The 72,089-nt window shown below is 39.8% G+C and overlaps 2 protein-coding genes across 5 annotated transcripts in view; both read left to right on the forward strand.

Moving 5' to 3' along the window:
• The first annotated feature begins 20,908 nt into the window (after nucleotides 1–20,908).
• Nucleotides 20,909–48,220, forward strand: nudt14 (nudix (nucleoside diphosphate linked moiety X)-type motif 14). 3 transcript variants are annotated; one of them, XM_046836725.1, is made up of 6 exons: nucleotides 20,957–20,995; nucleotides 21,077–21,170; nucleotides 36,264–36,307; nucleotides 39,351–39,415; nucleotides 41,419–41,707; nucleotides 47,874–48,220. In XM_046836725.1, the coding sequence occupies exons 2-6, from the start codon at nucleotides 21,090–21,092 to the stop codon at nucleotides 48,121–48,123; spliced, it is 729 nt and encodes a 242-aa protein (XP_046692681.1). In that variant the 5' UTR covers nucleotides 20,957–20,995; nucleotides 21,077–21,089; the 3' UTR covers nucleotides 48,124–48,220. The 3 variants fall into 3 exon arrangements, with proteins under 3 accessions (XP_046692682.1, XP_046692680.1, XP_046692681.1); XM_046836726.1 differs by lacking the exon at nucleotides 21,077–21,170 and having other exon boundaries at nucleotides 20,909–20,995; XM_046836724.1 differs by having other exon boundaries at nucleotides 20,934–21,170.
• A 14,955-nt stretch (nucleotides 48,221–63,175) lies between these two features.
• Nucleotides 63,176–72,089, forward strand: part of jag2b (jagged canonical Notch ligand 2b) — a 34,649-nt gene continuing 25,735 nt past the window's right edge. Inside the window, exons 1-2 of one of the 2 annotated variants that reach the window (XM_046836331.1) lie at nucleotides 63,176–63,495; nucleotides 64,098–64,415. In XM_046836331.1, coding sequence (XP_046692287.1) covers nucleotides 63,424–63,495; nucleotides 64,098–64,415 — 390 coding nt within the window. In that variant the 5' untranslated portion in view covers nucleotides 63,176–63,423. The remainder of the gene's footprint in view (nucleotides 63,496–64,097; nucleotides 64,416–72,089) is intronic. The other variant, XM_046836332.1, reaches the window with a different exon arrangement.

Here is a 72,089-nt window from a genome sequence, read left to right on the forward strand (position 1 = left end):
AAGCACAATTGACTAAATGATGTGGAGGTTGAACAAGTTGTTTTGATAATTAAAATTCTTATATGAGAAACACCTCCACGCAACTGAAAAAACTGCAACATCTACTAAATGGCTATCTACTAAATATATATATAGATACATTATATCCTCTGTGGCTGAATAATCCATCATGGACAAGTGAGCACTACGAAGAGTTCAAGTAGGTCTTGTAGTTCAAGTAAGTGGCAAACTAGCAAAGCCAAGATAGTTATCTTCTATCTGCCACTTCTTACTTACTTACTTGCTTGCTTGCTTACCTAGTTTTGCAATTTATAATACACTCACTAGCCACTTTATTAGGTACACCTTACTAGTACCGGGTTGGACCCCCTTTTGCCTTCAAACCTGCCTTAATCCTTCATGGCATAGATTCAACAAGGTACTGGAAACATTCCTCAGAGATTTTGGTCCATATTGACATGATTGTTCAAGAAACCAGTCTGTGATGATTCGCGCTTTATGACATGGCGCGTTATCCTGCTAGAAGTAGCCATCAGAAGATGGGTAACACTGTGGTCATAAAGGGATGGACATGGTCAGCAACAATACTCAGGTAGGCTGTGGCATTGACACGATGCTCAATTGGTACTAATGGGCAAAGTGTGCCAAGAAAATACCCCCCACACCATTACACCACCACCACCAGCCTGAACCATTGATACAAGGCAGAATGGATCCATGATTTCATGTTGTTGACGCCAAATTCTGACCCTACCATCTGAATTTTGCAGCAGAAATCGAGCCTCATCAGACCAGGCAACGTTTTTCCAATCTTCTATTGTCCAATTTTGGTGAGCCTGTGTGAATTGTACCCTCAGTTTCCTGTTCTTAGCTGTCAGGAGTGGCACCCGGTGTGGTCTTCCGCTGCTGTAGCCCATCTGCCTCAAGGTTTGACGTGTTGTGCGTTCAAAAATGCTCTTTTGCATACCTCGGTTGTAACGAGTGGTTATTTGAGTTACTGTTGCCTTTCTATCAGCTCGAACCAGTCTGGCCATTCTCCTCTGACCTCTGGCATCAACAAGGCATTTGCGCCCACAGAACTGCCGCTCACTGGATATTTTCTCTTTTTCGGACCATTCTCTGTAAAACCTAGAGATGGCTGTGCGTGAAAATCCCAGTAGATCAGCAGTTTCTGAAATACTCAGACCAGCCCGTCTGGCACCAACAACCATGCCACGTTCAAAGTCACTTAAATCACCTTTCTTCCCCATTCTGACGCTCAGTTTGAACTACAGCAGATTATCTTGACCATGGCAAGGGTTAGGGTTAGGGTTGGCAGTTCAACATAATACCTACCCCAAACACACCACCAAGATGACAACTGCCTTGCTGGGGAAGCTGAAGGTGAAGGTAATGGAGTGGCAAATATGTCTCCAGACCTGATGCACCTGTGGGGCATCCTCAAGCAGAAGGTGGAGAAGCACCATGTCTCTAACATCTAGCAGCTCAGTGATGTCATTATGGAGGAGTGGAAGAGGATTGTGAACTTTTGTGAGATACTGTATATACATATAACCAAATATAAGCCTATAGGCATAAATATATGTGTCTAGGCTCAGTAAGACTGAAGAAATGAAAACCCCTTAATGGTAGTGTACAGTGTACAGGCAGTGTACTGAGTAAATCTTGTTAGAATTCTTCTTCTTCTTCTTTTAGCTTCTCCCATTAGGGGTCGCCACAGCTGATCATCCTTCTCCATACCCCTCTGTCCTCTACATCTGCCTTTTCAACCCAACTACCTGCATGTCTTCCCTCACCACATCCATAAACCTCCTCCTTGGCCTTCCTCTTCTCCTTCTTCCTGGTGGCTCCATCCCAGCATTCTCTTACCGATATACCACATGTCCCTCCTCTGTACATATACAAACCATCTCAATCGCATCTCTCTCACTTTGTTTCCAAAATCTCCTACATGCGCTGTCCCTCTAATAAACTAATTTCTAATCCTGTCCATCCTTGTCACTCCCAACAAAAATCTCAACATCTTTAGACCTGCTACCTCCAGCTCGGACTCCTATCGTTTAGGCAATGCCACTGTCTTTAAACCATACAACTCAGCAGGTCTCACCACAGTCCTATAAACCTTCCCTTTTACTCTTGCAGATACCCCTCTATTACAAATCACTCCTGCCACTTTTCTCCACCCACTCCACCCTGTCTGTACTCTTTTCTTCACTTCTCTAACACACTCTCCATTACTTTGCACTGTTGACACCAGGTACCTGAACTCCTCCTCCTTCACCACCTCTTCTCCCTGCAACCACACCATTCAACTGCTCTCCCTGTCATTCACACACATGTACTCTGTCATACTTCTACTGACTTTCATTCCCCTTCTCTCCAGGGCATACCTCCACCTCTCCAGGTTTTTTTCCAACCTGCTCTCAACTCTCACCACAAATCATATTATCATCCGCAGACATCATAGTCCACAGAGATGCCTGTCTCACCTCATCCGTCAACCTGTCCACCACCACTGCAAACAGGAAAGGGCTCAGGGCCGATCCTTGATGCAGTCCAACCTCAAATTTAAACCAGTGTGTTGTTCCTACTGCACACTTTTCTGCTGTCACACTGTCCTTATACATGTCATGCACCACTCTCACATACTTCTCTGGCACACCAGACTTCCTTATTCCACAACTCCTCTCTCAGCACCCTGTCGAACGTTTTCTCTAAATCCACAAACACACAATTAAACTCCTTCTGACCTACTCTATACTTCTGCATCAACATTCTCAAAGCAAATAATGCATCTGTGGTACTCTTCCTTGGCATGAAACCATACTGCTACATATTGCTCACAGATGGTCACCTCTTCTCTCAGCCTGGCTTCCACTACTCTTTCCCATAACTTCACATTGACTGTTCCACTTTATTTCCCTGTAGTTCGTGCAGGTCTGCATATCTCCTTATTCTTAAAGATCGGTACCAGCACACTCCTACTCCATTCCTCGGGAATCCTCTCACCTTCCAAAATGTAGTTGAACAACCTGGTTAAAAACTCTGCTGCCATCTCTTCATGCTTCTACTGGTATGTCATCTGGTCCAAACTACTTTCCACTCTTCATCCTCTTAATCGCTGCTCTCACTTCTTCCTTACTAATCCTATCCACTTCCTGCTTTACCATTTTCATACCATCCAACCTTCTCTCTCTCTCTCATTTTCCTCATTCATCAGCTGCTCAAAATACTCCCTCCATCTTCTCAACACAATCTCCACACTATTCAACACACTTCCATTAGCATCCTTTATTGCTCTAACTTGCAGCACATCCTTCCCCGCTCGGTCCCTCTGCCTGGCCAATCGCTACAAATGCTTTTCTCCTTCCTTAGTGTCCAACTTCACATACAGCTCCTTATATGCCTATTCCTTGGCTTGCACCACATCCCTTTTTTACCTGCTGTCACATCTCCTTGGACTCCTGTCTACTTTTCTAATCACTCTGTTCCTCCCAACTCTTTTTGCCAACCTCTTTCTCCTTATGCATTCCTGCACTTTCTCATTCTACCACCACATCTCTTTGTCTTCCTTTCTATTTCCAGTTGTCACACTAATTACCTTACTAGTTGTCTCCCTTATCATATCTGCAGTAGTTGCCCTATCATCCAGCACCTCTTCACCACCACAGAGCCTCTCTCTGACCTCTTCCCTAAACCTCACACTACAGTCTTCCCCCTTCAGATTCCACCATCTTATTCTTCTTTCAGTCCTCACACTCCTCCTCTTCTTTACCTCCAAAACCATCCTACAGAACACCATCCAATGTTGTCTATCTACACTGTCCCCTGCCAACCCCTTACAGTCTCCAATCTCCTTCAGGTTGCATCTCCCACATAGAACATAGTGCACCTTCCTCCACTCATATACGTCGCCCTATGCTCCTCCTTCTTCTTAAAATACGTATCACTGCCATTTCCTCCCTTTAGCAAAATATACCACTATCTGCCCTTCCACATTCCTCTCCTTCAAGCCATACCTACCCATCACCTTCTCATCACCTCTGTTCCCTTCACCTACATGGCCATTAAAGTCTGTGCCAATCGCCAATCGTTCATTCCTAGTTACACCTTCTACCACTTCATGTAATTCACTCCAGAATTTTTCCTTCTCCCCCATCTCACAAGCCACTTGTGGACCATAGGCACTGATGACATTTACCATCATCTCTTCAACTTCCAGCTTCACGTTCATAACCCTATCAGAAACTCTCTTCACCTCCACTACACTCTTCCTAGAGGATCACCCCTACACCATTTCTCTTTCCATCCACACCATGATAGAACAGTTTAAACCCACCTCCAATGTTCCTGGACTTACTCCCTTTTTACTTGGTCTCCTAAACACACAACATATCTACCTTTCTCCTTTCCATCATATCAGTAACTCTCTCCCTTTACCAGTTATAGTACCAACATTTAAAGTACCAACCCTAACCTCCACTCTCCTACACTTCTCCTTTTCCTGCTGTCTCTAAAGACGTCTTCCTCCTCTTCTTCTCCTCCTTTCGCCAACAGTAGCCCAAATTCACCGGTACCCTATTGGCTAACAATACCTGTGGTGGTCGTTGGTAACCCAGGCCTCGACCGATCAGGTATGAACAGAAGTGGGAAGTAATGAAGTACAAATACTTTGTTACTGTACTTAGGCAGATTTCTGACAACTTTTTACTTTCACTCATTACATTTTACATTACATATAGTTATATCTTTCTTTTCATGAGCCATTTTAATGTTTAAGGTTTTTCCCTATAATTTAGTTTATCTTTTATATAAGTGATGCTGCCACATGTTGCTATTTTTTTTAAATAAGGATGTTCTTAAAGTTCATTTGAAATCTGAGGTTAAGTCAGATTGTTTTTTTATGTTGTAGAACTGCTGTACAGGTGAAGTATAAATGATAAACTTCCTGTTTGAACTTCAATAAAATGCACAGGATAACCAATCTTAAATTTGACATTGGTAAAAACATCATAATAACTTTGAGTTGTTTTCAAGGACAGCTGGAATAACTCTACAATCTGGGATATGGCCTGGGGATGGCAAATATATATATATATATATATATATATATATATATATATATATATATATATATATATATATATATATATACTATATTTCTAAAAGTATTGGGTCACCTGGTCATAAGAACGGTATGTAATTTTTGATCATTGAATTTAACATTTAGTCCCAATTATTTTTATATATATATATATATATATATATATATATATATATATATATATATATATATATATATATATATATATAAAATTAACACATTGAGGTTCAGTTACTGGCGTGACACTAAAACAGGTAGTAGTAACGGCTACTTTTTACTTAATTACATTTCAGAGCCCAAAATTCTTTACTTTAACTTAAGTAAAAAAGTGTAGTCAGTACTTCAACTTTTACTGAAGTGTATACTTTAGCCACCTCTGGGTATAAATTTCTCTTTCGTGATTCACATATTTGATATGGCACATGTTTTACACTGGATGTTTTACACACTTTCTTGTGCAACCCTAATGGCTGGGTTTAATCCTGTTAGAATAGTTTAAAGAAATGCCACCACGTACAAGTGCATTTTGATAATCTACTAAAAATGATTTCAAATTGTACATTCATTTTAGCAAATGATGAAACTGTTGTTTGTCCTGAAAGTTATTTTATTTCTAAAGCGCATCTCTGGCTGTCATACCTCTACTCCTTCACTGACCACATAGCATAATCCTTCCTTCTGCTTTTCTTCCTTTTTTCATTCTCATTCTATCAGTTCTTTCCTCATGCCATCTATTCACCCTAATTCCTTTCATTAATTAAATTTTTCTGTGGAGATGGCTAATTTCCTGTTTGAGTCTATAAACAGGTTGTTTCTTTCATATGAAAGGACTAAAGTTTGTGTATGTGTGTGTGTGTGTTTTATGTTGCCACTTGTGCATATGAGAAAAACATTTATATAATGCCTGTTTAAGTCTAAATATAATGCGTATTTAAATTAAATACATTATTACATTTTAGTCTGCACATGTTTGGAGAGTGTGTGAGTTGGAGTTCACAGGAAGTTACCGTTCTAAAGGCTAAACAGCAGATAAAAGTCACATGCATTCGGTATTTGCTGGGTCTCATGTGTTTTTCCTGAACAGAAACGTGGGAAACCTGCACAAAGCTGCTTTGTTTGGTTCCTGACATTAGCTGTGTATAGTTGCACTGGTTATACTCAAAGTGCCTTCTTATAATAGCAGTGTTAGTTATAACATTGCATTGCATGAATTGTGTTGTGTATATATATATATATATATATATATATATATATATATATATATATATATATATATATATATATATAAAACAAAAGTCTATTATTTCATGTGATTTTTATTATTTTTTTTTCCCTTTTTCTTTTTTTGCCGTCTCACAGGCAGGTGGCAGTATTATCACAGGAGAAAGACTTCTAGATCTATCTATCTATCTATCTATTTAAAAATGATCAAGAATATTATAGTGAAACTGTATTATAGAGAAACAAATAAAGTATAATGTTCCTTTGTGGTTTAGAGTGAAAATATCTTGAACACAGTAAGTTTTATCTATGGTTTTATCTAGGTCTTATTATAAGAAAACTGTAAATCAAATATATGATTATTAAATCTACTTATCAATTTCAAGCTGGAAAAGTCATGTTCTATTGCCTGTTTTGCTTTTTGTTTGTTTGTTTTGAAGCATTTATTTCTCCAGAGAAGCACAATTATGTATCTGCCTAAGAAAATGTAAAGAGAAAATTCATTTAGTAAGAAATGTGTCGAAATTGGTTAAATACTTTTGATTCAGTTTTAATGTAATCTATATTAGGAAATACTTAATAAATTTGACTCCATTTAAGATGCTTTCAAGTGTATATTGGTAATGAATTCCTGTTTTTTAGAAACAGCGTTTTTAAAATTTTTTACCTTAACTGTGAACTCTGAAATAAAGGTTTCATTCAGCTTTTAGAGTTACACGGACAACAAGGCCGTAAGGGGGAGAGGTTAATTCGATTAAATTCTTCCTTCCTTTTATTTCTCTCAATCATTTCTTTTCTCTTTGACCTTGTGTTTCTATCTGGTCTTGACAAGCTGCAATGTGACTACCAACGCATACCAATGAATGATCTTATGCTTTATGCCCTAGGCTGTGGTTTAACTAGTCTATAGCTCTGGTCTTATTTTTTGTGGTTATGGTGAGCTGTAGAGCTTTATGCAAGATCTACAAGTTCTTTCACGCATGGTTCTAAAACTTCTGTTTGACAGACAGAGCAGATTATTATTGGATGACATTGACGGAATAAATAAGTATAATGTTTATATTATTTATTTAGCATTGTGGGCATGTAAATTTTGGTATGCTCAGACTGAAAGTGTAGGTTTGTAGGCATGTATGTTTCAGTTGCTGCAGGGTTAATGTGCTTTTTAAAGTTGGGCAGGTGTCCAAGATAGCTTTTTAAAGACTGGTTATATCATTTGGTAAGATTTACTGTTTCTTTAAACTATAAACTGGTATTGGAATGTTGTGCCTCAAAGCCTATTTGATTAAAGGCTGGAAAATGATGTTCCACCTTTCCACAATTTTACCATGTTTACGTCACAAAAGAATTGGCTAAAATCAAATCGCAAATGATTCAGATTTTAATGGGTATAAAAACAACTCATTGGCCAGGATATTAACAAGAATTTAACAAATACTAAAAAGCTTTTTTTGCTCTATCAATTAAGGTTTCATTTATGAGATTATCAGGCTCCTGATAGGCTAGGTAAGGTGTAGCAGATAACCAGCTAATGACTCATCTTAAAAGAAATCAAAGCAGATATTTTTTGTAAACCCAGATATGTGTACCATCAATTTTATATCAAATATTTTAGCTTTGTGTAAAAACATCATGTGACTGTTGTAAATAAACAGTTGTATAAATTATTAATACAAATAATAATGATTAACAATTATAATAATAATGAATAAAATAAGAATAATGAATGCAAATTATTACCAATAATATGATTTATTTGAAATTCAATTTAATATGGAAGCGATGTTTTGCTCCTATATAAATTAAAAGCATTAAAAGTTGTATATTTTCATATATTTTAAGCACACAACAAACCTTCATGGCTAGAATGCTTTATAATGCTGTCATCAAGATGACATTAGCACATTTATTTCTATTCATTTTACTAAAAAAATAATTTTAAGTTACTTTTCTATGGCATTTTCCCCGGATTTCTTTTTTCTTCTTTTTTTTAATGCTAAAAAAACCCTTTAACACACCCTCCTATACAGCTCCACCATGTGATTGACAGATGGACTTGTTAATGATTATTCCAGGTTGCTGTGGTGCACCTTTGTTAGAAGAAGGCACTCGGTAAACGGAACGTGCCAGAGGATTAGGGCCCGTCAGTTCTCTCAAAGCTAATCCCCGTAGTGAAGAGAGTTCCGCTTCACCGTACACTCTTCCCCCATTCTTCCCTTCAGCACCTACGGCGGCATGAGCGAACACATCCTACCAGATGCCCACACTTGCACGCCTCTAGATGTGTCAGACACCTCCCTTTTCTCTTCCTCCTCATACAAAGGCATGGACAGATTCATTCCATTCTGTCCTCATATTCCGTGCCTGTGTGAAATCGCTTCGCATGTGCATGTTTTTTTTTTCCCTGCACCATGGAAATGCTTATTCATCAAGAAAGTTCTTCGCCTCCACCCCCTTCCATTAGATGCACTTCTACTGAATTGCACAAACAATTTCCTGACAATTCTGCACTTATGAGTCTTCTTCTGACTTCATTTTGTCTACTGACTCTTTTTTGACACCGATCCTGTCACTCCTAAATAAGCCATAGCAAGGTCAGGGTCAGCAATTCACTAGTTTAAAGAAGTAAAACACCAAGAAAGAAGGACAATATTACAATTGAGTTGACACATGAGGCCATTAATTTATTTACCCAAGCCTTAAAACCCACTGAAATGGTAAGACATGTACAGATGCAGCAAATAATGCTGTTAATTGCTAGCCACTGTATATTATTTTCATAGCAAGCGCTAAACATTAGATGCCAAATATTCTTTAAAATATGTCCATCAAATATGACAGATAACACAATCTAGTTATTGAAATAGCTATAAAGATAAATTTACAGTGTTTTTTTATTGTGAAGAAAAGTAGCTTGAGGTTTTTTGGAACCTATTTTGCTTAGCTTAGTGCAAGTGTGTGCATGCTCCTCAGAAACTAAAAGCAGTTGACTTTGATTAAAGTCGATCCCTTCTTTACAAAGTCATTCCTTTTGGGATTATCAGAGCTGTAGCTCGATTGTATAAAGAATGTTAGGCAGGCATGGGCAAGCAGTATGACCCCTTACTGACTTGTGGGCACACACAGGTGTGACGGTGTATAGGAAACCTACCCAAGCTTGAACAAAAGATTTAAATTCTATCCCCAGGGTGCAAAACATGCAGGCAATACACATAATACAGTCATACATAAATGTTCTAGGGGATGTTGAATTATACAACATTGCTGTTGTATTCTGATTGGTCAGATGGTGCTAATTAATTGCAGTTAACAACACAGCTAGGACAGAAGTGCCTACTGTAGTTGAAATGATAATCTAATAATATATAATAAAAAGTTATTGTTTTTATTGTAACAACTCCTTCACAGAGCCATGTAGGGCAGCCAGTCTACATAATCCAGCAGGGCCTTCTCTGCTGGCCTAAACACTATCAGAAGCACTTACCTACATTTACAATCTAAATTCTAATATTTGTTCCATTAAATGGTATTAATTTATTCATAACAGTTTATACTCTTCATTTTGTAGTGTTTTTCTTGGCTGCACTGCTTCCAGTATCTGTATGTGGATGTTAGATTATTTGTCCAATCAGATGTCAGCCTCTATGTGCTGCCATGTCAATCTAATCTGCCCACGGCCTTCAGAATCAGTAGTGCTGGCCGATGTACCTTAGACTATATTAGCAATGAGTCTGTTTGTTTAACCAATCAGATTTTAAATTCGCCTCACAGGGCCATCTAGAATTTTGTATGCCAACAATGGCTGATGGAGGAAGTGAAATTGATTTGGTCTTGGACATTCTTAAAAATCTATTTTCAAGAAAAGCTAGACATTGTGAAAAGAGGTCGGCCAACCCCGAAGCTAGCTAGCATGTCTCAGCCCAGAAAAGGGTTTGTTCACCACTTCCAGACCAGTGAATACAAGTGGTAACGCTGGATTACAGCCTCTGAGGCGTGGTGCAATTTAAGAGTAAATAAGGATTTACTTTTTTCCATTTTCACAGTAACATGGTAAATTGTATATATAATAATACAGCGTTTAGGCATAAGTTTATGACCACCTGCCTAATATCGTGTTGGTCCCCCTTTTGCTGCCAAAACAGTCCTGACCTGTTGAGCATTAATAGCATTAACTTCTACAAAAGCTCGTCTGTTGGATCGGACCTCACGGACCAGCCTTCTCTCCCCACGTGCATCAATGAGCCTCGGCCGCCCATGATCCTGTCGCCGGTTCACCACTGTTCATTTCTTGGAGCACTTTTGATAGACACTGACTACTGCAGACCAGGAACATCTCATAACAGCTGCAGTATTGGAGATGCTCTGACCCAGTCGTCTAGCCATCACAATTTGGCCCTTGCCAAACTCGCTCAAATCCTTAAACTTGCCCATTTTTCCTGCTTCCAACACATCAATTTTGAGGACAAAATGTTTAATTGCTGCCTAATAAATCAAACCCACTAACAGGTGCCATGATGAAGAGATAATCAGTGTTATTTACTTCACCGTTATAATGTCATAATGTTATGCCTGGTTGGTGTATCTAATATGTGATAAGTGATAGAGAGACAAACTCGCCCCATGAAACTGTATATAAATGTAACTGCAAATTTGTAAAAAAATAATAATAATAAAAATAAATCCCTATTTCCTTATTTTGTATTATTATATATTTTTGATTTGAATTGGAGCTGTTAAAAGAAATGTATATTCAAAAGTTACACCCACTGTCTTGCTACATGTTTTTTCGTTTTTTGGTCTATAAAGTTGCAAACAATACAACAATAAAGAATGCTAATCACTGAAAGACACCTTTGATTTTAATGGATGACAGAAGCCATTTTTCTGGAACACAAGCAACAATTTTGACCATCGTCATGGGAAATGATCATACCTGTTGAGTGTTTTTTAATACCCTACTCTTTGTTGACACTTCCTTCTGGCCACCCGGCCCTAGCACTGGACCGTACTGTATTAGCTTAGAGCGCCACCCTTATCAGGGATGGTGTATCGTGCTGGCGACTGACAGCAGGGGCACGTACAGTGTAGATCAGATAATGGTATCCCTGTTTAAATAAAGCACGGGCGGCTGTAAAGTGGGCTCGGAGGAAGGCTGCATTCTGCTTCGATTACAATGGAGTCATTCTTTAGGCCTGGGGGCAGAATAATATTGCCCTTCTGAAGCGGGTGGCACAGGAAGAGAGGGAGCCCCCAAGAGAGTTATCTGAAACCCCTGGCCTTTATTTATGGCCGTTTGAGCACCAGCAAACTGCATGCACCCATGGGAGAGCTCGGGAATCACAGCCTGGCCAATGGCTTGACTTGTAGAATAGACCCTGGCTGCATTGTGCTTTTATCAAGGCCTTGTGAGTGTAGCTGTCCAGACCTGGTGGATTGTTGCACTTTTGGCATATCATGAAAGTTTCTGTGCCGCTGTACAAAAAAAGGATTATTCTTTGGAATGACTGGAAAATGTGGGGTGTTTTTTAGAGCAAATCACTCATTTGTATTTGTGAAAATAAATACAGATACTGATCATAGATCACCTTTTTCGATTTGTTTACATGCTGTTTTTGCACATCTTTTTTGACTGCTGCTATTGCACAACATTTTTGTTTAATTACAGTGTTCACTCTTGTACTCAGTACTCTTTCATACACCGCAGTTTGCAATATACAACAGGTTTACTGGCGGCACTATTTTGTGTTTTGTGTATTTGTTTACACTGTATTGTGTTGTCTTGCACTGTCCTGTATATTGTTGCACTGTCTTGTGTTGTCTTGTTTGCACCAGGTTGCACACGATGCGCTTTATTTGGCGAAGGCACTTACTAGTCCCTAGCTCTGTGTTTTCTGTGATGTAGCTCAATGTTGTTTTATGTTGCACCAGGGTTTAGGAGGAATGTTGTTTCATTTCACTTTGTACTGCGTCAGCTATAAATGGTTGAAATGACAATAAAAGCTTCTTGACTTGACTTGACTTGAACTGACATCCTCAAAGATCTCTCCTTCAATTTATAGTATTCAAACACAAAGCTAGGAGAAAAAGTAGCAGCATCCTTTATTTCTCACATGTACAATAAAGCATTGGGAAATATCGCAGCTTGTTAATAACGCTGGGGTCAAAATATAGGGTCAGTTATGATATAGCAATCCAAGAGCATAGAGGGTTGAACACCTTGCTTAAATGTCCAACAATGGAAATTCTGCTAGGGTCAATAATTAGTTTTAAATGACCAGTTGCTTTTTGAGTATTGTTACTCATAACCAAAGGAAAAACTGAAAATTAAAATCCACTAGGAATAAATAAGAAGGTGGTGTTCAAAGTTGAATTAAACTCAACTAGAGCTGTGACATTCACAGTGGTCTCCAGTGAGATCTGTATAACAAGACAAACTAATTAGTTTTTATCAATTTTCACATCCTTATAGTTTGACACCTGATGCCACCACCCCTTACACTCTTATATATCTGCTGCTTTTTTTCCTATTTTTACTTAGAAATGATTTTATATAGCTCAAGGGGACACTTTTTGTCTCTGAGTAGAAGGTGAAAATGAAAGCTGATAGATCAACAAAGGTGTGAAACCTTTTTTTCACACTACTAATGAATCCAGACTCCTTAGTGATTAACAGTAGATCTGTTTCCCAAATGATCTCTGTCTTTAATGAACTTGTTTAGTTAATATACAGAACATTCTTAAGTTGCTTTAAAATAAAAATGGCACATGGTACGTGTATAAAGCCTATCCCAAATAAGCCCAGGTTGAGATGAAGTAAAAATTCATGCTGTTATCTTATGGTGACCTCCTTGGCAGGATTCCTGTCAAGCTGATGACCCTTGTGCTGCTCCCGTGCTGACTTTGCGCATGTAGAACTCTTCATCTGCAGTCAATCACATGACTGTGGTAGAGTGTGTCATTAACATACCACTGCCTTGACAAAAGCAGTAATTATTATTCCTAGGCTGCAGTTAATGAGACCAGCTGCAAGTGAGGCCCCTCTGTCATTGTCCCCGATCCCCCTTCATATACAGCACTATTCACCAACTCTTTATATGATTACATTTCTACAAAAAACTCTCCACCCCCCACCAATACCCAAAACCTATCTTGGGCACATAATGGACTCTGGAATTAGAGACAGGGCTCACATGACTCTGTCATTCCTCTACGCTTGAACAGTTGGTTTAGCAGGTCACATAACCTACCATATATTATGGATCTTTTTGCAGGTTTTCTCTTCCATTCTAACTCTCATCTTCCTCCACCTCCTCCTCTTTATTATACCCCTTCCCACCATGTATGTAGACTACACCCTTCATGGAGGAGTTCAGCTTTTGGAGATTGGGTTACGTGTCATTAACAGTGTCTCTGTAGACCCATTCAAGCAAGTAATTAGCAGGGGAACGTGCATTCCCATGGTGATGCAGGACACAAGCCACCACTCAACACACACACACACACACACACACACACACACACACACACACACACACACACACACACACACTTCAAAGAACTAAATCGTACAATCCATTTATGGCCTGGCCTAACTTCCCCAGCACTCTGAATGACCATGGCTGCATATCTATTTAGGGTCATGTGCAGAAAAAAGTAAATAGATTTTGAAAGCAGTCAAAATAATGTCTCGCTATACCAGAAAGAGGGGGCAGCTGCCTCATAGTAAACTACGAGAGAGATCAAAGTTCAATGGACTTGACAGCTAAGTCTCCCTCTAATCCCCATTGACTGCTGTGACTTTTGACTGATACGTCTCTCTATCACCAAAAATATCATGTACACTATCATAACAGCACCCAGGCATGCACTATATATATATATATATATATATATATATATATATATATATATATATATATATATATATATATATATAATATTTCTCCTTTGTTTCTTTGTTGCACTTTAACTTATTTTTACTTGGTTCTTGATGAGCTGAATGAGAGTCAGTACCTTGATACAGATAGAATGGGCCTTGGGTGGAGTAACCTTTATAACACCATATAAAGAGGCAAAAGCCAGAATTTCTACCCTTGTCTAGGTAACACATCCCTGACTGGGAGAATAATAATAGCGAGGGACAAAATAACAGCAGAGGTTTCCATTACAAAGGCCTTGGCTGGACAACAGGCCTGCCGCTTTGAAGGCCTATACAGAAGAGGTGAGTTCCACACGGATCAGGTTGCCTTTATTTAGGCTCTACCTGGAAATAGAGGAAGGATAGAACCTCAGTCGAAGTGACAGGCAATTGCAATTCTTATCCTGTCTCTTTCTGCACAGTCCACACCTGCCTTCATCATATGTGATAAACACTGTAATATGTTTCAATTTTACACTTACTCATTTGAACCGCTTGGCCCAAAAGTGCTTAATATATATAATGTAACTTCAGTGAAAGTATTATCATTGATTTTTGGTGCTTTAATAAATGTTACATTTGTTGCTTATACACTTGATAATGAGATGTTTCACTGAGTCATTTGTGTTGTGCCTACACACAAGCTTTATTGCTAATAAAATTGTATGAACAAATTACTAATAAAATCATTTAAATAAATTTAAATTCCTTCAATAATAGTTAGAATTTTTTTTTAGTATAATTAGATTTGAATATAATTATAATATACCTGTACACCTGTATTTGTATCTGTAGCCAGTCTTTCTTCTTTGAATCAGTGGTCATTTAAAACTCTCAAGCTTTAAACAAACACTGCATGAAGACAGTTAAGGTCTGAAACTAGTGTGATATTTTTGACCTCATTTGTTCACATCTAGACATGGCGACTGGCCGTCGAGACCTTGGTCTGCTAAGGACATCATGTCAAGTTGGACACCATGGGAGCGCTAACAGAAACGCAGCAGGCACCTCAGCTAAGTGCATTCCCAGAGGCCTTCTTTCTCTTATCCATGGACATGTCCAAATCCCTGCCTGACCCTGACTGATAAGCTCATGGTGAGTAAACTGCTGTGAGAGACAGAGGAAAAGACAGGACTAGAAAAAGGCAGAGAAAAGAGGGGAATGTTTCAATGACCCTGGGATATAGAAAGGCCTACTATGGTCTGGCTTATGTTATAGCATTGTGGAGGCTAATTTGGAATGACATGATGGGTAGATGGACAGTATCGCTTTGGGGTGCTCACATGAGTCCAAGCTTAGAGTTCTGCTGGCATCCCTTAGCTGAAAAGATAAGATATGGGAGATCTTATAGGGAGGCCTGCAGATAAATGGGTTTGATCTCAATGCCATCTCTCATTCAACTTTACTGGATATTTACAGGACGTTCACAATACGAGGTCAATCTTTGACTCAAATATAAAAGAGTCAGTATAATGTCATTAAGACTGCCCACACATAAGTCTTTTTTAAAAGCACTATATTCCTTGAAACTGATATGTATTTATATAAGTCTCGAAAATATGTTGTGAAACATTTCAGTGTCAGTGCTGTTTTAAAAATATCTCAACAAAAAGCAGCACCCAGTATGCATTTGGACAGCACGAGGCGACTGGAGTACCATGAAGAAACCCAAAAAGACACACAGACCATAACCCAAGCATAGGTCTATACCCCTGACCCCAGAACTGTGACTAACAGGTTTAGATATTTACACTTTTTTTTTATTTATAATAATAATGAAAAAGTTACCACTATGAAGTAAATATGGGATTATGAAGTTAAAAAAATGTTAATTAAAAAAAGTATTTCATTGTATTACAAATAGGACAGGACACTGGTGCTCAAAAAGATGCTCATTTTCTAATAGAGGTATGCGGAAGAAATCACACTACACCATGCTTCCCTGACAAATATTTTAATTGCAGGCAGAGCAGTTAACAGAACAGTTAATGACAGCATTGCTAGGGGGCTAGTTTTAAATACTCCATTATCACCAATATCATAAAATTTGTTTTTAAAAAAATAATCAGAATACCGTATTTTCCGGATTATAAGCGCTACTTTTCCCCACGCTTTGAACCCAGCGGTTTAAACAATGAAGCGGCTAATTTATGGATTTTTCCTGGGTTTTTCCCGGTTTCACAAGCTTCAAGCCGCCAAAAAACTGAGCAACATAACATTAGACCGATGAAATTGCCGAATGGGTTCAGGTGAACCAATGAATCTCTTTATATTAAATCAGTTGCACTCCCACTGAATCGGGCCGCACCACATCATAAATATGGATGATGTTCCTCTGACGTTTGACCTGCCACTCACTCGGACTGTCAACAGGAAATGCGAATTATTCATCACGCTGAAAACAACCGGGCATGAAAAAAATGCTCACCTGTGTTCTGAGCTGCACGGCATCGGGAGAAAAGCTTCACCGATGGTGATTTTTAAACACACGATGATGCCAAAAGATAAACTCCCGAGAGAAATAGTTGTGAAAGGAAGGAGGAAGACAGTGAACAATGACTTTCTTGGTAGGCTACTGTTCAGATACAAGCCATGTAACAGACACTGTCTTTCGTTAAAGCCTGTGTAAAGTACATTAGTGTAGACTTATTTATGTTCAAAATAAAAATCTTTGTAAAAATTCAGTGGGTGCACATAATAGTCTGAAAATTACAGTACAATACACAAAAAAAGTCTAAATTAATTAGTGTACAGAACCATTTCTTTTGAAAGGTATATTGAAAAGATTGGGTAAAAGCGTTTAATTAATCTGAAATGCATTTGAACCAAAGTGACCAAGTACAGTAGTTTTCCCACACAAAGGCTTACAAAATTCTTTCTTTTTTTTAAATGTCTATAAATTGTGTAGTTTGGCTGGATCTTTTGCTAAAACCTGACAAATTTACCTGTTGTACTGAACATGGTTAAACAAGCATCACTGCTTACAAGAAGCTGCTACACTGTAAGCTGGATGACTGTATTAATACCTATTGTGGGTTTACTTGATTTGCGCACCTGACCTGGTAACAAGTCCAGAGTCAGGACCTCTAAACCTAATTATGTCTGAGGCTGTGTTGTTTTAATTGATGTTTTCCCAATAAAATCTACAGTCAATAGCCACTGCTGCAGCTTATACTTAGCACTGTATGCTTTGCATCCTTTTCATATCGCTTTTAAATGTCTTAATACTGTTTTTCTTTAATTAACAGTGTTAAAGATATCTAGACCAAACCTGTTGTTTAGGTCATTGACCTCTCTATGTTGCTAAAAATGTTATATAATTCTGATTTTTTTGGTCCTCCTGCTTTCCTTCAAATTTTCCCCTTGACCTCTGTTAGAACACCATGAAAGCTTCTGCATCCAGCCTTCAAGGTCAGTGTTCCCCTCCCATTCTGCTTATCGGAGCCTACAGTCTGGGTTAATCGGGCCAATATCAATTGACCGGGTGGAGAAGAAAAGCCAATGTTCCCTTCCAGATGCACATTGTTTCATTGCAGCAGTGTTTATTTAGATGTAAATCAGTGGGCAAAAGTGTTACATCCTGCTTGTGTATAGAGGGTGGGAGTCTCAGGCTGCTAAAAAGGAAACTGGCCAAAGAAGATTGTGGCCTGGGGAATGTTTGGGACAGAACACTATACTGCAGTCTAAGTGACATCATGGCTTTTCCCCCAAGGCTGGGCATCCTGGCAGTGGCACACCTTTCCCTTCACTCAACACCTCTATACGTCCTCAGATCACTCTGCTGAACGTTAAGACTGCAGCAATTAGTATAATTATAGGCAAACCCGAAAACTGTGCCACGCAATATAATGTCAGCTTTAATATGTGGGGAAAGTGGCACACCCAAGGGTCCCTACTAAGTTAATTTCCTTCCTTAAGAAGCTATTTACATTCAGTGATCGTCAAAAGATCTCATTTGGATTAAATGAGAACTAGCTTGCAGCTGGGAGAATTGTGGTGAACTGGAGGATGGGTGGAACAGTTTGTGTGGGAAAGAATGTCTTCATAGTAAGAGCTGGTAGCTGGCCATTATTATCTTATAACAAGTAGTGTACTGATTCGAGGAGTGATATCTTGAAACAGCATTTTTAAACAACTACAAAACAAAAAACGAATAAAAAAAAAAGATAATTTCAAGACCTCATATGTAAATAAATCAAATAAATAAATGCTGCCTTTTTAATAATTAATATTTTCATGAATAGAATTCAGTTTCTATAGTGTTGTGGAATGTGGTAAGGTGCTTCTACAGCCATCCTCCACTTTATGAACACCTGTACACATGCACATCCATGCAGTTATCTAATATTCTGTCTGCACACAGATTTATAAATGGATGTATTTCTTACAAACATGAAACCCTGTCAGCATCATCATCATCATCATCATCATCATCCTACCTTTTATATTACCAATTAAATCTCATAAGCTAAAGTTTTGTACAATTTCACCTTCGGGCTAAAATGTGTACCAAATGCATCATTCATTTCATTTTGATTTCTACCTTAAATGTTCTCTGGTAGAAACTGGGCCAGTTAAACCTATTTTCAGCTCTTCCTCAAAGGGAAAAGAAGATGAAATGTCTCTGTGTGGCATTTCTTCAGACATAGTGTTCTGCACTTCAGGGAAGACATTTAACATGTGGAACCCAAAACATGTGTTTGATTAATGCAATGTTTAGTGAAGTTGAGCAAGAGTAAGGGAAAAAAAGTAAAAGGGAAAAAAAAATTAAAAGGTGCATGATATAGAGACTCCCCAGAAAACATAGCGTGACAAAGAGTGGATGAGCTTCTTCAGCTGGTTTTGATGTAGCATAGGGCATATGGTCAGATAAGAATCCTGAAGTCACGATAACAACTCTTATCTCTCTAAACTTTTAGATAAAGCCAAAGCCTTCTAAATAAAGATCTTGACAGTCACAATCATAATTTATTTTGGTAGAAGAGACAATAATTAGTAAAAAAAGATGAGTTTAAAATAAGAATATAATTTATTATGCATTTCATGAGACTGAATAAATACCATTTGGATAAATCCTTTTAACATGATATTGCAACCAATTAAATTCAAACAGAGAAAATATCCAGAGAAACAAGAAGAGGCACATAAGTACTAGTAACTAGTGGTATACAACATTTCTCTTTCGGGACATGTGACTCGTCGGAATGGACCAATCACTTTCATGCTCATGTTAAAATGCAATCTTCATTCAGCTTTACAGTAATCTGATGCTGCTTAACTTTAATCCTAATCATATCTGTATTACTTAAATTGTCTTTGTTGACTTATTGTTTTCATTTGACTGCTGAAACCATGTTTCCCAAAAGAGCTTATAAACCCTGATAAAAATTTATTGATCTGGAAAGGGGTTCAATGAACAAAATCCAAAACATTAGATTTACCATGAAACACCTTGAAGGCCATGATCAATAGACATGAAAATTGGGCACCACAGTGACTTTACCAAACACAAGCCATCTCTGTGATGAAGCAAACAGAAAAAAAGCTTAACATGAAGGCTGCCAGTAGACCTCTGTTATTTACAGTGCTGTAGAAATATTTTCTGGTTCTACTCGCTATGCTGAATGTGAGAATGGAAGCTATGGGGTATGGCGGCTAGAGGAAAATACTTTCTCATAACAATCTCCCTACATTTTGCCATAACATGGCAAAAGTTTTTCTGGTGTAATGTGACCAAAGTGAAACCTTTTGGGAATAATTCTAAAATATATATTGGTTGCAAAACCAAAACAGCTAAGAACACCATATCCACATTAAAGCATGGTGGTGGCGGCATCATGCTTTGCATCTGCTTTCTATTAGCTAAGACTGGATGGAGGGAATCACGAAAAACTCCTAATAACAAGCCAGATAAAAAAAATCACTTTCGAGAACGATAACAACCTAAAAGCATAAATCCAGCCCAACAACAGAATGGCTGCATGAATGAAGATGAAGATTAACGTTTTGGAATGGCCTAGTGTAGAAACCAAATGACCTCAAGAGGGCTGTGGAATAGCTTATGCAGTTTGGAAAAGTGGAATAAAATTCTTCAATACCACCTGAATACTTCAGGTAGACTCTTCTAAAAAGTAAAGTGCTGTTTTACAAGTGGTATGTGTAGAAGGAGTGTAGATTATAAGATTTATGTGATATTCTGGACAAATTCAAACTTGTTGGAAATCCATTTTAATGCTTTCTCTCAATTGTTTTTTTTTTTTTGTTTTGTTTTTTTCTTTTTCCCCTCTCTGAATCATGTGGGAGAAAAATGTAAGCATGCATTAACATCACTCAGAGGTTTGGTGTGGTCTTGTTATGGGACACCTAAGTGAGGTGTTCTTAGTCATGGCGGGAGAGAGGGCGGGGCGCTGAAGGCACGAGCCGTACGCTGCTCCATTCGCGCGCCCGACCTGCTGCGCGCCAAATGTCCCTCAGGTCTCACTCCGGGGCGGGAAAGAAACCCGACTCCACAACCCCCCAACACACACACACCACACACTCCCTTTTATGGAACAAGAATGACCATCACGTCGTTTCTGTTCGTCTCACCGTTTCACAGTCGGCCCCTGTAACACTGTAAAAGCGTTAATGAGCGCGGCTCGCACGCGCACGCGTGAAGGCAAATACCAGCGGTATGATTATGTACCTCACAGGCTTCCGTAGACTTTCTCTGAGTAGGGCTGCGGTTGAGCTTTCTGTTTTGAGGAACACCGGTGAGGAAGTGTGTGTATGTGTATGTGAGTGTGTGTGTGTATATACATACATATATATATAATATATATGAGTGTGTGTAGGTGTGCGTGAACTATGGAGCAGATTAATAACATTCAGGTGGTTCCATGCACCAGCTCGAATTATCTGAAACCGTTCACGGTGCATTATAGCCAGGTGAGTCGTTCATCTGTCATCTGTCAGACTCCACTCATTCCCCGGCTAATACCCCCAGCCTTCCATCCTCCATCTCACTGTTCTAAACGGCGACCTACTGCTCCGAAATCACATTGATTTGCCTAACACGGGTCAAGAGGGTGGTTTTGGGCAACGTTTGTGTCGTGAAAATGTCGCTGGAAAAAAAAACAAAAAACCTTGAGCTTTAGCTAGCAGCGTGCTAACAAGCTACATGGGGAATCCCTCTGTCCATTGCTCTGTAATATACTGTACATGGTTTATGAGCAGGCTATGAGACAGGAATCTCATATATATATATATATATATATATATATATATATATATATATATATATATATATATATATAAACATACATATTGTACACACACTGACCAGGCATAACAGTGACATTATAACATTATGACAGGTGAAGTGAATAACACTAATTATCTCTTCATCATGGCACCTGCTAGTGGAAGAGCTGTTTTAGGCAGCAATTGAACATTTTGTTCTCAAAGTTGACGTGTTAGAAGCAGGAAAAATGGTCAAGTGTAAAGAGTTTGACGAGGGACAAATTGTGTTGTCTAGACGACTGGGTCAGAGCATCTTCAAAACTGCAGCTCTTGTGGGATGTTCCTGGTCTGCAGTAGTCAGTATCTATTAAAAGTGCTCCAAGGAAGGAACAGTTGTGATCCAGCGACAGGGTCATGGCCAACAGACACTTCTGTAGCTCAAATTGCTGAAGAAGTTAATGCTGTTAATGCTCGATGGGTCAGAACTTTATTGGCAGCAAAAGGGGGACCAACACAATATTAGGCAGGTGGCCTGATCGGTGTGTGTGTGTGTATATATATATATATATATATATATATATATATATATATATATATATATATATATATGGCTTTCAAAATTAATGCACTGATCTTTTATTAACGCAGCACGCGTTTCTGTTTGACAATTTTTATTAAAAATATGAATAAATAAATATAAAGGAGGCAAAATTTAAACCTACAACACACATTTATTTAAGTCATCCTTTCTTTACTCATATATATATATATATATATATATATATATATATATAAAACCTCCATCTAAAAATAATTTTTGATCACTGAACATTTGTTTTACTGAAGCACCAATGATGCACAAAATCCCCCAGGATGTGCACATCCGGCAATTAAAACCGTCCGTCTGGAAACAGCAAAAGTTGTCTTTGGTGTCCTGATGATTTACGTAATATAAAACACCATAATTACTTTAAAACATTTCCAAGAATATTTTGTTGATCATGCTCTATGTTGAGTTTGGTTTCACTAATAATAAACATACATTTACATAAAGCATCTATAATTGTGAGTGAGGATCATTTGCGATTATTCACGAGTTAACTCATAATAATCATGCGATTAAATGTGATTTAATATTTGAATCGATTGACAACCCTGTGTATATTACACAGTATCATTTCAGCAACCATTTTATCACATCTTCTGAAGAAACAATACTATAGAAATGAAACTTGGATATATTTTAGAGTAGTTATTTGTGCAGGTTGTATATGAGTACAGATTTAATGTCCACTGAAAATAACTCAACATACAGCTATTATTGTTAAAAATAACTGTCTGTAACTGTAACCATGCAAAGCTACATGTCCTATTCATCATGGTCATATTTTTGTCTTCTTGACATGACTATACAAATTTACATTTGCAGCATTTGTCCAGGGCAACATACAAAAGTGCTTTGAGTCTCTAGCAATGAATAAATCTACACTGGTACGCTAGATTACAAACTTAATATAAATATAACTCTTGAATTCTACAAAGCAAACTTGGAAGTGTTAGTTTAAGATATTCAGGAAGAAGTAGGTCTTTAACCGTCGCTTACAGATAACCAGGGACTCCGCTGTTCGGACATCTAGGGGAAGTTCATTCCAGAACAGAGAAGAGCCTTGAAGAAATCAATACAAATGTATGTGTCTTGTATGAGAGCAGTTAGAATTTGGTGCTTTGAGTGTAATTCTCTCATACTGACCACTGGATGTTCAACATGGCACCTCATGGCAAAGACTCTCCTTCTCTCACTCTAACTCACAACTCAAGTTTCATTTGTATAGTATTGTCCCTTTAGAAGATATACCATAACGGTTGCTGAAATGTGAGGGGTGTACTTACTTTTGTGGTTTCAAATGGAAATTTGTTTGCTTGTTTCTAAAGGTTTCGTGTTTTTAAGGTTGCACTTTAACCCATTCAGATGACCTTTTAATTACATTATAACTAAATAATAACTAATAATCAGTGACACATTTCTGTGGAGGTTTGGTTTTGATCTTTATTGCGAAGAAATTAATTACAATGAAAAAAAAAGGAAAATCGGGGAAATAAAGTCATAATGAGCCCAGAATCATGGAACCAGTAAATTTGCAAAATGGCTTAAATGTGTGTTTTGTTATGAAATATACCATTTTGCATGAGCAACAGTGCAAGTAAATGAATATGATAAAAAGCAACAATAAAAACCCTAAATGATTTGGACACTACAAACATCTCTGTGACCCCGTAAACACATTTTGGATCCTTTTCTCCAAGGTACTTTTTGAAATGGTTCAGCTGTTCCTGTTCTTAATTCTATGGCAGTGAAATAATAGTTTTTCCCAAGTTTTGTTGATATGGAAATCCCCAGAATCTTTGTTATTTAAACGGGCTCTTAATATTACACGTTATAGACTATTTTCTGTCGTTGTAACCTTCGTCGTCTATTCACGAATGTGTTACTGTTAACAGATTTATTCTTCCCGCTTTTATTCTACGGAAATGTCAGCGCAGCTGTACATTTTTCAGCAAATTCATCAACATTTCCTGATCCAGCGTCTTTTTTCCCCTCCTGTTCTCCCAATGCGTTAAGTGCTCGGGTTTTGCGGGGCACCTGTAGTCGCTTCCTTTCTGATTGTTGTTCTCCATATGCGCTTGGCTCTATGTGCATTTTTAACTATGTAGTAATGCTTCCTCTGAAGTTAAAGCGCCAATCCCCAGGTCTAGGCCTATTGTTCTTTTCGCGATGTCTTAGTCAGTCGCATCCGGTCCTCGGTGCCGGCATGGATGGAATGCATGGCGCAATCACACTCCATGCTCATGGGACTCCCACTCATTCTGATAATGCAGAGTCAATGTGGTGTTGCACGCTGTGCAGGAAAATCACTCTCAGGACACTCCGAGCTCTCATGTCCTGGAAGAACAAAATTTCTGCTCGATGTTGACCGTTTTCAGGCTGCGTTAGGCAATGTTGGGAAATGATATAATAAGTGTATATCAGCGAGAAGAAAAGTGATCAAAGGCACAGAGGAAAGTTCAGAGAATGTATTTTTTGTTTGAATATTATTAAGTGTAAACAAAAAGTAGAATATGTAAAGCCTTTGTTGGCCATTGTCATCCTGTTGTATTAGAAAAGCACATTTGCACATTTAAGAACTTGTCTCTCTAGTTAGTAGCGGTAGTTGTTTAGTTTAGTTAGTTATTGTTTACCCAAAAATGACTGTAAACTCATATCACTTATAATTGACCAAATGTTTCTGTCTCTCAGTATTACATCTGGGTGGCCGCAGGTAGCCGTGCCGTCTCACAGCTGCAGGGTTCATAGTTCAGTCCTGAGCTTGAATCCTGCGTCAGGTTTCGCATGTTTGCTCTGTCTACATGGATTGGTGTGATTTAAGTGTGTCAAAGTGTGTTCAGGTTGACCAGAGAAGGACCTCACGGCATTCACGGTGTACATTATCTCACCAACTCCCAGGCTTTAGATCCATTGTGTCCCTGATCAAAAGAAAGTGTTTACTGAAGATAAATGAATGAATATTATAGTTGATAAGAGCAGGACTGGCTTTGACCTTGGTGATGCAGTAGGCATGATAAGCACCCTCAAAAAAAATAAGCCTGCTTTGCTTATAAAGCTTTCTGTAAGTCTTGGCTTGTACAGGAATGATCCATGTAGTTCACACATGGCACACATCAGTACCACCGGTACCTCGATTCGGCTTAAATGGCGCCTTAAAAGCTAAAATCAGTTAGCCTCACATAGCCTTTTTTTAGGAGCTGCATTAGATAAGTGGCAGCTCCCCCTCCCCTCAGATTTTGCAGCAGCCACAGCAGCCGCAGCACTGAGTCAGTGTGCTGTGCCACCCACATGTCCCTGCTGGCACTGTGTACCAGGAGACTGCTGCTGCCAACTTCCTTACAAACTGCAACGCTTCATATTACCGTCACTGTGCACACAGCTTGGACCACCTGAACACAGCACTCTCAACTGCGATCATCTACTTTCAGGTAGCTTTTTGTCACTTGGGGACATCAACAGCTAAAACTGCAGAATGAGCATTGGAAGGTCTTCTTTGTCCCAGATTTATTTTAAGGACTTCAAAATGTGTTTGAAGTGCTTAAGTTATAAAAACCTGAGCCTGGTCCAAATTTACATTAGCTTGATCGTCTTTCCTCTGTTTTTAGAACTTTTTTTTTTTTGTAGCGCTAGTATTCCTGAAATGATTTCACAGTTTGTAGGCACTTACAAGCTGCGGTCGGTAGAATCTCAGGTACCGTAATCATCAAATGCTGACCCACTTGTAAATGAAACGCTTAATGAATTGGTCGACACATTGGCTAATGAAACTCACATCGCACAGAGCTCCCGAGTGGTCCTCGTGCAAATCTGGGATTCACTTGTGTCTTGTAAGCCAGCAGCTGAGCCAACACGGTCAACTGCTCCAGCTGCCAACCTGCTGCTTTACCCGCAGGGGTCTGAGAGAGAGAGGAGGGGTATCAAAGAGAGCATGTTGTGGAGAGGTGGGAGGAGGTGGTGGATTAGGACAGGGGCTGGCGGATGGACAACGGTGCAGATCGTGTGGGGAAGAACAGATAATGAACAATAGGGGCAGCCACGCTGGAGTGAGCAAAGAGTGAGAAGGACAAGGAAACAAGTGGTGGTCATTCGTCAAGCACCAGATCATCGGGTGCTCGTAATGGGCAGATGTTTGGGAGAAAGAACAGAGGTGATTAAAATATCAGATCCCAAAGGATCGGCTGAGCACGATCTTTTTCCCACGGGTTTAGCCACGCTCTGCCAGTTTATCCATATTGACTGATTATAAAAAAAAAACACTAGTAGGCTCCAGGTGATGGTGATCTCTGGTGGGTGATATTCTGAGATGTCAGATGGCAGTTGTTAAGGTCATCCTAGAGAGCTAATGCACAGGTGGTCAGTGAGGTCACTAATGTGCTTTGACCTCGTCTGATGGTGGGGCGTGTGCTCTTTTGTTCACAATCCACTATTCACGTGTGGTAAAGAAAAGGTGAGATGCAGACATGCTTTTCAGTTCTATTGTTTTGGCTGCCAGCTTGTTAACACATGGAACAGTGTGAACACATGAGTGTTCTTCTTCATCAGTCGTATTAACAGTCTCTTCTGTCATATTTTGGCCTCGTTATTACTCTGGATTTCTCGTGGGATTTTACAGGAGGAACGTGTCGCCAGTTCTGTAGCACTTCCACCCATCTTATGGGAGCAGGCGAATAAAATAGCCGTGTCTATTTCCCAACATTGTATGGCCTTCGTTTGCTAGTAACCTCAAACTACTTCCTCAGCCTGACTAAGCTCTATGAGCTACATAATGGTGAGAGTTGGGTGGCAACTAACTCGAGAACATTTTCCCACTGCGCTGGAGTAGCTTCGGCCCTGTAGCTGGGCGTTTTCAGTCGCCACTCATGGCATTGTATTTATGTCCTGTGTATCACTTCCCTGTGAGATTGTGGACAAATTGTTCATGAGAACAATGACTTTTATGGGTTCTGAAAGGCTTCATAAATCACTTACATGGTAATATAAAGTACAGTTGTCTTTCTTTAGATAGTGCTCGTCTAGTTTTTCGAGAGAAGAGATCAAACTCTAAATTAACTATGTAGAGCCTCTTGTAGCGGAGGGCTCTAAACTGTGGTGAAGAAAGCAGCAGGCATATGGAAGGGCCTGGTCATTGTGGCCCAATAGCCATAAGCTTTTGGTTTGCACCATGCTGTGTATGCAGGCAAGAGGATTAAAGGCTAATTTGAGCATTTACACCTGTAGGAGGGTGTAGAAGGGGAGCGGAGGTGTTTTCGGGGGGGTTGTGATGGCAAAGACAGCAGATGGACACAGATTAAACTTCTGTTCTCTTCTTCTTTCTTTTATTCGCGATTCTGTTCTGTGGTGCGCAAGAGTTGAGGTTTTAAAGCCGCTTTAAGCTCTTCTCGGCCTCCTGTGTCATTCACAAGCACACACAGTGTATTTCTCCTCATTTGGTCAGTTGTTTCTGTTCAGTATTTCAGTGCTCATTCATTTCTGTACCGAGCACACGTGTTTGTAGAGGCAGCGTGTGTGCAGTAAGGAGGCGTGCTCCGCTTGTTTATACAGCGAGAGGTTTGTTTGATAGCTGTCGGGTTCTATTACTCCGGTTGCTACTTGATGTATTTAAAGTCGTTTTGTTTGCCTTAGTGATCTGGACTGTTTATTCTGAAGCAGTGCACAGACTACATTAACCTGCGCATGCAGTGAGGTGGTGTGTCGTTGTTGGCATGGTTGTCTGGAAATGTGCACTTGCTCAGAATGGGTATATCAGGAAACGTTCATCAAAACATCCGTATTGGTTAACTCTGATTTGCGCCTAGATACCGACCATTGTGTTGGAAAATCCAATTTATGGAACATTATTTTTTTCCTGATCCAGAAAATAACGATGTCAAAAAAGTATAACCTGACGAGTACTAGATATATTACAGAATATACGTTTCATGCTGTGTTTTAAAGCGTATTCCAATGACCTAAAACAAATATATTTCAGCCTTCTGTAAAAGCGTGTCCTGGGGGTAATAATCTGACTATCAATACAGACATTTAAAATAAACTGTACTGAAGCACATGAGCAAAAAGTCACACCTCACATTTGGTGTGATATTTGTGAGATTATTTTCTCAGCTCATGGTTTTCCATTTAAAACTATTTTGATAAATTATGTAATTATCCAGAACCAAACACATTTCCACCCTTTTAGGTTTAAGGAGAGTAGTGGAGGGTGTAATAATGTTACCAGCTGTGCAGCAATCATTAAAACTCAGCTGGATTGTGAATTTGAAGGTAAAGTTTTTGAACATCTGCAGTGACCAGTTTTTTTTGTCTGTTTGTTTTCTATCTATTACCACTATAAAAAGCTTTTGTTTTTTGCGTGGCCGATCGATTTACTGTTTTTTTGCCTCAAATATGTCTATTCTATTATGACCCCCAAAAAGGAAAAAGCTGCCTTTCCTTGGCTTAAATTTGACCCAAATAAATATAATACTAATTAAAATGTAATACTAATTAACTGGGCTGCTCCTCATCTTTGGAATTCTTTTCCACTATCTATTCGAGATCAAAACCCATTTGTTAGATGAGCTTTTTCTGATCAATTGTAACAGTTAAACTGCTGTTGTTTTGATTTGTATGATTATCACTCAACTGTACGGTGTCCTTGAGTGTTTTGAAAGCCGCCTTAATATAACATGTATTATTATTATTATCATCATCAATTACTTAAGCTGTTAATTTTTTTGGGTTTATCACCATATCTACAAATCCACAGTGTGGCACTGTGCCATGGAATAACCTTTCCATTTTAGGTAACAGATAATCCCACAATGCTAGTCTGAGGACTATTATTTACTCTTATACCTTATCAATTCTGAGGCAATGCAGCAGTGTTCTAGTTGGTGTTTTGAACACATCATCTCCTCCATGTTTCCTCATGTGTAATGTCTGCAGGGGTTTAATTGCCACCTGCACTCTTCAGCAACACACTCAGTTAGCATCTCTAGCCCCATGAATACTCATTTCTAATACTAGCTGAGTGTGATTGCCTGGTGGGGATGGTGTGTGATGAGGGTTTTAAATCCTGAGAAGTTGTACTGCACATGGTGGGAATTAAAGGCCCTGATTGTAAACGGCAGCATGCTGGCAATTGAATTCATGACAGCTGCTGGGGTCACAGCATTATAAAGTGGGACTTGATGGTAATTAGACTTTAAGCGTCCAAAAGTACAAGGCCTACATCGCCATCCCCTTTCACTTGTGATCCTTTATTGCAAATAGGGCCAGGAGAAGAACATTCATTTTGAGGTTTTATCTGCTCCCTCCTTTTGGCCTATTAATCTCTATCGTAATCAATGCCTTTAGAGATTCCCAGTATCCCCAAAGGGCTTTTCACACTTACACTTAGTGAGTGGCCCTGATAATGAGGAGCCCTGCCATCTGCACATGTAGGTACCATGCACAGTCTTTACAAAAGACTGGTATTTAAGTAGGTCATTGTAGGCCAGGGTTCCTCATCAAGGGTTCCTCAAAAGTGAGGTGACATGATGTGCTTCTACTGCGCTTCTACTCACCAGACAAACCATTGTGTTCAGAAATGACCGTAATCATGGTCTCATTCACATTTATATGTCAAATTATTTTACACATTTTTTATGTAGAAAGGATATGTCCTATAGAGTTAGAGTCACCTAAAGAATGAATAAGACAAGACTTGTCTATAAAATCTTAGGGTTGGTCTATTTAAACATTTTTTGTTTAGTTTTTTTGTGTGACTGTAGTCATGGACTTATCGTGTACCTGATAAAAAAAAAAAATGAAAGTGGTTCTGTGAAAAAGATTGAAAGCTGTTGATGCTGTTTACTAGATGCAGTACATTATGTACACTATAGACTTCTGTTTTATTGAATTATGCTGAACAATAAGGTTCAATTGGTCCAACAGCATCATTTCCAAGTAAACAGACATCCTACCAATTTATAGCTCATTTTTAAGTTCTTGTTTCTAGTCAGATTATTAGGATTCCTTGTTATGCCATGCTTGATTGCACAACAGACAACTTACCTCATTTATTTCTCCTTTTGGGGCAATTTAACAAAAAAATCCAAATGAAGGTCGCCTTATTTATGACGAAGTTCATCTTTAGTGCAGTAGCATTTGTTCTCACGTGAAGTGATCTCAAACGGGTTGAATGGGGCATAGAACTAAAGTACTTGTTCGACACTGGCCCAAGGCACGAGTACTTGGATAGAGCTCCGGCATTGTTTGATGATGGAGCAAGATCTTATGGCAGTAATTATAGAGGAGCTCTGTAAACCTATGGTTCCACTTTAAAACTGTTTTTCTCAGCCTCAAGGCCTCAGTCGGATTGTGTTTTTCTTGTAAGAGCATGCGGAGGCTGGATGACGGCCTGTGCATCACTTGCACTTTTCAGGGCGTGTCGTGTCATCGCCGTGCCTTCACGCTACTGACGTACCGGTTTTGTACGGACTTGCACGCCTTTCCTGCTAGTGAGTCTGCTCTGGTCAGCTCTCATAATCATCAGGGATCATTTTGTGGAATTCTGATCACGCATGATTGCATCACAGTTTTAGCAGCCTTATTTTCAGGTATCAGTCGAATTATAGAAAAGGCATAATATATTACACAAGACCTGCTTGTTTATATGCACACGTACCTACGGTATGTATGTGGGCTGCTATGTGGGACGTGGACTTGGAGATGCCCACTTTTAAGCTTACCAGCCATCTTGTATTGCTATCCCCTATCTAAACATGCCTCTTTCCACCTACACAACTATGCACTCAAGTACACACTTGCCACTGATGGGTCGTTTTTATCCCTACTCACCTTCCCCAATGGGAAGAAATGATGGATTTCACGCCTCCACAAAAATGTGTGTCTCACTTTGAAGCATTGAGGAACAGGGTAAACACCTCTGCCCTGGCGTGCATTACAACAGCCATTTATTATACTCCTTGATTCCTTCCCCTTCACCTTGAGGTGCCTGGAAATGAGCTCTAGCCAAAGGTGTGCATTCTATTAATAAATGTGTTGTGACTTAACACCTTTAAAAGAACGCTGCATAATCCGGTTACAGGAATGTGTTTTAATGAAGAAAATCACATTTTGTAGGTATAAATGAACCTTTTTTTTTTTTTTCTCATTGAAAGTTTTCCTAGTTTTCCCTCAGCGCAGAACATCACAGCTTTTACAAAGCTCTCGAGCTCGTTCTCGGTCATGTCTATGTCAAATGAGGCTATTTGCAAGCATCCGACATACACATGCAAATTTTTACCTCCAAAAGCTCCAGGTTTGGTGCAAAATTTGTGTGCACGAGCAGCAGGGACCCTGAGGGCCTCTCCGGCCGTACTTCACTTACTGAAGCCGCATGCAGAGTCACTCTCCCTGCACTGTTGTTTTAGTCCACTGCCTCGGGTTAAGCATGAACATTTCCGTTAATGGAGGTTTGCTGTTTATTAACCGAGCTCTCATGCCGGTCTGATTGAGTAGGTCATGCTCAGGGTGTTAAGCCAGGACAAGCAGTTGTCTGTTATCAGGTTTAAGTAATAATAGTGATTCCCTGCTCTAATAGATGTTTTGTTAGCGTTACCCTGATGGCCTACTAACCAACCCAGTCGTTACTGACTAACTAGCCATTACTATCTAAACAAGGCCAACTGTTGTGTTTCGGGGGCTATTATAATCTTAAAAAAATCATACACCTGCATTTGCGATTGTGGTCCAATGCATAACTCGCAGATGTTTGATCGCTGAATTACGTGTAACACCAGTGTTACTTGTATACACTTATTATGCGTGTTTGCTACAGACTTGTGGCGTAGCATGTCATTTTTGAATGTTGATTATGTCCTACAAAGTTGTGGGAGAGGATTGGACTTATACACGTATACGAATGAGCACGTGGTTGATTTCCCACTTCAAATAAAGATTCTATTGTAGCACATTGTGTTTGCACTTCAGACAAAGTCCAGAAAGTTCTTGCATTGCATTTACTGTAAAAGATTTTGTTGTGAGTGTTGGTACTTCTTACTTCTGTACTCCTCATTCAACATATTTAGCGCAGCACGTATCAGGATTCCGAAGTTTTCTATTATAAGTTGCAGCTTCACCCCACAGTAAAGAATAATTTGTTAAAGCTTTCAAATAATATGTATAATACAGTAATATGAAAACCATTAGTCTCTGGTGTCCATGTTTCTATAAGTAGCATTTCATGTAGCGAGGGAAAATATCCTAATTGCCGATAAGCTGATTTGTTTCGCATACACATTTTCCACCCATTCTGTATGAGTCACATGTGTTATGGATGGATGTAGGCATACTGGTATCAAATCTGGGTAGGACTCAATAAAGAGAATTTTCCCCGAAGCACTTTGTAAGAGTTTGTATGGGTTCATTTGTCAAGCCTCAGATGGAAGGAAATGTTGCTTCTACTTCACCATTATTTCATTGTTTTGAGCTTATCTCAGGCTTGCACTTAATTATATAAACAGAACATTGTCAACAGAATATTAGCAGTTAGAGGACTATAATGTAGATTTACAGCCTGGCATATAATTATAGTCATATACACAAATGAAAATAAAAAAAAACTCTGCTAAATATATGCTTCGAATGTCCCTATTCTCAAGCTTGTTAGCATGTGTGTTAGCGAGGGACACAGCAAAGAAGCTGAATGGACAGCTTTTTGCCAAAATGAGAGGCATGATGTGCCTTCTGAAACAAACTTGTATAAACAAGAGCCAAGATGAAGTCACTGATAAGGATGATATGCATGTCCTTAATGTAAACATCCAGTATTTTTTTATAATGGCATTGTTGTTAAGCGTAAACCACACGGTATTTTAGTATAATAATGAATTCGGAATAACTCAGTGACAGCAACATCTTCTCAGTCAGCTTTATGATGGAGTTCCACTCAGGAGGATTACCTTAAAGTCTGCGCTCCTCAGTGCTTAAGTTCTCAATGTCATTTATACAAATACCTAAGATAAAAAAAAAAAACAGAAGAATTATGAACGGTGCGGATTTGAAAACGTCCTGTGTGTTTGCTTTCATGCATAAACCGGTAATGATAAACGATTGCCAACGATGAGTTTGGAAACGTATTATGTACTCTTGGGGGAAAAAAAAACACAAACAAGACATTTCTGGTATGTTTAAACTAGTAAGTGCTGTCATTACTGCCCTCGAGTTCACATCATGCCAAAAAGCCATCAAACGGAGACGTGTTCTGTCATCCATTAATGCTAGGCATCTCGGTTTGGCAAGCCCTTATCGACTTGTTCTAGCCCATCATCGTTTAATTAATATAGCGCATGTGCCAACCTCTCTACACTTTAGATGAAGCATGTCTGATTTTTAACCTGCTGCTTAAGTTTCATTAAAAATGATCAAACAGTGGTAAGAGCAAATGCAAATAAGATTCATGTAAAGGAAAAAAAAACAGGTCTCTGAAAAAGAAGAGACATTAGATACGATAGCTTTGTTCCTATTGGTTGCTTTCATTTTGCATTGACTTTGTCCAGCTGGGGGTTTAAATCACTGTTGTCTTACTGTTGCTTGGAGCAGAGATTTATTGCGAAATGATGTTTTTTTCCGAGTGCTAGCAATGTGGACACTATATGACAAAAAAAGTCATATAACCTGCTCAAAACAAGTTTGGAAGAATATTTAGTATGATTAACCTTCACTAACACTGAGATGTCTAACTCTTGTATCAGCAAAACAATGTTCATGAAGACATCTACCTATCGGGTTGATATGCAAGATTTTGAGTGGACTACACTCTAAGTCAAGTCAAGTTTATTTCTATAGCGCTGACAGCTTTACAGAATTTAACAGTTAAGGCGAACAATGTGTATTTATCCCTGATGAGTAGCCATGGTGACTGTGGCAAGGAAAAACTCCCGTAGATGTTATGAGGAAGGAACTTTGAGAGGAACCAGACTCAAAAGGGGAACCCATCCTCATTTGGGTGATATCGAAAGTGTGATCATAAATCTTTAAAACAATACAGAACACTGGAGAGTGAGAACTCACATGAACAGCTTTGAACACTTCACTGAACAGCTTTGAACAGGAACACTGGACCTTAGGCCTCTTCACTTGACTTCAAAAATCGTTCCGCAAAATCTCTATGAGAAATGGGATATTCGCCCAACATATGGCTGTATTGTTCAGGAATACACAAGATTTTGACCATATAGTGTCGTTTTAGCTTTATATATTAATAACGATATATATTAATAACTATCATTTTTATACTTTACCCAAAAAATACTTACCTCCAATATAGTAGCACAAACTCATGAGCTGTTTTGAATAATTGTTTATCGTTTATCATTGTTGAATCGCATTGCAAAATTATTATTATTATTAATTATTATTATTATATTTTTTTTCTAGTTTGATAAATTGATATGTGCTCTTGGTTATTCTCGGATGAATCATTTCAGCACAGCTTCAGTTGCAGCTTGTTTTCTGTTCAGGTGACAATTTGGTCCAGCAAGTATATGAATTTCTCTTTTACAGTCAGTATTTTAGGCTGCTAGAATTGTTCATGCTTCTGCTATGCTTCTACTATGATTTGCTGAAAATGTGTATATATAATGTGATTTGTGTACACACTTAACATTTGAACACAAACGTAATACACCTCCATCAGCTCAAAAGTAAAAGCTGAGAGTTTGACCTGCATGTCTGTTCTTGTGGCCTGCATGTTTGGCAGAATCTGAATCTCAATGCATTAAAGTGATCAAACATACCAGAGCATTTGTCCACATAAGACAGAAAGTAAGAGTGAACATAGAGCTTCTTTTTTCCCCCTATACTCAATGTATGGTAGCGTGTTTAATAAATCAGTGTATATCACAGATTACCCTCATTTTCGGATCATTCTATTGTCAGTTAAGATAAACCAGACTAGGGACTTTCACCACCCAGACGTAATACCGCATGGAGTTAACGTTCAATCATGTTTGAGTTGAGCACCATTCCGGTTTTAAAACACAAGCTCTGATCAAAGCGGAGTGTCATTCACATTTTCTTTGATTCCACCCTCAATCCGAGGCTTGACAATTGAACACACATTTTGCACCATATTTCAATAACCTACTTATTACATGAGTGATTTCTATTCACTTAGATTCACTGTGGGGAACTGACTGCCCCGTTAATTGCGCTTACCTTTGTCTTTCTTTCTTTAGCTAGTTTGGTTATTGTATAAGAGTCATGTATCGGGGTCTGAGTTTCGGGGGTTTGAGTTCATTTGGAGCATTCACAAATGACTCCGATCGAGTCACTGAGTGCACTTTAAATTGGCTGAAACAAATCGAGTGTGAAAACACTCTCCATGTTCCAAGTGGTCTCAGATCAATGCCCACACAACAGATGAGCCCAAACCCCTTTAAAAACGACCCACAAGTGAACATTGGGGCTTCCTGTTGTGCTGTATTTCATTTGCGCATTGTTAAAACAAAGCGTTTTCCATCTATTAAACATTTTGCTTTACGGGTTAAGAAACCTGTAGGTTGCTGTACACACACACATCCTAAGTTATCTAAAGAACGTAAATGAAGGAAACGCTTCTATGGGATGCACCAAAATACCGTATTCAGCCGTGTTGGCTGTGAACATGATAAATAGCCTAATTCAGGCACTGTGGCACTAGTAGTTATAATAAAGAGCTTAAGCAGGTAGCTGTAAGAATATTAACATGTCAGTGACAGTAACAATATTTACTGTATATTACTGTATTTATATTATGTGGTGTATGCATGTATTTTGTCTACGTCACTAAACACTCAGTAGCTCCATGGCATTAAGCATGAGCTGGTTTTGATGGTTCAGCAAATTCACAGCCAAATGATAGCATCATGTACAGCAACCATTTCGAATGACCGTAATTCAGTGGCACACAGGTTTTTCACCATGATGCCGGAGTTTTTGTATAGAAGATCTCGTCAATGCTAAAATAACCAGAAAGAGAACCGAGTCCCCTTTTGAAGCCATTTACTGTATGAACACTAACAGCACCGAGGTCCTTTGCAGCTTGGTCCCATTCAGGTCCAGGTATAAGGAATATAGCATTTTGAACGTATAATCCATTGGATCCTATTGTGCAGCTCCTTTCTAAAATAGGTTTAAAACAATTTATACCTATAAAAACTGTTAACATTTTGGCTTTTCTTCTTTTACAGAATGGAACAAAGAAGTCGTGGGATTTTATGCGAACTCATGACAGGTAAATGTTCACCCTTTCAGTCCCCACAGACCGAAGTGTGTTAGAAAGCCTCTGATTGAAGCACCTCGGCCAAATGGCATATTTCTTTAGCGTTTTCACATTATTTAATATTTTCCTAACAGCTTATCACCACGTTCGCACACGTGACTGGGCCGCACCCTGCTTTCTCTCTGTCTAGCCCAAAAAAACACTTTTTTCCTTTTAAGTAAGTTTGTTTACTTTTAAAGAGCGGTAATTCTCCATCACGGCCTCTTTTTGCATCTGTGCATCAGGAAATGAGGGTTTTGGTTGGCTCTACTGGCCTCTTTAACCATGTTGTTTGATTTATAGAGCTGCCGCTTTTACTGTTGCGAATGTAAAGCGAGGCTTTTTATGCAAACCGTTTTGTTATAAAACGAGAGATAAGAAGCAGCAGCAGAAGCCTGGAATCTCTCACCTCGGTGCAAGAAGAGGAAGTTAGCTATTGCACTCCAGTATAGAGCTACCTTTCAGTCCTCCAGATGTGATAAACCGTTCAGTAATAAAACTGTGATACTGGTTCCCACAAAAAAAAAAAAAAAAAAGAGCCCTCTAATCCAATACTACCCTGTAGTCTGCCTTGGGCAATTTAACAGGTTTCTTGCTACCAGATATCATGGTGGTTTTCTTATTGGTTTTATATTTATTTAGTTATTTCTCAAAGTTAAGCTAAACTCCTCTGTGGACAGAGCTGACAGACATATTTTCATAAGAAAAGCTGAGGAGTTTTGTTTATTCAAGGAAACACAGGAGGGCAGCATAAATTGCGGATTCGAGGGGATTCACTTATAATAGAAAGTGATTGATCACTTCTTCAGGCTCAGGGATTAGCCTAGGGACGGCATTGACGGTTAATAAAGAAAAATACAGACACTGTGAGAGGAGGCTGAAAGAACCAACTCGGAGATGCAGGACCACCTAGGTGAATGGAACACAGTATTATTTCAATATCACTTTTTAAAATCCAGATTGTCCCCAAACAGCTTTACAGAATCTTCAATAAGGTCATTTTTAAATAAACATATTCATATGTTGAATGTGTTTGTGTTTTTCATTCGTACACAGATCAAAATGTCCCCAAGATTTGGTTTAGGTTGAAGAAACTCGACTCCAGGAGTCAGTGGCATTGAGCTGGTGATTTGTTGAGAAAGAGTGCAAATAAAAATGCTGTTTTGGTGTAGTAACTGTGTATGCACCATTCGTAGGTTGCTTTTGTGACACTTTTATGACTGTTGCGTTTTGCCATTTGGTCATCCGGTGCATTGTTTTGCTGCACTGTTTGGTCTGTCGATCTTTTGGTTGATACGCGTTTTGCGAGAAAAACGTCGGGTGGAGGGGTCGAAGTGGGGATGCAGCAATTGAAAGGTAAAGCCATTAAGAGTAGCATCTGTTCAGGTCATTAGTGCCCCTGCTCCAGTCCTTTGTGAACACTTTGCTGGTCCTTGGAGCTAAGAAGCCCAGAGAATTGGTGTCAATTGTCCTTGAGCCTTGAGGGATGAGAGACAGGGGATCTTCAGATCTACTTGCTTATGTAAATGCAAGGGCACTAGGAGGATCAGATAACTCGACCAATATAAGCACATCTTAAACTGTCACTCGGCCTCATCTCTCTTCCATTCATCTCATGCCACAAAAGTGAAAGAGTGCTAACAGAGGACAGGTTTAACGATGTGTGAAATCTCCTGCGTGCCTCCGTGGCAGCATTTTTCCCGCCTGCCAAGTGCAGCAGCGTGGTGTGGGATGCTGGGACTTGCCGGGACGCGCCGGTGCACTGACCCAGCAGATGCGCAGTCACTGCGGGTCAGCAGAGCCCAAGCTCTCTCAAGAGACATAGGGAGGGAGTCATGGGTGCAGGAACAGCATGTCTCGCTGCTTAGGGAAGGGACTGGAGGGTGAAGAAATGGTCAAGAGAGAAAGAAAGAGAGAGAGTGTGTGTGTGTGTGTGTGTGTGTGTGTGTGTGTGGGGGGCCTCTTAAAATGGAATCTGGCCCTCTTGATCAGGAGTACAAATGATTCATGGTGTCTCCAGATAATGGGCATTCCTCCCATTCTCTTTAATTGTGCATGTCTGCATGCGTGTATGTGCTTGTTCTTGGGCAGCCTACATATTCTGAACTGTTGCTTCTGGTCTCCAGAGAGCATGTATTCAGGGGTGAAGTCCGTCTGTGTGTCTGCACGCTTCCTCGAAGTAGCCAGGCGGAATTGTAATATTCAACTCTGATTTCACTCTGGGAAAATCAGGATAGGGCTTCCTGTTTCTATAGACGCTTATCCGGTTTCCCAACAGGGTGTACAGGAATCGGTCTCCACAGCCTTCAAAACAAATGCGCGCACACACCTAACCCGTCCAGTCATGGCTCACCTAACTTCTCAACAGCCTTCTCGAGAAGAGAAGTGGCCCTTAGGCCTATCCTTGAGCAGCTGGACATCCTGGATGGGCAGAATAAATGGTGCTTATGGGAGAGTAGTTGCTTTGGATGGATGGATGGATGACCTCTTGCTCCACAGAGTGATTAGTTTGCTCCCGGTTCACCAACAAAAGTCTGTCTCTCCCAGCATGCTTTGCTGGATTTCCTTTCTTAGCTTTCTAAAATCCTATTATCCTGAGATTCCTTAGATGCAGGTATTAATTCTCTTCTTTCTAAAGTATTAGCCTCTGTCCAAGACCTAGAGTGAGGAAGCTGGACAATAGGCAAAGGGTTAATCCCGTGTGAACGTGTGGGCTTGACAGAGAAAGGTTCAGGTGTATAAACACTGCCTCTTTTTTCCTCCAAAAAAACACAGATCCTCGTGAGACTTCCACGCTCGCTTTTATATTTCTAATACGCTTCAGTCTGATTACCTTGCCCAGTTTTCTTTAGAGTCAGGTCAGGTGTGCTGAACATGCTTTCGCCCTGAAGAGCATTTGATTTGCTTTCACTAGAACAATTGATCATTGCTTTCATTACACTTGTTCATCACGTAAGACGTTTAATGTGTTCTGTTTATTTTTCCTCACCCCTTCTTTCTTTTTGTCTCTGTTCAGTGTCTCTGTGCTGATCTTCAATACCACGTCCCATTGCTTCATCCTGGTCAAGCAGTTCCGCCCAGGTAAAAACTAAAACACATCTTTAATCTTTTAAATAAAAACAAAAACATCATTCTGACTTTAGAACTTACACATTCTTCCTATAACCAGTAGAAGCATGTTTCAAATGAAGTGCTTTTTCATTCATAGACAGATCAGTTCTGTTTGCAATCCTCAGTGTAATATGTCAGGCAAAAGGTCACAGTAATAAAGCCATCTGTGAAGGATCGTGTCTACATTTCAATGCTGAAGGGGAGACTCGAGTCAAGGGTGCTGAACTCCTCCCACTTTTTAAAGAGGCAGAATCAGTATCGTGTCAGGACTGTTGGTTAAGATCTACCACTAGCACTTGTAGCTTTATCTGTGTTTGTCACAGCCGTGAAAAGACATGCAGGAGTCTCTGTGCTCCGTCCAAACCTTGATGGACGTGTTACCTAATGTCTTGCATAACAGTCAGAATTATTGGCACCCTACATGAACATGAAAATAACTATCTGTGAGGTGTCATCAAAACGTTTCGAGAATAACGGTGCCAACTGGTTCTATTGTGACCACGTGCGTTACCACGTCTGCGATTTCATCATGCAAACGTGAAATTCTGCATGAAACTGGTCAAATCCGCCACACAGATCCTTGCCATGATACACGTTCAACATAGAACGTCACGGGAAGGCGAGGAGAGATCAGGAAGACGAGCTCGACCCCAAAAAAGTGTCGAGACATTCAGCAACTTGTGCTCGATAATCCACGAGATTCGCACAAACCCAGATTCGGCTTCACCCTGTTCCCGAAGATGATTCATCTCAAAGGTCAAAGGTTTCCGTTGTTGAAATCCAGCGAGAATCACACAAGGTGCTTGACACGCTTCGAAAAGAAGACTTCCGGGACACAATCCAGAAGTGGAAGGAACGCTGGGAGCGAAGTATTTTGAAGGTGATTGTAATGTAAATGTAGATAAATAAAATAGATTCTTCTAAACGGAGCAAGTCGCAAAACTTTTGATACCAACTCGTATAATTTTTAAATGCAAATTTTTTATTTCATATCAAAGAAATAACGTTCTAATATTTTTGCCTCATCTTTTAAAGCAAATTGGCGGCAAACCCTAAACCTTTTTCCACAAAAAAGATATCGACTTATCTGATTAAACGTCACCTCCTAAATCCATAGCGTTAGGTTCGTTACTAAGCGAGTCAGAGTTCAGGCCATGAGGAGCCACCTGGCAGCATCAGTTATCCATCTTTTTATAACTGTTTGCTGAAGGTGGTGCTGTACACCCCCAACGTTAGGCTAATTAACCTGGCAAACAATTAACTCTTTCTTTATTTCTTTTTTCCCTATTTTGTTGCAAGGAAACAAAAATGACCGCAATTCGTATTGATTTCAATGAGATTTGATGGAATTAAATAATGTCAGCATTAAAGTAGACCCTGATGCGGTTGCGTGTACACTAGAGTTCACGGCGCTCTCTGCCATGTATGAAAGGACTTTGAAACAATGGTTCTCTTGTAATGGAATATTTTTCAACTCACAAATAGTCATTCGAGTGAAGAGGTTGCGCCACAGTACGTGGGGCCGTGGCCCTGCGCCGTGTCGCTCCACTATTGTTCTTCACGTGCTAACCAGGGACGGCGCCCTTCTCCTCAGAATGAAAGGAAGGTCTTGCATTGAATGGGACTTCTCCTTTTCCACTTCATTCTCCTCATGTTCTGAACAATGCATGGAGAAAAGGCTGTTTTTTTTGTGTGAGCCAATGGTGTTGGAACAAAGCCTCTTAAACTTGATTGTATGTATATTTTTGGAGTTGGTAAAGGAGGTAGTCACACAAGATTAAACAAACTTGAAACTTTCTTTCTTTCTGTATGTTTTCACACCAATATTGAAAAAATGGAAACTGTGGTGTAACGGAGGTAAAAGCCAGATTAAAAGCTTGAGGTCCGCTTGCGTAATCCTTCCACAACTGTACATCCTTTTACTTCATACTGCTCCCTGACAATATATAACATCTTCTATATTCGCTCTGCAGCTGTGTACATGTGCGAGTGGGAACGAATGAAACCTGCAAACGCTGACCAACAAGGAGAGCAGGGAGTTGAGGGCCATGCCGCGGCAGCCCCAGAGGAGGAGCAGGAGGGTAACGAGAACGGCAGCCGTCCTCACCAGCCCCCGGCTTCAGCCGGCGTGACGTATGAGCTTTGCGCAGGCATCGTAGACAAGCCGCATCTCTCCCTGGAGGAGATCGCCTGCCAGGAAGTGCTGGAGGAGTGTGGTTATGAAGTTCCTGTCTCCAAGCTAAGGAGGATCACATCCTACAGGTGCGGATGCACGTTTTTAACACGTGCAGGTGTTTAATTTGTGTACACCTTGACATTTGGCTGGATGTGGTGCAGGGAGCTGAATTGCAACTGTAAAGCAGCAGTCAAAATAAAGCATTTGCAGATCGATCGCCATTAAGCTATTTATAGAATTATATATACAGATCGACCTCAACATCAGCATTTGCTCTGAATTTAGTTTATAACATTCAAATTAATAAGTGTTCATTTAAACAGGCAAGTAGAAACATATGATCTGAAAACACTAGGAAGCTAATACACAGTTGATCAAAGTCGACGAATCTCCGTTTTATTCCTTTTAAACAATGTGAACAAATTAAAAAAAACGATATTTATGGAAATATTATACACCATACTTTTTATAGGGTTGTAGCCACATTTAGTGGTGACGTCAACATCAGTCCCTCATGTTCGCTTGAAGGTAATAAGACAAAAACAATGTAGCTGGTTACTGCGAAGTCTTTTATCTTTAGACTTTTTGTGTGGAAAAAAAAGTTACATCTGCATTCTTCCCTTAAAAGTAATAGAAATGTTTCTTTCGTATAAAAGTTCACGTTATCAACATGTATACTCTTTATTCATTTGCATGTTCTTAATCCATGTATTATTACTCTTACCATACAAGCTCCTGAGATAAATACTGATAGAGAACTAGGACTAGTGCGTTAATATAAACCTTGCAGTTGGCCATTGTGTCAGACGTGCTGTTATAGCAAATAACAGCAAATTCAGCACCCCGGGATTAATCAGATTTGTGAAATGAACAGTGCTGCGCCTGAATATTAATAATTATGTCCCTGCAGTAGACCTCTAATGTTTATAATTATATGTGTGGAGAGAAATAAAAGTAGTGTAGCATGTCGCTCCAGAGACACACCTATGCGCTGGCCCGTCTGAGTTAAAGATCTAATACAACCTATAATCAGAGAAAACCCATTTATTATTCGTTTTTTGTGATCTATTGTGTTCTCAGATTTGACAGAAAACGTTTCGCATCAAACATAACGGATGTCTTAGGCTTAATAGTGCTGTAAGAACTCCACTTGATGTTGTGCTCCCTCAGTAATCCTGCAGTATTAGCACTTCACAGAGCCATTATGTGAACGAAAATAGGTGAGTTGTGGGGTTAAACACACCTCTGAAACACTGTCTAGAGCAGCAGGAAGAGACATTGTTCTTATCAGCCTTGGACGAGGAGACGGTCATAAACCCTTACCGTCTCACATCTGTGCATGTGTGTGCGGGAGAGAAGGAGCGTACACACCTGCTTATTGCCTCTGATGATTACCCTCACCCACCCAGTTCTAATCCAGTGTGTCATTACATGGAGTCACAAACACTCCCTCAGACCAACATGCTATCATAAACACCCTATAGCACAGATACACATAAACACACTCACACACAGGCCCAACACCTGCTGTTTGGGTCATCATGAGCATCTGCATGCCCAATGCAACACCTGCCATGTGTATTCAGGGGCAGTTCAGAATATACAGAAAGAATCAACCGATTTCATTACGCAATATTTTATTAAGGAAAAGTAATACAAAATTCCAGCCAAGTCACAAGTATTATACTCACAATCAACTTAGATAACTCCTTTTTTAAATGGTCACTGACTTATTCCATGACAAGGCTTGAGAACTAAAGCAATGCTTCATGATACTGGTTGATTATTCAAAAAGAATGAACCGATATCATGACATTTTATGTAGCACAGGACAGGTAGGTGTTGGAACGCAGGCCGAAGCAGTCACTGTTCGGATTTTCCAATTTACGTTTTGCTGATGGGACTTTTGTAAGATGGTCAGTGTTATGAATCCCCCTGCCTAATATTGTGTTGGTCCCCCTTTTGCTGGCAGTACAGCGGACCGTCTGTCTCTACACCCCCCTGTCCTTTACATCTGCCTCTTTCAACCCAACTACCTGCATGCATTCCCTCACCACATCCATAAACCTCCTCTTTGGCCTTCCTCTTTTACTCCCTCCTGGTGGTTTTATCCTCAGCACTCCCCCACCGATATACTCCACATGCACATGTCCAAACCATCTCAATAGTGCCTCCCTCACTTTGTCCCCAAAAGGTCCCACATGCGCTGTCCCTCAAATAAACTCATTTCTAATCCTGTCATCCTCGTCACTTCCAACGAAAATCTTCAGCTCTGACAGACACAGAAACCGATCCTTCTAATAGGTTCTGTAACCACTGAACCCAGTCTAATGACTCCATTAAAATAAAATCTGACCATTAAATTGCACAGAGAAATCATAATGATGGCTCTTAATGTTTTTCCTTGGGTAGCTTTAGGATTGCAGTTAATAAGATTGAATTGCAGTCTTGTCTTTTCATTGAACAGATCAAAACTTCTGTTTGATATGATGTACTTTCATTTATAACAGTACCAAATTCAGAAATGACTGATTGTATTTTCCTTTTGGATTCAGTAACAGAATGAGAAATGACTTTCTATTATTTATTCCTGAACTTTTCAAAGATAAATTACATTGAGCCCCAATTGAAATCACAACCAGTGATCTAGATTCTTACCTCAACTAGTGGTGGTTTTGGAAATAGTATTTTATCAGTGCTAGGATTTCAATTCAACTGCTACAATAGAACATTGAACTATCAAAAAAAATAGATTTGATTCTTTTTGAAATATTTTAATATTTAATATTTAATATTTAATATTTCATTAATCCTCTTCTGGAGAATATTAGCATTAAGGTTGAATAAGTTTTAGAAAATGCTTGTAGAGGGACATTTCTTTCTCTTTACATATTTTCTTGTGTGCCTAGCAATGCTTTGCTACAAATTAGACTACAGGATTTTAATCACAGTTGAATTCCAAAGAAAGTTATATGATATACAGGAAGCAGCAGTATAGGCATAGAATCTGTCTTGTCTTGTTTTGGGTCTTGTCTTCCTGTCTCAATAGGTTACCATGTCCCCCATACCCTCATGTAACAGTACTCAATATGTGCTTTTAAACAGTACCATCTACATGACAATCATATACGATTTTACATGTGCAGGCTTTTACAAGCCTGTCTGTTTGATACAGGCTTCAATTTTGGGATTTTTTTTTTTTACTTATCTTCAAAACGTATTTTGGGATGTTTAGAGAAGTGTATACGGGCGGAGAATTTTCTCGAGTTTGCTCTCCCTGGATTGGTCGCTCTGAGCTATAAACCAAGCTGTGAAATTCTATTGGAATGTTAATCAATTCAGTGTTGTGTTTTGCAACCTCAACCCACACATTCTGATCGGATTTAACTCGGATAAGAAGGCGTGTTCCATGTGTCAAAGCGTAATCGTGTACTCTTATTCGTTGGTACAAAGCAGAATTTTATTTTTTTATCTTTCATGTTTTCTAAGCGATTTAGAAATATGATTTCAGGAAGAGGAAGAGCTAAGGAAGTGTTTTTCCAGTCTCAGCATTTCTCAAATACCTTCTGGGCTCCTATCATAAAGGCCCCTGGGAGATTTCCATAGTGAAATCTCCTTGACAGAGTCTCAGGTGAGGCAACACTTCAGGCACAGCCTTGTTTCTCATCACCATCTGTGGTCTTCAAGGACAAACACGGTTGACTCCATCATTCCATAAAAGAACACATCGATGGGAATATCTGTTCAGATGGAAGAGCTTCAGGAGGTTTTCCACTTTGACAGACGATAACAAACAACCACTCCAGTTCTTATTTATCAGATACGTAAAAAGGCTATACGAGCATTTATTTATGTAACACTGGTCCTAAGAAGTGTCCATGTTCTTCCTGAGATTTCTTCTTGTGTTCTAGATACCTCCTAAAAACACATAGGTAGTATTGAATTGGCTTACTTAAATTACCCCTGTTTATATGGTTCCTACAATGGACATTTTTCATTCCATTCTGTTTTATTCAGATTTTTAGTTTCCCAACTTTTTTGTACAATTCAATCAAATTTTATCAAGTTTAGTTATACCTACTGTTATTATATCTATTAGCATGCTAGGTCATAATGGCATGCTAAATGGCATGCTAAGTAGCTATTAGAAAAAATGATAGAAAAAATATATATATAATATACAGTGAGGAAAATAAGTATTTGAACACCCTGCTATTTTGCAAGTTCTCCCACTTAGAAATCATGGAGGGGTCTGAAATTGTCGTCGTAGGTGCATGTCCACTGTGAGACACATAATCAAGAAAAAAAATCCAGAAATCACAATGTATGATTTTTTAACTCTTTATTTGTATGATACAGCTGAAAATAAGTATTTGAACACCTGAGAAAGTCAATGTTAATATTTGGGACAGTAGCCTTTGTTTGCAATTACAGAGGTCAAATGTTTCCTGTAGTTTTTCACCAGGTTTGCACATACTGCAGGAGGATTTTGGCCCTCCTCCACACAGACCTTCTCTAGATCAGTCAGGTTTCTGGCCTGTCGCTGAGAAACACGGAGTTTGAGCTCGCTCCAAAGATTCTCTATTGGGTTTAGGTCTGGAGACTGGCTAGGCCACGCTAGAACCTTGATATGCTTCTTACAGAACCACTCCTTGGTTATCCTGGCTGTGTGCTTCGGGTCATTGTCATGTTGGAAGACTCAGCCTCGACCCATCTTCAATGCTGTAAATGAGGGAAGGAGGTTGTTCCCAAAATCTGCAATACATGGCCCCGCTCATCCTCTCCTTAATACAGTGCAGTCGCCCTGTCCCATGTGCAGAAAAACACCCCCAAAGCATGATGCTACCACCCCCATGCTTCACAGTAGGGATGGTGTTCTTGGGATGGTACTCATCATTCTTCTTCCTCTAAACACGTTTAGTGGAATTATGACCCAAAAGTTCTATTTTGGTCTCATCTGACCACATGACTTTCTCCCATGACTCCTCTGGATCATCCAAATGGTCATTGGCAAAATTAAGACGTGCCTGGACATGTGCTGGTTTAAGCAGGGGAACCTTCCGTGCCATGCATGATTTCAAACTATGATGTCTTAGTGTATTACCAACAGTAACCTTGGAAACGGTGGTCCCAACTCTTTTCAGGTCATTGACCAGCTCCTCCCGTGTAGTTCTGGGCTGATTTCTCACCTTCCTTAGGATCATTGAGACCCCACGGTGAGATCTTGCATGGAGCCCCAGTCCGAGGAGATTGACAGTCATGTTTAGCTTCTTCCTTTTTCTAATGATTGCTCCAACAGTGGACCTTTTTTCACCAAGCTGCTTGGCAATTTCCCCGTAGCCCTTTCCAGCCTTGTGGAGGTGTACAATTTTGGCTTTAGTGTCTTTGGACAGCTCTTTGGTCTTGGCCATGTTAGTAGTTGGATTCTTACTGATTGTATGGGGTGGACAGGTGTCTTTATGCAGCTAACGACCTCAAACAGGTGCATCTAATTTAGGATAATAAATGTAGTGGAGGTGGACATTTTAAAGGCAGACTAACAGGTCTTTGAGGGTCAGAATTCTAGCTGATAGACAGGTGTTCAAATACTTATTTGCAGCTGTATCATACAAATAAATAGTTTAAAAATCATACATTGTGATTTCTGGATTTTTTTTTTTGATTATGTCTCCTACAGTGGACATGCACCTATGATGACAATTTCAGACCCCTCCATGATTTCTAAGTGGGAGAACTTGCAAAATAGCAGGGTGTTTAAATACTTATTTTCCTCACTGTATATATATATATATATATATATAAAATATATATATAATATAATATAAATATATATATAAAATCAGATTTGGTTTGCTCCCAAGGTTGTATCTCTGTTTTGTGCTGCAAGTTGCCACTCTTGATTTATTAAAGAGAAAGTTGCCAAGTGTGTTTTACAAACTTTAATTGCTAAACAGGAGGATGAAAACCATGTGAACTTCTGAACTTTATTGCAAACCACACATGAATGTGGCGCATCCAAAGCTGCTGCTTTGATCTGGTCATATTTTAGTTTGATGGAAGAAATCACTGAATTAAGTATGCTTGCATCAGTGATCGCAAAGTCCTAAAAGTCACACTCTACCTCTGTTTGCTTATTCTAACAACCTAAACACAAAGACAATAAGCATGGTGTGGCACGAGTACAAATTGCCATAATTTCCATGTATTTCTGTGACACCTGGCAATTCCCTAAAACTACTATGTGCCCCACAGGTCAGGAGTGGGCGTTATGGGAGCCAAGCAGACCATGTTCTATGCAGAGGTGTCGGAAGAGAACCGCGTCGGCGAGGGTGGTGGACAACCTGAAGAAGGCGAGCTGATCGAGGTGGTGAAAGTGCCCCTGCACGAGGCCATGACTTTCGCTTATGATGAGAGCATCCCCAAAACCATGGGCGTCATTTTCAGCTTTATGTGGTTTCATAGCAACATGGCACCTAAGTATAAAATCTCCACCAATGTGTAACGGATGATTAGCTACAGTTTCTTCCGACCTTCTCAAGCACACTGTATGTAACTTTGTATTACTTTGTGTTCCTGTTGAATTAAATACTGTGTTTTTACTTGCTTTCCTCTTTCCCTATTTCAGACTTTGCCTCAAATGTTAGCCATAATTCCTTCTTGGTAGTAGATGAGTCCCAGAACACAACAAAATGATACAAGTTTGTTGAAATGAAATGCTTTTAATGAGTCAGTTACTATTATAATTAGTTTATTATTATTATTATTTTTTTTTAATGCTCTTTAGAAATTTCATGACTGGTAAAAATTCACAAGTTTGAAGATGAAGGTAGAAGAAGAAGTTTGTTCATATCATCTCGGAGGGAAGTGGGTGGAATAAATCGAAATTCGTCTTGAGCAGTGTGTTACAATAGCATAGCTAATGGGCAGCTACCACACTTGTCTTTTACATGTGCAAAGACTAGCCAAGAATTTGCAGACATCTCAGGTCTAATACAAACTAAGAAGCATTCAGGGTTAGAGACGATGCTCTTTTAGCGCTTTTTAACATCAAGCTGGCATGAGTTTAAAATTGGGTTGGAAAAAAACAGTTTCTTCATTTGTTAAGGTGCAAAAAAAATTAAATAATCTGTGTGCACAATTCAAACTATCCCATGTTTATAAGGCTTTTATTGATTTTGAAATGTCATTGAGATATCTATACACTATACAGATATACACTACTGGAGCACTCTAATAGTTGCAATAATGGAAATTGTATAGTAGAGCATAAAGTAATTCAGAATGAATAGGAATAACAATGTCACCTTTGTGGGGTGTTTTTGAGTTTGAAAGCTACTCTAGTTTAATATGCTAGAACGGCAAAATGCACATTAAATTATACAGTGTCATATCTATAGACATTTTCCCAGGAACATTCTCGTCGGGTAGCAACGCAGTGATTGGGCATCTTTCTTTATATCCAACATAAAGTCATTTTGTAACAAGCTTATTCTAGAGTAATAAAGATTTATTCAGAGCACAGTATACGATTTACAATGACATTCTACCTGTCTCTTCAATCATGACAACTTACATTGTGATTGTCCTTACTAATTAATACTTGAAGGCCATACGTAGTGTTTCTGGTATTTTGCACATGCTATATCCGAGGTTTCTCTTGTAATCAATTTAATCTGATTGGTTATTTTAATGTTTATATTGTTATTGCCTCACCTGTGATGATGAAATTTATACTCAGCTATGCCTATTTTGGTACATCATCTGGGACAAAAAAAAAATAGGGTCATAAGCCATTTAACACTGCTATCGTCTATTTGACTGTTTTCGGCTATTTTAGATACTTAGATATAAATACTTCAGATACTGGATGGGTGTGAATTACTTGATTATATTTATTAGATATATTTAAACAGTGAGTGTTTGGTTCTTTATGTTGCAACAAATACAAGTAAGCCATTTGAACATGTGACGTATGAATAATAAAAAAAAAAGTGCATACCTGTAGTTAGATATGCTGTGTAAGATTTTATTAGGGTTTTGTATATTTCAACATTTTTATCAATACCTTTTGCTTTTGACTGAATTTGTCTTTGCAATAAAATTTAAATGGACAAAAAAATTTAATAAACACAAAGTGGCAATTTAAGAATGCATAGTAGACCTTTAATCAAGCTTCCGAATGATAGACAATATCAACCTCGATTTAACATTAGTAATAAATATTACCATACACAAAGGAAACACCGAATGCATGTGGATGAAAAGCTCAAGTAGTGTTCTGGAAAGCATAGTCGTGCTTTTTTTGATCCTATCCTGTTTTTATGTGTATTGATCGTTTCCTAAACGCTTTTACTTGAGAGCATAAAACTGTATCCTACTAATCATGTACAGCGGTGATTCTTACGACTTGATATTAATATTAGTCTTGGAAAGTGTTTACATGAAAATTGGATTTTTTTGGATGTTGGATAGTTTTTCCATTAATTGTATTCTATGCATTAAATTGATGTATTGTGATGTCTTGCATGTGCTCCACGTGTATATTAATCTGGATTAAGTGTACATAAATAAAGATGGATTAAAACGTATCTGTGCGTTGCCTGCAATCCGTCAATGCACCTGTTACCAGTCTTTTGTGTTTGATTCAGTGACTCGTCACCGGAAGTTTTTAAGGAGGTGATGACAATGTGAAAGTGAAGATCTGCTGACGTGTGCCTGTTGTCTTAATTTAAACCGGGCCAATTTGTCAGGTCCCCATCCTCTAGCATGGCTGTTCCCGAACGCTCTCAGTCGGACCTCTGAGAGAGGGCGAGTCGTCAAGGTGATGTTTGTGTTCAGCCCTTTTTCGATTAGGCGCAGTGGTAATCATTAGACTGTGTTACTGACGGATGTCCAAAGCAAAGGATTGTGGGGGTGGGACAGGTGGTTGGGGAGAAGGGACAAATAATAGCATCGAGTAACTAAGTACAAGTACCACGGCTTTGCTATAGCAACAGCACGGCACAAAACAAGTCACACAATGAGTGTGCATGAGGGAGGGCAAAGGAGCACTTAACCATGTCTCCTATGCCTACTTGATTTATTTTCCACTTTGCTGAGTGTCCTTGGTCTTTAACTTGGACTATTATTTACTATGTATACACAAATTTTGTCAGGGCCATTTAGTCATTGTTTGTTGAGAAATTCGATGTTTATTATGTTAGACGTGAGGCTAAAAGTAAACTCCTGTCCTGATTAGCTTAATGAGTCTCAATGGTTAGGGAAAGAAACCTAATATATTTATGTAAATGTTGCCCATACTTGAATAGCTTGGATCTTTTTCATAAGGGAAGCCTGTATTCATAGTTGGCTGTCGTTTCTTATTGGTATACGAATAGTAGATGCTCAAGTCGCTATTAAGTGGATGTGTAACTACTACGATCTATGGAAGGTTGAAGTACTTATTCTGGCCTGCTATTTGAGTTCTTTCCCATTACCTATTTGATCTTTTTTGTTTTTTATGACCTTTGTTTGGTAAGTATGGGATAGTAGAATGTCTAGTTGGCCTTGAAGTGACAGTGACATGCCAATAACAGTCTGTTTTTGAACAGGCTTTGCCTGAAAACCCTGATTGGTCATCAGCGACCATCAGCCATGCATTAGTAATGCCTATAGCTCCACAGACACACATTTCATTTGGGCCTTACTGACTGAAAAAGTGAAGTCTTGAGCCTCTGGATAAGTAAATCAAACAATTTATTGGCACACTTTAGTTAGTCTGTAGAAAGTCTTTTACTTTTATGTTAATAGCTACATATCCTGAGGGAGTCGTGTAATAGCAGAAGCTTGGCTGTGCACTTTAGCCTTTTTCCAAGCAACTATTTTTCCTTCTTTCCTTCAAAGTAGAAAACTTGTCAATGGATACAGTGCTTTATATGTATAAGTATATCTATAAATATATATATATATATATATATATATTCATTCATATAGCCATTCATTTAACACCTGGTACACGATAGCACCGTTGTTATTTGTTGTTAGGAACTGCTGAATCAATGGCGTTTCGTAACGCGTTTTGAGGCATATGAGGCACGCTTTGCTGTCAGAGTGAATATACATTTGCTTTAGATTATCTGAAACCTGTAATACTTGGGCTGAAGGATGAGTAAATAATACTAGCATAGATCCAGATGCTAATGGAAAGAAGCTTGTAATTGTAAGGTACGATTTTGTGAAGGTAAGATCTTTTCACTAGGAGGTGGAGCGAGTTTATTCCAGTGAAACCCAATGCTGATGGGATGTCAGGCATTCTGCCAGAAAAGAATTCTTGTAAACTGCATAATACCACCCAAGTGACACGGGACTGCTCTACCTGCTTATTATTTTCTCGTATAATAGTTAGAGGATGGTCTATCTGCCGACCGCTGCTCACGCTTTGAACTGATATATATCTGATATGAATTCGAGCTTATTCATCATTCATGGCCTTAACTACTTACTTCATAAGGCTATTCTTGGCTATATCCTATCATGCACTGCCACTCCTTGTGAGCTAACTCTGTCTGGATGCCAAATCCTTGTGGTGAAGACTGACTAATACATGGATGCTCTCTGAAGGATAGATTTCTCTTCAGCTATTACATCAGGCACAGAAGGATGATTCCTTGGAAGAGACTGATATTTATCTATCCTGACATATAAGCACCTGCATTCCACAAAAAGTCTAAACCCCAAATAGTGCTGCTTGGAGGACTTGTTGCCAGGGAACTAGGTGGTAGCAGGTCATAACACACCCCCTCACAATCTTGTTCAAAAAGATGCACATCTTCCTGGCTGCCTTTATGTAAATAAAATAAACATATGCTAACCTTCAGCAACCTTCAGGGCAAATGCATTGGTCTCACCCTGCTGTCCAAGTACAGGCATAAATCCAGGAGTAGGGTTTACATTAAAGGTATAGTCCCCATTCCCATTGACTCCGTAACATGGAATATATTCAAACTATACTAGAACGCAATTTTAATTTTTTTATTTTTTATTTAATGGGACGGTCCAGTTATTTAAACCGATCTACCCATCATTTATTTTAAGACACACACACTCATGCATGTAGAACAGGGCAAAAAGCATTTTTCTCCAAGTGTTTTACGCTGCCTGTAATGCAGCATGAACATCAGTTATAAAACAATATGTGGTTGGTTGGCTTCACATGTCTCAGAAGAAGTATGTTAACCTCCCCCTTCTTGGCTGGTAACTGTTGTATGATATATAAGAGTCGGGAAGTGGGTGGGAATTGGCAGGTGACCAAATTGTGTAGGAAAAATAGGGAAAATTTTTTTTTTTTTTTTTAAACTGCCGTGAAGTTGTGTGTGACTTCCCGCTCTGAAGAATCTTGGGGAGTAATTGTTAAATAATAGGAGTGAAATGGGGCAGCAGTCAATACAGAAACTTCAGCACGAAAAAAAACGGTTAAATAGAAGAAGTTAAATAGGAAGAAAAGGCAGAGCTTCAGCCATGGCCTTTCCCCCAAATTTTTTTATTATTTAAATTATTACACAGCTCTATTAACATAAATTTTTGGCTAATATGCTGGGTGATACGCGGTTACTCTTGAGCGGTAAGATGACTGGGGAAAAAAGGGATGACTATAACATCTACACGGTTGTGACATTGCTGACAGGTCCTGGCATTCGAACCTGCCTCATCAGGAACATTTGTGCTCACTGAATCCTAAAGAGGGTATATACTGTAAGATACTGTTATTATACATGTCAGTCAAGAAGACACTTACTGTCTGGAGGCTGAAGGCCAGGGGTTCAAAGCGTCTATTTGTGCTCATTCCTGCTTAACTCTTCTTATAACTCCTTAAAATCGATTCAAGCATTGCTAACAAAAAATACAATACTGCAAGTAAACACGTAAAATGAAATAATGGCGATTAAATAGTTCTGAGCCATGCTTGCATTGCCAGGAGCACAGGTTCTACCAGAGGTTGCTGAGGAGCTTTATGTGTAATCTGACACATGGACCACTTACAGCTTGGCCATTGTGCATCAGCGTGAGAGGCCATCTGTGCGGCTGGCTATGGGCGGCCGCCCCCTTTCTCCCGGCACTCCCAGGTGTGACCGACCCTTTGAAGTGCACTGAGCATTGTGCCCACCGCTGGAGTTGTGACCCGCAGACAAAAAGAGGGAGGACACCTAATATGATTCCACCACACTGTCCATCTGTATGCAAATGAAAGCACAGTGCCTACATGGGGACAGAGGAACCTGAACCAACTGCCCATTCGCTGTCCTGCAGACCTTCTGCATTGGAAACAAGAGGTCTATCTGAGTGGCTGCTCTGCTAATCATGGTCAGATGGTGAATATGAACTATGGTGATGTGATCTTTGTGCAGTTCTTCATATACAGAATAATGAGCTCCATTTTTATATCCCAACACAACCTGTTCACAATTGATTGATTCCCTCTATCCAAACTGGCTCAAAGAAAAAACAAATGCGATGACTCCAACTCTTGTAGAAATACTCCAGAAGATTAACCAGGTTCTAATTTAGAGTGGGATTAAGATCTTGCTTTGAGAACACATGGTCCTTTTTGCTTATCTGCAGATATTTATGAGGATTTACAAACCACTCTTGCCTACGCCAGTGCAGCACATCTCCACAGGGGCAACCTCTCCATTTTAACTCTTGAGTCTTAGTATTACGAGCCGAAAGTGCTGATTCTTTGGTGTCTTTCATGCGCCCTTATGCCCTTTGACTTACTGAACTCTCTCTGAACCACAGGACGGATGATGAGCTTTGGAATGGGTTTGTATAAAAAAAAAAAACCAAGCCAAGCAGGCAGGAGAGTCTGTAGTAGGATATCCTGGATGAGTGCACAGGATTGGTGTAGGACAGCCAAAACATGTGGAGTTTCATACACGCTCTTCAGAAGAGTGGCTTCTTTGGGTCGGAGTTTGAGGTCATCCACAGGACGGACATCCTTTCTGACTAAGATTAGCTGCGTTCCGTGTGTGACGGTAAAAATACCATCTTAAAGGGTTGTCAAGTGTACAAGTGTAGATGTTATGACTGTGTGGTTTGCACGCAATTTAACAGAACAAAATGGCCCAGAGATAAAAGTTAGATGGATGTCTCTACATATATCTACATATATAAACTACAAATGAGTACTATTCTTCTGCTAAGCATTGTAAAAGTATCCTTAGAGTAAATACAGAATTATGGAACATTTGAGATGATATCTACTGAAATGAATGCATTAATGGTGTGATGAGCTCTGCAGGATACCAATTAAACTTAACAGTAAGGTGATCAAATAAAAGATTTCTCATTCACTCAGAAAAAATATGAACCAAATGTTATATAGTGTATCTCTGTCTCTATCATTTCAGTGAGCTTCATGAGATAGAAGCAGTGTGCCTTGATTGGCATCACAATTCTTTTGCATATACAAGACTTCTGTTTCACATCAAGTATACAATTAGGGTAAGTGTCCAGTACTAACAGAGATTCTAAGAAACATTAATGCACAATTCTCACAATTGAATGCAATGTTCTGAAATGTTTATCAATACAATTTTAGCTATCTACAAAATAAAAAGAATTCTAGGAGTACATCGCTGAAGTAAACACCTCTATTATTACCATATGCCTAAAGTTATGAAGACTTGCCAAATATTTGTCAACCAGCTAGTAGACTAGAAACAAAGCGAAAACTAATAAAACAAAGCCATCGAAAAAAAGCTTGGAGGCAGTTAGAAAGGCAAGTGTGAAGAAACAAGTTATGTAAGAAATAGTGCAGAGCTTTTATACAAAAAAACAAACATTCACTGGGTTGTGTGGTGTTACCTTAGTATTCTTTCGGTAACAGCATGTATTATTCCACTTATACCACAGCAATTTGTCAGATTAGTTGTATATTGAAGAATAATAAAGCAAACTTTGCATGATTTATAAGTTCTGCTTTAGAATGGCCACAAAACAAGTTTTTTCACACTTTCTCACGCACTTCTTCACACCTAAAGGTGACACCTATAGCTTGTCATGTTACCAAGAATCTACAAAGACTTCCATACTGAAGATGTTCCCATACCACAGAAGGCTTAACTTTGAATGTTATAAAGCACTGGCACTGGAGACCAAATCCCCAAAATGTTGAATTAAATCTTTTCATGGAAAACTTCACCATATGAATGACTACGTGGTTTTAAATCCTTTAATGGAAAGTGTTTGCTATGGCAGTCTTGCAAGCTAAAGAACCAGTAAGGTGTTAGAAATAAGGACATGTATATGAACCTTAAAGCTAGGGCTTATTCAATATGGCCGTGGTACGGTAAAGAACGTAGCATTTACAAAAGTTTTATTTTTCTGAAACCAAACCCACTAAATTTGTCTACTTTTTGTTGTCCTAAGGATATGCAAACTTTTGTATGAGAACATTATTACCTTACAAAATGAATAATCACAAAGCATTACTTCATATAATGGACTTGATCCAGAATAGGTTAGCAAAAGCACAGAAACAACAAACAGCCCAGTATAATAACAAGATAAAGTTAGGATGGTAACATATTTCTCTAATGAGGATGTTTTGCTATAACTGATTATTCTGCTGCATCCAAACACTTGGCTAGGCTTGTCTAAAACTCTGGAATGACCCTTCTCTGGCCCTGAAGTCAAGGTTGATTGGGCCCATTGTAAAAGCTCTAATTGTAAAGATTATTGTGTGAAGCGATCTGCACCTGCTCCTGTGGAGGGAAAACGGGAGGGAAAGGACAGGAGTGTGTCACAGTGCAACTCGGTGGTGTTGCCTCAGCGTTAGCCAGGAACACTGAGGCAACACTTAGCTCTCACAGATGACCTGAAGAATACAGAAACTACTTGTCCAAACTTGTCCGAACTGATTCTCTAATGTCATCATAAATCTGCCTCTTAAGCCCCTTTTACTTTCTCGTGTCCTATCGTTATCATCTGCTTCTTATTCTTGAATAAGAGTGAAAGTGAAGGTTTTCAGTGAATTTCTGTGACTGTCTACATGCCCACATGTCCTGCTGTTATCTAGAACATTTTTCACTTCATGTGGTTGACAGCTGTATTCATCATTCCCCTGGGCCACACACTGTACTAAGATGAGTCTACAGTGGTCTTTGGAGCAGGAGGAAGCCATGTTTCCGCAGAGATAAGGAAGCATGCAGGCAGAGATGAGGGTGTGAGCAGCTACATATCGGTCAGGTGTTGGATGCCCTCATGTTCTGCTTCACTACAAATATGCACAGTTAGTGTAGAGGCACTTATGGCAAGACATACAGTAGATGCCATCCATCATTTTTACACTTGTTAATTAGCAGTCACACAGGTTGGATGTAATGTGGAAACATTAAGGAAGACATTTTGAGTGACACTTCAGCTGCCTTACAACTGTTTCACTTAGTGTCGTAGGATAATGCATTGTGGCTGATCGTGTGCTACAGGTGGAACATGAAGAGTCAGATTCTTCTTAAGCTTTGTCACTTCCTCATGTTTACCTTTGAATGCAAATGCAGGTGCCAAACACACGTTTAATTCTGTAGGTGAATTATTATCTACACTTTCGTCTAAACATACAGCATCAAGATCCTCTAGAAATAAGATATCAAATTAAAAAAAATAGAGCAAAGGATCTTGTTGCACCAGTGTATATTAGTCAAAGATAAATGTAATAAAAATGTCAGAGTAGAATGTGCTACACCTTCTAGATGCACTGCAGAATTGTGAATGTGTCAGTCACACTGGCAGTGTGTGTAAAATGCCCCAGGCTCGGTGCCAAGGAACCAAACCGGATTTGTCAATTCCTCAGGTTTGGCTAGAAAGACGAATCAGGCAGAAACAATGTCATTGTTGCCTTTGTGAGCTGCCTTTACTTATACTGTAGAGTTACTAATATTGTCATGTTGACAGGTTTGCAACTGAAGATGTAAAATTGCAATTCTAAGCATTCTGCCTATATTTCTTTCATTCCACCAGGCTCCCTTAGGCTCATGTCATGTCTGAGTCATTTGGCCTTAAATCACAATGATTGATGAATGTTGTCTGTTGCTTGTGGTGGGTCTATTGCCAGTAATTCAGAGCTGAACTGGTGGTGCCAACACACACACACACACACACACACGCAGGGACATATACAGCAAATTCAGGGCAGTTCTGCCAAATCCGTGTAAAGCCCAATAATTCCCTGAGTAGGAGAGAATAATTATATGAGTTTCTCTTTTTTCAAACATAAAATAGAGAGAATGAGAGCTATAATAACTTATGACTTTAACATTATAAGGGTTTGTCTGGGTGAAAACAGAAAGCCGGACAAAAAGTTAAAATACTGAGAGCATGAATTGATGGTGTCTGTTAAACAGAAGGCTGGGACTTATTAATATAACTTTGCTTTAAAAAAATGCTGGACCAAAATTTATGGGAAACAAGTAACACAGTTGCAAAATTGTTGGAAATTACTTGCATAGTTGAACTGCCCTCATAAACAACGACCTTGACTACATTTTTCATTCTTGATCCATGATTATGGTACAATAATTAAGACGAGTTTTGACTTAATGAACATTATTTAAGGGGTTTTTTGTTATTATGTTTGGATTAAATCTAAAATTGATCATAGCTATGATCATGTGGGTTGGAATTTCCACTGCCAATTGATGAATCTGTGCCCACAATAGGCCTAGAGTCCTGTTCTTGGCTGACAGGGGTGGAGCCGTATGTGTTCTCCTCTTCTCGCCCATCTACCACAAGGTTTGATGCTCTTCTGCTCACCAGGATTATTAGAATTAAAGAATGATCAAATGGTATACTGGAGGAACTAATCCGACCACATTCTTCTGACCTCTCTTATTAATAACACCTTTTCACCCATAGAACTTTCACTCACTGTTTTTAGTTTTTCTGTGTAAATACAACAGACTGTTGTGTGTGAAAATCCCAGGAGATCAGCAGGTTCTGAAATACTCAAACCAGCCCATCTGGCACCGACATCCACACTGACTGATGAACGTGGTGGGTCTAATGCCAGTAATTCAGAACTGAGCTATTAGTTTGCCAACACACACATGAACATATACAGCAAAATCAGCTTTAACAAATCCATTTAAATCCTTAAGATTCCCTGAGTAGACAGAACACCATTTCCCATATTCTGGCCTGCATGATTTTATGGTTTGTGCTGCACCTATATGATGAGCAGATTGGAAATCTACATAAATGAGCTGGAGTTTCCACTAAAGTAGATGGTGAGTGTACAGTGGTCTGAAAAAAAGTGTTTGATTGTCCTGATTTCTTTTTTTTTGCATGTTTGTCACACTTTAATGTTTCAGATCATTAAACTGATTTAAATATTAGTAAAAGATAACACAAGTAAACACAACATGCAGTTGTTAAATGAAGGTTTTTATTATTGAGGGAAAACAAAATCCAAAACTACATGGCCCTGTGTGAAAAAGTGTGGGTTATCACATCTGAGTTGAAGTTCTCTAGCCACACCCAGGTCTGATTACTGCTACACCTGTTCACAATCAAGAAATCTCTAAAATACGACCTGCCTGATAAAGTGAGGTAGACCAAAAGCCAGACATCACACCGAGATCCAAACAAATTCAGAAACAAATGAGAAAGAAATGTATATATATTTTGTGACCTGAAGCGAACTTGGGTTCTGCAGTAGGACAATGATCCAAAGCACACCAGCAAGTCCACCTCTGAATGGCTGAAGAAAACCAAATGAAGACTTTGGAGTGGCCTAGTCAAAACCTGAATCTTATTGAGATGCTGTGGCATGACCTTAAAAAAGGCGGTTTATGCTCGAAAACCCTCCAATGTGGCTGAATTACAACAATTCTGCATAGATGAGTGACCAAAATTCCTCCACAGTGCTGTAACAGACTCACTGCAAGTTATCGCAAACGCTTGATTGCTGGGTGGCCCAACCAGTTATTAGGTTTAGAGGGCCAACACTTTTTCACACAGGGACATGTACAATTTAAAAACTGCATGTTGTGTTCACTTGTGTTATATATGACTAATATTTAAATTAGTTTGATGATCTGAAACATTAAAATGTGACAAATATGCAAGAAATCAGGACATCAGCCAACACTTTTTCACACCACTGTATATATTTTTTAAACAAAAACACTATAATGCATTATATATTTGCTCCTTTAAGCAAACCGGTTCTTACATAAGTCAAAAGCAACCAACAGTAGCTAGTGTGTAAACAAAAAAACAACAACTAATTAACAGGTTAAATGTGTTTTGTTTGTTTTTCACACTATACACTCATTAAAAACATCACATTCAACGGTTGCTTCCTTTGAATTACAACTTGCATAACACATTTCATACTCACCCCCTTCCCACTCCAGTTCTACCACGTCCTCCCACCATTCAAATGTAAAATGATGTAGGCCAGCACAGTAAACCTGTAATCTACTGTAAACTTTACTGTTATGTTTTCAGAAAATGTATCAACCAAATTCCACTTTTCTGAAGATTTAAAAGATTTTCAACAAACCACAAAGAAAAATGGCCCAAGCGTCACCAGGAAAAATTACACCTACTCCATGATGGCACATACACCAGTTATAGGTTGAACATGTCAGGTGATATTTGCATTGATAAATCGTCATTGCTGGAAGGCTTTATTATATCACTATTAATTTCCTGTGAGCTTGGTTTACTGTGGAGACAATCACAGAGCCATCGCTATGGAAACCAGACTTCCCTGCAGCAAATATAGTGGTGCCATACAACAGTGAGTGTAGCAGAGAATATATACAAGGCAACAGATCTGAGGAATTAATTAACATGATGTTCTGAAATGTGATCGTGTTTTTTTCAGATGTTGCAAAGTTTCTAATTAGCCCCTTTTAAAATAATATTGTCATGCCTGGCCTTTACATCTCATTGCTTTGGTTGATGTCAGTAATGTGTGTGAGGAGCTTAAGTGGGTCAAGGCGATGATTAGGGATGAAAAGGAATGACTTGGGTGCCTATATGTTTGTGTATGAGGCCTCCAACAGAAATCCATGAAATATGGATGAGGAGAGGCATCCACATTACCTTTCCTGAGAGCCACCTCCCCCATCAAGCCCACCTCTGTCTCTGACCAATTCTCCCCCACCTTCTCTTGCTTTATGCACCCAGAACTTCTACCTCTTTTACCCCAGCTTTCCAGCTGTCATCAGGCTGAAGGTAGGTTGTTATGACAGCATCAATGATTTTATATTTAAGTGAGGCTGTTGCCTGCTTTAGCCACGAGTTTATTTATGCCGTGTCTGGTGGTGGGAGAGAAAATGTCAGGCCGGATTACCTTCATTTTACCATAAAGTAAATAACCCACCTACGGCCTCATACTAGTGAACTGCAATGCTCTCAACTCTTCCGGTCGTCCAGGTTGGATTCATTTAAAACGAACTGCTTGTGGTAATTAACTCCTGTGAAAAGTAGCGGCAGAAAGCAGACAATGAGTGGTGATTCAGTAGATGCACTTTTTCTGACCCTCGCCCATCTGTCACTATGAACAATTTGTCTACCAGGGGGAAAAGACCACCACAAGCTTACCACTGGCCAGTTATTATTTTGGTGGTGGATCATTATCAGCCAGGAATTGACACAGTGGTGTGTGTCTGTGTGTGGTGTTGTTAGAGGTGTATGCAGAGGTGTGTCTTTAACACCTCAAGAATTATTTCTGTATGAAACCAACCAAAATGGCTAATGGTCAAAAATTGACAATGATTAAAGATGAACACAAATACTGGATGGAAAATCGTGAGCTATCAGATGCACCGTACACACTAAGAGATGTGTTCTTAAGCTTACTACTGCAAGAAACCCCTTTTAATGTAAACTCTAGAAAACAACACATTTTTACATATTTCAAAGCTCTTAACCCTCTGTGCTCCAGGGGCACTGTATGTCATGTCTGACCCAGCACTCTGACCCCAGCTTCCTAACATCACTGGTATATGTAAAGAAAGAACATCACTGTGCTGTACTGTACATGTGACAAGTAAAAAAAAAAAAAAAGGCCCCTCCCCTTTAGTAAACATACATTATATGGCCAAAAGTATGTGGGCACCTGATACATGCACCTGATACAGTTGGCACAGTGTTGGAAACAGTTGTCTAGAAAGTGCCCTTCTGTGAGCTCTGTGAAGACATGGTTTACCAAGAATGAAGTGGAAGAACTTCAGCGTCCTGCACTGAGCCCATATCTAAGCTGTACCCCAGACCTCGTCATCAAACACCAGTGCATGATCTCACTAATGCTCCTGTGGCTGAATGAACACAATGAACACAAATCCCTGGTTAGAATGATATTTTACCTATTTACGGTAGTAGAGCTATAGTGTTCTCTTTTCCTGAACTTTCGCTTGACAGAACCTGTTTAAGTCCAAGGTGGTGTCATTTATAAGCCAATTGAAGAATAGAATATAGAATAGCCTTTATTTGTCACATATACATTACAGCACAGTGAAATGAGTTCTTCACAGATATATCCCAGCTTGCTCAGAAGCTGGAAAAAATAGTTTTGTGTTATTGAGGTTTGGATTAAAACGTTTCTAAAATCATGTTTGTAAAGCGAGTCTATCAAAAGATACTCTACATAGTCTCTTACATTGTGCCGATTTGTGTCGTGTTTGGTTGGACAGAACAGTGTAGAAAAGCTTCATAAATATGCATTGTTTTTTTTTTTTTTACTACTGTAATGCAGTCATAAACTTTGCTCTGTACACTAAGATCCAGCTGGCATTGTAGGACAGTTGTATCTTAGTTCTATCTGCAGTGGTTGGTCTGTGGTGTTTCCTTTTCACTGTTTGACATGGTGGTGTTAGGGGTGAAGTGTGTATTTATTTACCTAGACAGTTTACCTTTGAAAAAAGAGTGCAAATAATATGTGTACATAATGAATGCAATATTGAAGCTCTTCTGAAGTGTGTGCAGAGCTACAGAACCCTGTCACCACTCTCCAGCCCCTGTGTCTTGGAGAAGGCCAAAATGTCCGAAAGAGGGCGACCTCAGCTGCGTCACTCCAGCCACTGACGCGTCTAACGGAAAGGGGGAAAAAAATATTACAGGACTCTTGCCTGTTCATTTGTATGCATATATATATATATATATATATATATATATATATATATATATATATATATATATATATATATTCTGTTTCCCTCTGCCTAGTCGTTTACATTCGCTTGTTTGTTGAAACAATAAATTAATAAGGGGGGGAGAAAACAAAAAAGATAAAGAATTCACGAAGAAAATAATCCGAATAATTGATCGTCTTTTCCAATTTTACGGACCGGACCGCTAACATAAAATGTGTGTATTTGCTAATAATTGTGAAATGTTGCACCTCTGTGGTGGCACGGGCACGTTTCTTTTTTTTTCTCTCTCTCTCTTTCTTTTTCATTTTTTTATTTTTTTATTTTTTTTATATTTAAAGAACCCCGCCTCTCGCTTCATGATTGGCTGAGAGGCGACGTTCTGGCAAACGTAAGCACGCTGATTGGCGAGTGGTTTATCCGGCTGCCAATCAGCCGAGGCGGCCCCAGGCGTGCAGTAGCTGGGAAACATAATCATTTGCCGTGGAGTGATCTGACGGAGGGAGAGGGAGTGTGTGTGAGAGCTGTAGCTGGACTGTCGCCGCACTGAGCAGCACGCTTACGAAATTTTGTGCATGTCAGGAGCGGATGAGGATCCCTGTCGCCGGTCAACGGCCGCTGCCCATCTTTCGTGTCTCTGCGCTCGTGCCTAATTAATCAGCGGCATGTGGAATTGCGCGAGGATAACCCACTGGCTTTTCGTAGCGTGCTGCCTGCTGTTCACGACGTGGATCAAGGTGAGAAGCTGCCTGCAAATTCGAACGCGATTTCGGATCGCAGGTCTTGAGACCAAAGTTGACAGGAACGGGGGGCTACTAATTCAGGCTGGTTCAGAACGAAAGGTGGGGGGGAAGAGCCGAACGTGGTGCGCGGTGATCTCGAGGATTGAATTACGCAGTCGCTCCGCTCGGAGCATGTGATCGTGCAAAACATTTTTTGATTGTCAAAAGGTTCAGATGGATGAAATTTCAGCTTCAACTCCCGGCGCGGTTTTGCTGTCATGCCTTTTAGAAATGAGGCGTGCGGATCATAAGCACAGTTCGTAGTTTTTACGTCGTTGCATGGAAAAAAAGGGAAGGGAAGAGAGAGAGGGCCAATTTAACATCGATCCTGTGCGATAATTAGCTCGCTAAGTGATCCACAAAATTGCCAAAGCACCGATGGTCAGTAATGCACGCGCTGGAAACGCACGCGAGCCATTTCCAAGCCGTTTTCAGGCTAATAATAAATAAAAATGTATTAACATTTTTAAAAAAAATCTTGCTTTTTTTTTTTTTTTTTGCTTTTGGAAGGCCTTTTTTTGTGTGTAATATGTGCAATTTTTGGATGTTATTTTTAGGTGTCCTGGGCTTCGGGCTATTTCGAGCTGCAGCTGATGAGCGTGGAGAATGTAAACGGGGAGCTGTGGGACGGTGAATGCTGCGACGGCGCGCGCAACTCGCGGGACCAGCGGTGCACGCGCGACGAGTGCGACACGTACTTTAAAGTGTGCTTAAAGGAGTACCAGAGCGAGGTGACCACCACCGGCCTGTGCAACTTCGGCAGCGGATCTACCGGCGTGCTTGGTGGAAATATATTCTCTTTTAAAAACGCGAAGAGCAGCAGCAAGATCAGCGATGCCGGAAAGATCGTCATCCCATTCCAATTTGCATGGCCGGTAAGTGCGCGCTGGCTGAGGATGCGCTTTTTTTTTTAAAGCAAAAAAAAATCATAAATGATGATGATGCAGATGAGCTTGGTGAAGGCTTTCGTCATTTCTAGAAGCTCTGGTTAGACGGTGTGGTCTCTTCTTGAGGCCAGGACGCGCACAAAGCGTGTGCGCGTGAGAGGCGAGAGCTGAATGAACCCGGCACGCTGATCATACCAGACTAGAAGCATACACACACACACACACACACACACACACAAACATCACCTGTAAGGTGAATGCATGCCATCATGCGTAGGTCAACTCCAAAGCGTTTGACTGCGTCAGGGTGTGTGTGTGTGTTTGTAGGTGTGTGTGCTTTGGTGATGCGTGTCTCCTATTGAGGCTCCATCACTCTGCAGCAGGAGCACACACCTGGTAGGCTACACCTGAGCGTTTCTCTCTCTCTTTCTTTCTATTTTTTTTTTTTCCACATCAGCTCAGCACGCACTCAGTGATGCTGATCGATTACTGTGTGTGTGTTGTGTGAATATCTGAAACACTAGGTGCTCACGCACATCTCAGGTATCAGATGAGAGAGGTGTCACACCTTGAAAAGACGACAACAACAAAAAAAAACACACACACCGTGTAGTATTGGTTGTCCACTTTGGCCACATGCCCAGACATTCTGAAATCGCTCGGCTCTCCGTGACCATGCGGACTTGAACCAGGGCCTGTTTACAGCCTCTCAAACATCTCACCTCTAATGCAGGTTTCACCCCCCCACATGCCCCCATCCTCATGCTTAATGTGTAAGTTAATGTGTAACTACATATCAAACCACTTTACCTGGATTTTATCACATCCATCTCGCTTTGTGTACCTTCCCTAACTTGTGTTCTGTTCAGGCAGTTTCCCACGCCGGTCAGTCTTGTGTGTGTGCGCTGGTATAAATTGTGTAACTGTATGTGGTTGTATAAGTCTTCCTACATTCATTTTATGATGGTCCAGAAGTTTAGGCCGAGCCCTAACATCCCTAAATTCTCCAGTGCTGCCTCATCCGGATAGGCACGTGATGTGTTCCTGGTGTAACCGCATCCCTCCTGTATTGTAAAGAGAGCTGGAGCCCCTCACTCTAGCTTGTATAGTGACTCCGCCACCTGTTGGAGGAGATAATTTCTCACTATTTTCATTTGTGTTTGCTTGTCCTGGGATTGGTCTAGGATGAGTGTTCCCAGTGGTGGCTATACCATAACTGATGCATGTAACCTTATGGGTTTGGGGCAGTGTGAATTTTTGTTGTTGTTGTTTTTTTATCCTGACTTCTCCAGCAATCCTGGTGTGGTCTGATTACCACCCTAAAATCCTCACCGCCCACCTAATTAGATGCAAACGGTGATTTGTACAGACCGTTTTTCATAAGTGTTTTGCGGAATCGAAGCGCAAGCGAGAGTTCTCATGTTGTTGTCTACGGTGACTTAACTTCACGGCTGGACATAGCAGCTACAGTCGCTTGGGCTGCAACGAATCGGGGCTAAAAAGGCAGCATCGGCTAGACCTGATTGGGAGCTTGCCGGAGGGTTGCTAGGAAACGACTACACAGGCCTTTAGTAAACAATTATATGCAGTACTTGGTGCTCCCTTCCCCCTTGTACTGGGCATTCAGCACAGCCACTTGTTCAGGCCTCACCTGGGAAAGAAGGGCTTGAGCCACACTACTGATTACACTATTGACCGTGCAATTAGCCGGTCACAGCTGGCTACATCTTCAGTCAACAAAAGCGATAATTGTCCTTTTCAAGCAGGTGGCTCCTGATGGAAGTTGTTTAGAGGTTGTGCGTAATGGAAGTTTTGGAGAACGTTCACTGGGCTGGGGCTGCCTTTCTGTTCACCTTTCTGTTACATATTCTCCTTCTGAGTATTATTTATAGCCATTTTTGGTAAAGATAGTATGCTTAAAGCTTGTTTGTGAATTATGATTATTTACACAGCCTAAATATACAAGCAAACGTAAAACGAGTGTTTGTGTGGTATCTGTTTGGATGCAAAAAAACAACTTAACCGCTCGTCCTTTCACAGGAAGTCTGAGATCAGGAGGAATCTCTTAATTGAACTTCTGAGTTTTTTCCCTGCTCGTCCTTCTCTCTCATTTTTGCCCTGAACAAAATGGGGTTTTGTCCTACTACCTCCAGTAAACATTTTCTCTCTTGTGACCAGAGGCAGTGGTGCTTTTGTGTCATCACACAAAATGAAGAGAGGGACAATTATTGGTAGCATTTTTCTGCCCCTGACTGCTTCAGTCATGGAAGAGATATTTTTAGGAGCTGAAAGATTGGGCCAATTAGGAGGCGATGCACCCAAGGGTGACTTAATGAGCAGCCTTCAAGTTTTTTTTTTCTATTACCTCAGATGTCCTGTCTTCTAGTATTCATCTTTACCTGGTACTATTGAAGGCACATGTAGAGTATAAGTTCTTTAGTCTGGTTTTCAGTCGAAAACCCTCCTAATGCAGCAAAGTAAAGAGCGAAAGAAAGAATGTTTGAGTATTTTGGAAGATTACAGGCCAGCCACCTCCCACTCCACCACTCCTACATGGTGTGTGCTTTAAAACAAAGAACACACTCCTTTTAGAGACTGTCTTTGGCAGGATGCTTTTCAAGTCCTTGCCAGAGCACAATCAATCGATTAAGTAGTGTCTCGGTTCATTTTGGCGGCAATATATATTGCCGTTAGGAGGGAAAATCCAACATGAAGAGATTCCTACAGGGTCACGGTGTTCCCAGAAATGGTAGGCAGGAATTCAGTCCCTCTGTTGGCCATGTGTATCAGTAGCCAGGAAAGTTGGAAGAATTGAAATGCATTCCTGTTTAAATTTATAGCATTATGCGAGAACTCATCAGGATCTACTTACAGAAGTACTTTTTAGTCTAGTCCATAAAAAAAAAACAATCAAATGGCAAGATCTTTCTGTGACTCATCCCTTTTTTGGTATTGTTCAGTAATGCTTGTATAGCGTTAAATGCTTTGAATGAGGCTTCCATTGATTTCTGAAGATTTGTAAAACATTCTGTGAGGACATGTGACTGTTTTACTTTGTGGTAAGACTGATGTTAAGGTTTGGGTTGACCACAGTGCAACAGTTGTTTGAAGCTGTGATGCTGAGCTAGTTGTTGTCAGGAAGGCCTACGGTGTGACATTCTCAAGTTTATGTTGCTTATGCTCGGAATGCAGCATGCTCAGGTGTTCGCTCTTTAACTTGGCACCGTTCCTCATTTTCCACTTACTGGCATGCTCGGATAAGCTGGATTTGTTTTGCCATGTCTGTTTTGGTTTATTCGATAATGCAGATCGCCTGCATATGCCTGAGTTTTGCACGACTACTGCCTGCGTGTGACTCTTCCTGTGGGGATGCGAGCTCTGAGCAGGTGCGCCGCTGTAATTAAAGTGCATTAGTGCACGGCCAGTATTTTTTTATTTATTTTTTTTAATTCCCACTTGACCCCTGAACTTGCTGGAAATGATAATGATGATAATGGCGCTTTGGTTGGCGTCAGTGTGGCTGTAACCAGGCTTCTCAAAGCAACTGTAACTAGGCCGCTCGTTTTTAAGACTTCTGCTAGACTGGCATGTGGCGGGAAAAAAAAAATGTGTTTGTTTTTTTTTTTCGTGGCCTTGGGAGACATTTTTTTTAGGCTAGATGCAGAAATGATGGTAATAAATGAAGCAGCAGTTTTAACAACTTGTCAGAACCACAGTCATGAGTTGATTGTCAGGTAGTAGCATTGTGGTGGTATTCTGAGGGCCGATTTCTTGTTTTAGTAATATACAGGCACAGACACTTAGGTGTGTGTGAGAGACTATCAAGATTGGTTGTATTTTAGCCTTGTGCTTTTGTATTGTTCCCCAATGGAACTCAAGCCCAATGAAGTGGTAAGTTGAAAGAAGGGTGGTTCTGATGTACGAATATCATTTACCAGCTTCAGGGCCCAAAGTACATGTCAGACTGTGTGTGTCCCTGCCCCGCAAGCACACAAAGCCCCTTAACAAAGCGATTGTCTGCTTTTGTGCACTGGAAGCCTTGCGGAAAATGGAAATTGTCGTAGTCGGAACAAGAGTCGCAGCAAATGAGCTCATTTGCTGAGGGGTCAGAGGCTTTTTGCTGAGCTAGTCTGTGCAACAAGGGTTTCCAATAGTTCAATAAGCCCTGGCATCCAGTGCTGATTTAAAACAGAACTGTTTACCTGGGGCTATTTCTAGGTCTGCACTAATTTATTGCAGTTCTTTTTTTTTTTTTATGATGCAGTTAATGATCTTTTAAAAATTAGTCTTGGAAGACTGGATTTTTCTCACAAGTAAAAGGCAAGAACTATGTATAGACCCCTTCGTTCCACATGGTTCCCATAGGACTGACATGAACCATTTCTGTCTGCCATTTACTTTGATGTGGCCCCATCCCTCTACCTTGCTCTTGCCCTATTATTACCTGAGCTGTAGGAACCCTGTGAAGCAGACACATAAATTAGGCTGCTCCAGTTTGAGGCAATCTTCTTGGAAACTAAGTGGGGGCTGCTAATGCAAAAAAGTTGGACTGGTGTTTGTGTGTAAAAGTAGTAAATAAAATAATTATAAAGATAACCCCTTCTGTTTCTTTCTGGCACCTGGAAGATGAATGTCAGGTCAATCTGTCTGCCCCCTTGCATGTTTGAGACCTCTGTGTCTGTGTGTGGGAGGAGATGACGTTTTACTCGGCACAATGATTGATTACAGCAAGCCGTTTTCTTCTTTTCCTTCCCATCACTGCAGATATAATGTCGATGTCGAGCTAACCTACGACTCCACTGACGTCCTTAGCCTAACTCTTCATGACGTGAAGTCTCAACTGCACAGACACAACCATGGCCTTGTGCTATAGAGAGGATCACCCACCTCCTTCATGTCATTCACTGGAGGCATTGAGCACAAATTGTACACATTAGCATACAGGCTAGATCCCCCCCTTATGGGTGAACAGAGAGATCAGACTCGAGTCATAGTAGGCTGTTCCAGTCGAGCCCCATAAATTTCTACTAAGGGGAATAGCAGTCGGCTCCACAAAGGAGATGGGCGTTCTGCCCTAAATGTGTTAAATGAACCAACTGCAATACACTGAGCTCAGTACACAAATAATAGCCTTGTTATGGTTTCCCTCTGAACATGGTGGTATTGGAAGAATGGGACTTGTGTTTGCCCTGATAGTTTACTTCATTTGATCCGATTGGTTTCTGAGCAGTTCCTAACATCATACAACCCAAAGTCTTTGTTAAGCTTGGGTTTAGCCCTCAAGACCAAAATGTACTTCTGTGGTCTTGAGAAACCAGCCTCCAGCACTTGGCTCTGGTCCACCACACTATTTTGAAACAATAAAGAAAAATTCATCGCATTGCCAGAATGCAGTTGCGAAGGACATCTCACAAAAGCTCACACCCTAATAGACGGGGGAACGTTCCTGTCTCTGGGCACAGGACACAAAAAACCTTTCAGTGGCTTGTAATTGGCACAGTGGTGTCGCACATTTGGCTGTAATTGCTGTATATGGGCCAGTGGCTCTCTCTGCTCAGGGTGGCCCACCCAGTTTTTTTTAGTGGCTAGAGGAGATTTTGAAAGCTATGACTGAGGTCTCAGATTAATAAAGAGTACATGTTGGAATTACTCGGTCTAGAACGAATACATCTCATGCTGGCGCTCAGTGGGCCATCTATCAAAAGGTGTTGATGCAAAAAATAAAATAAAATAAAAGATTGAAAAAAGTACAAAACTCTGCCAGTTCATACATGTTTGAAATTGGCCTGAGTCACTTGTTCCCATTGGATAGGAAATAAATGACCTATGCAAGGTTGGTGAATCCACTTTTGAGGCTTTCACGGGAAGGTGCAGCCAAGTGGAGCGTGAGGGGAGGAGAGTGGGATACTGATATGTCCGCTAGGGAAGTGTGTCTGTTCTTGCAGTTCTTCCTGTTAATAGAAGTCAAGAAATGATCCATTCTTCCTGTCTTCCTGGTGCGAGTTACTTAAATATTAGAACATGTTCTCTCCTTTGCCCACCTGACCTGTTAAAGATTGTTCATATGCCACTTTTTCCAGCCCACTCTCCTCTGGGTGTGTGAGATTGGGTTGTAGGTTGGCTGTGTATAAGCCATGGGAAAGCTCTTGAGTCATGTGACCTAATGCTCAACATGATCAGAATGACCTTTACACGGTCACCATGGTAAGAAGTGCTCAAGTGGATGTCACTTGGTGGTGACAGGAGGGCTAGTGGGAAAGCACTTTGCTTTCTTTGGAGTTGGTGAAATGCTTCATGCTACTTTGGACCTGATGTCTCCTGATTTCAGTTTAAAAAATCATCTGCTTCAATCATTGTAGCCTCCAAAGAAATGTCTGTAGTTTCGAATGTGTGTGCGTGCGTGCTCGCATGTTCGCTGCAGGTTAGCGCTGCAGCATGGGAGGCTTTTTGAAGCCGATGAGAATCCCTGATGAGAGGTCTCAGGGGTCAGCCAGAGCCTCACTCCCTACAGCCCCCTCTAATTTCAGCTTTACCCTTCTATCCCACCCTCTGCAGAGCCCAACCCCCTACCGTGGGAAGCTGCACCTGTGGCTTCTTTCACCACAGACACACACCCACATACACCATGCATGGCTGATCAATATTATCCTTTTCTGTAGTTTCCTTCACAGTTTCAGGATAATATGGTACACCACAGTTTGTACAGGTGGTGTTTGCTAAAGTGGTAGCAGAAGTTTAAATTGTTCCATCAGAGTCGGTATCCTATAAGGAAGCTGCTATTAAACCACAAACTATCTAGGAATGTAAAAAAATAAAACAAAATAAATGTTTGTAAATTAAACGTTTTTTTCCTGTATTCTCAGCATGTAACTAGAACACAGAGACAAAATATATATTAATTAAATATGAGCAGGATGAGGTCATTGTGCATAAGAATATAATATAATATTCTATATATATATATATAGATGTAGATCTCTTTTTCTCCCACTCTCTATCTATATATAGAATAATTTAAAATCTATATATATCTAATATAATAGAATTAATATTTTATATATATATATATATATATATATATATATATATATATATATATATATATATATATATATATATATATATATATATATATGCTTATTATTAAACTCCTTAATCAGAAGTGCCATGAAATGGACAGACTTTGAAAAACTGCTCCATTTTTCAGAGAGAGGTGGCTTGTGTTTCTTAAGAGCCTTGCAAGGATGTCTATTTGGAGATTGTTTGTATGTGTGTTGTTATAGGAATGTTTCTGGGGCATCCAGAGTCTCTAGTTGATGACTTGTTTCAAGACCTTTTTTTGGATAGAAGCCTTTGTTTAATGGCCACCTCCCCCATCCTTTTTTAATCCTCATCCACTTATTTAGGGGCAGTTGTCACATAATCCAGCTAATCAGAGACGTAGTGTGTGGGAACAGGACTGTCTCGGGCACCAGACGTACTCATTCAGTGTGACTTTTCCACTTTTCAAGATAGCCCCTTCCTGATACCGCTGACTGTGGTCATACATGAGCTTGAGGATGGGCAGGAAAGGCCTTATCTACATCAGTGGCAAATAATTTGTAATACACTCGAGCAAGGATGTGTAGAGACCGTATGTATTTCTGGCCCTCCCCCATCACT

This window comes from Silurus meridionalis, chromosome 23 (genome assembly GCF_014805685.1).
Source record: "Silurus meridionalis isolate SWU-2019-XX chromosome 23, ASM1480568v1, whole genome shotgun sequence".
In the NCBI taxonomy this organism is placed as follows: domain Eukaryota; kingdom Metazoa; phylum Chordata; class Actinopteri; order Siluriformes; family Siluridae; genus Silurus; species Silurus meridionalis.

Coding starts and splice junctions, on each gene's coding strand:
- nudt14 (XM_046836724.1), top strand. CDS start 21,090: ATGGAGCAGATTAATAACATTCAGGTGGTTCCATGCACCAGCTCGAAT. Junction 21,171..36,263: donor TCACGGTGCATTATAGCCAG/GTGAGTCGTTCA, acceptor CTTCTTTTACAG/AATGGAACAAAGAAGTCGTG. Junction 36,308..39,350: donor TTTATGCGAACTCATGACAG/GTAAATGTTCAC, acceptor GTCTCTGTTCAG/TGTCTCTGTGCTGATCTTCA.